The 60,948-nt window shown below is 40.2% G+C and overlaps 1 protein-coding gene across 1 annotated transcript; it reads left to right on the top strand.

Moving 5' to 3' along the window:
* Nucleotides 1–13,355: 13,355 nt before the first annotated feature.
* On the top strand, nt 13,356–40,867 carry fign (fidgetin; the record flags this gene model as incomplete). The annotated part of the gene is made up of 2 exons (XM_083681694.1): nt 13,356–13,476; nt 38,625–40,867. 2 exons carry the CDS (start codon nt 13,356–13,358, stop codon nt 40,865–40,867), a joined length of 2,364 nt encoding a protein of 787 aa, XP_083537820.1.
* Nucleotides 40,868–60,948: the final 20,081 nt, after the last annotated feature.

Genomic DNA, 60,948 nt, shown 5'->3' with positions numbered 1-60,948 from the left:
CAGCATTGTATTTTTAGTGCACTGACTGTGGTTTAATTGTTGCTGTGTATGCAATAGAAGAAAAGCTGTATGTGATAAGAATTCAGATAGAAGAAGCCTGACAAAGGTCTGTTGACTATATAATCCAGTAATTTATGGTGGAGTTTTGCAAATATGTGCTTGAGTCTCCTTTCTATTCACAAATTAACATGGAGAAATTGGCCTCCATTCCAAAAGACTTACGTAAAAACAACCTTAAAAACAACGTCAATAACTCTACATACGGTTTATGCCAATTACATTGGCATAAAGAGAATTAATATGAATATGGTGGCCCATACAGTCCTCAACTGCAGGGATGTTGTTCATTCCATATCTCACCCACCCACAGTATGCATAATCTAATGTGTTTACTATGTGTTTAACAAGAGAAAGCCAAAATAAGTACTTGTAACGTCCTTGTTCACACATACTGTAATGGCTTAATGTGTTACTCAAGATACATATTTATAATGGTTGACAGAAGAAAAACACTCTGTACAGGATCTGTACAGGATTGTGAAATAGGTTTTTATTCACAATTTCTCCTGATCCATTATGATTGCGCTGTCCACTTTACTTAAAGAAAAACACCAGGAAAGTGCCCTCTTCTCCATTAATGCCAATTAAGCTTCAAGTTTCAACATCAAGAGTCATACACTCCAGGCTCTTACTCGTACTTAGTGAAGCATCTCAATTTGGTAAGAGCCTGTTCAAGTAAGACAAAATCAGCTACTGAAACAATTGATTGTGTAATACTTGAAAGCATTAAGTCACTTCTCTTCTGTTCTCTCCACTCTTGTGGGTCACATAACTTGTATCCCAGCGGGACCTGACTCTCTCTGAGCCCAATCCCATATTAAGTAGATGTACGTGCAAAACTAAAAGTTCCACAAAATTCTCTCATTCACATCGAAGTGTAATTAGCATGAGAATTTGCATGTGCATCATGCACAATGTTTTATTGTCATCTGAGTGATATCTGTACATCCTGTCATTTGCTTATGAAACAGATTCAGTACCCGCAAAAGTAACCATGTGTGTGAGACGAACAATTTCCGGCAAAAAGAGTTCTATTCCATTCTATGATAAACACTAAGGACAGGTGTGTCCCGTCCACTAAGGACAGGTGTGGTCCTCTGTGGCTCAGTTGGTGTGTGACTTGAGCGCATGGCACCACTCTTCCCTTATTGCAAGGTGACAGTCTGTAGGGTGGAGGCAGAAACAGGAGGACCGGCTCATTGTATTACATGGAATGGAATAAGGAATGGTACAGATTTCTACCTCCACCAGCCTCCACTGCTAGAATCCATGTGACCTGCAAGCTTTCAGACAGAACATGCTTCTTTTGGATGAGCAGTCAGAGAGAGGTATCTCACAGCGTTGTGGACGACAAACAATAGGCAAGGGATCCAATTAGTTTTTCGAGTTGAGAAAAAAAAACAACAACCTCAAACCTTCTGGATATGTTATGATTTTCCTCCAGGAAGCATTTAGCTGAGTATTTCTTTGTTTGCCTAATTGTGAAACTACTGTAGCATTACCTTCCCCGGGGGCGTGACTTGTTGGAGACATGCCAATACTGTTTTACTTGTTGAGTCCATTACGTCTGCATTCGTTCAACAGCAAGGGAGAGCAAATAGATGAGCTGGTTGCTGCACTCGCGGTAGTGTCTAGGTGACCAGGGAAACTACAGTACATAGCTATTAACTATTTAATAACAAAATATGGCTACCTTACAAACTATGTGCTGGGTTCATTTCCCACTATGATTGTTATATAAATCTGTCTTGCACTTTTCATTTCTGAAGGACACAACTACAACCTGTAGGCTACTCCCAGGAGGGATATCAGTAGATGGATGTCAACACAAACAATGTGATACAGTATTAAGTGTGAAGCACTCAGATACATTCTCTGCTCAAATTCAGATTAGCTTTCCTCTGTGAATGCTGGGTTTGATGGCAGTGCACTCAGGTTCCCCAAGACCTCAGGCATTAAGAGCAGGCCAGCACAGGTCCCTGTCTTATGACTCTGACATCTTCAGTCAGCAAAAACGCCCTCTGGCTCTCCCTAACATACAATGCGATATTTGAGATTCACAATCACTTTGACAAAATATATTTGGAGGAATAGAAGGAAAGCAGCCTGAGAAGAAAGCAGCGACCAGCGATAACACATGCAGCCAAAGGTTTCAGCTGATCATCGGCTTGAACTTTTCATCAACAGCAAGAGGAATTGGATTAGACCACTAGGTTGGCTTGTCTATTTCAGCTCTATCTCAGTCAGCTTTGCTCTACAGACATCTATGTGGCTGTGACAGCAGGACAGTGTAGAGATAGGGCAGGAGGATGGCGGTGGCAGTGGTGGAGGTGGAGGTGGAGGTGGAGGGGGGCTGATGATGCCCGTGCTGTGCTATGCTCTCCTCCTCATGCACAGGCACTCCAGAGATGTTTGCAGTAATAGAAGCTGCAGCTGTCGCCCAGACCCGTATTGATTGCTCAGACCTGAATATTATTGCTCTGAAGAGCTGAACAGCAACGGCTGAGGTAAAAAAAAAAAAAACTCCTCTGACCACCAGGAGTGTTGTGGCCGCTCCAGCCAGAGAAGCAACATGTATTAATTGTTTGTGGTGTTCTCCAGCCCCTACCGCTGGAGGCCCTTAGGGAGAAGGGCGCCAGTTAGGGCCCTGACCTTTCCTTTTCCAGAGCCAGCCCTCATGCACACATAGACTAGGGAACAGATCAACACTCCTCACTTCAACATTCCTCCAATTACCTGCATACACTGCATTCTTAGTAGGCTATTGTTCAAGGTCTGGATTGTAGTCTGTGAGATGAGCAGAATATAGTATGTGTATAGCTTTTTTCAATTGTACTTTCATAGTTGATTGTAAGATTTTGCATTATGAAGTCTGTTTGTGAAGCAATCATTATCAAACTGTCATGCATTAACCAGTGGTTACTGTTACTGTTACTGTCTCATTTTCACTGTGAAATATAAAAAGATACAATATGAGCTCAGTGATTGATTAGTTCAAGTACAGTGTTTGCTAGTTTATACTGGGTTAAATTAGATAAAGATTCTAATGAACTCCTCCCTAAACACTTACAATTGTAACTGCACAGCTGTTCTGGAGGTGCAGAGAGAAATACATTAGACACAATATCAACTCTGTTGGCATCCAAACACACTTCATCTGCATTCATCCCAGTGTTTCGCAATTATAATGAATATTAATGGCTGATTTTCTGCTACATAATATTCTCATAATGACTCTACAAAGTAAATGCAGGCTCCATAGAACAATCATTTATCATAACTATATCCCAGAGCAGATATTCTGTCGTCTTCTGCTAAGACAAAGCGATCATCAGCCGTGTTCTAAATCATTGCAGTCGAAAACAGGAATGTTATTGATTGCCAATGATGTTCATTTGTGTGTAAATTCATCTTTGATTTCACAAGGTCCTGTCCAGTGCAGGAGTATCTTTTCTGAAATCAGCATCAGAGGATTTCAAGGATTTTAAATTGAAAATAGTGCCACAATTAATGATTCAGTAAATTATAGTTCAAAATAAATCTTGCATTCAGTGCTTGTTCACATAACTGTCACAGTAACAAGCAATATACAGTAAGCCTAATATTTTGTTCATTCAAGCAATATTTATCCAGGTTATTCTCATTGAGATAAAAATCCAATTTAAAAGCGAGATTAGCTAAATTAGCGAGCTATTTAGAATATCAATACTCAATTGCAGTTTCTCATACAACCTAGAGAATGGCTATTCATCCTGCAATTCCATGTGTTTTCATCTTTTAAGTGTATATTTATATGGATGGTGGTGTTCGTTGGGAACCAAATGATTGATTAAAGGCACACATCTACCATTGTTCAATCATTCATAGGCTGATATAAACATTCTTCAACTGTCCAGAGAACAAATGCATTTGGCAAATAGAACAAAATGAAATTGAGCGCTGTGTGTGTGTGTGTGCTTAACAGCACTTTTTTAGTTCCCTCAAATGCCTCTCCCATGGGCCTTTAGCACAGCGGAGGAGCCCAGCTCAATCCACACAGACATTATCTGTGAGCGACTGAACTCTATTTGGGAATTGGTAAAGCGTACAGAGAAATAGACTTGGGACAGAACACCCCGGCAAATTCCATTTCACATCTGAAGTGGTCTGCTCGTGAAAGATCATTTGGTTTGGAGTGAGTAAACAGAGGGGACTCCATCGCTCTCAATGAGTTATGTGTGAAAGCTGGGGATTACGGCTGATCAGGAAGTCCTACAGCCGTTTTGGAAAAGCAGCACCTTGGCAAAATGAGGCAACTCCAACACCAGTGTTTCGGTGGCCTGTCTCCTTGTGTGCTCCTCTGACTTTTGTTTCCATTTTGATATAGTGTGCAGCTTTTTGATAAAAAATGTTTCCATTTTGTGATCATCATGTTTTATCAATGATGTCACCATCCATCATTTCCTGTGTGGTGAAGCACTTCTTTAGATCTGTAATGCAAAATACAGGGATATGGATGGTGCTGTTCTCTAGAATATAATGGAGGTACTATTCATATAGAAAATCTAAGGAACCAAGAGTAATGGGAGTTTTTTCTTCTCACGAGTATTCAGCCTGCTGCTTAAAATATATGAGCACTACATCCACGTAAATTGCTGCTCCTTGACAAATGTACACTTCCTTAGAGTTATAAAAAAATACTTGAATATCTATTTTCCTCATTTGAATGTAGCAGAACAGAAGAAAAAAAGACATTGACTGATCATGGTGGGCTTCTATTATGGCCTCCACAGCAGCACTTGAGTGTGATGGGCAAAGTGTCGCTCAGTCACGATGGATACTACTAAAGCTGATGAAAAGGAGAGACATTAATTGAATGACCTTGGCATCGCCGGTTTTAATGAGGAGATCCACTTCAACGTAAATGGCATACAGCGGGAGAAAATTGCATTTTATTGGCTATTTCAACATCTCCATCTTTCACCACGTCTCTCTGAACACTGACCATTGTTGCCCTAAATAAGGTTACACTGTTAACTTTGGTGACCTTCCTCAGAGTCCCGTTCCTTTGGAGTATGAAGTAAATTACGCTGTACTGAACAGGTCAGAGACATCAAAGGAGTAGTTGGTTAGGCTTTCAGGATGGGGAAGTGTTGTCCTTCTAGTTGAGTTCAAAAGTGCCATTTTGTGAAAATCATGTCTTGGCTATTGCACAATGCTCTTGGGTCTACGGATAATGTACCTCGTTGATAAACCAAGAAACATAGCAGTTTATTCACCTCATTATCAGGAAACTGGAGAAAACAAACACCTGATTAACTGCACAAGGCCAATGAACACTAAGACTAAGAAGAGATGGAGAAGTTGAATGGAGTTAAGACAAACAAGATCATGGATTCAGGGACTGATGTCATAGTCAGGGATAAGCACAGCAACATACAGTATGCATAGCTTACACCTCCCTCTCGAGATATGATCTACAAACCTAATGTATTTACTGTCGTACTCTACGGCTCAGAATGCTGGAAAGTGACAACTATCTGGCAAACAAATGCCTCAGAAAAAAACTTGGGAATCCTCTCCCCAAACAAAAATGTCCACAGGCCAACATTGATAAAACACCAACACAACTTCTAGTTGAGACGTTAGAGATGGATGGGGTATATTGCGTACCAGAACTGTATACCAGACAACCACCTGATACACCCAACAAAACAGCCCTGACGTAAATCCTCTGTGGAGGAAGAAGAAAGTGTCATGGCCGACCCAAAGAGACATGGATAAGGACAGAGGAAAGGGAGATAAAGGACTGCTGTCTGACCTGAACTACCATCATCAGAGAGGCAGCCGAACACAAGCTGAGAGGTTTGCTATGACGAGGATGGAGTGAGAGAGTGAGTTTCAGCTAGATTGTTACATTCTATGCAGCAATTTGTAATTAATACTTTTCTCATTGAATTTACTGCAAGCAATATTTGTATTAGTTCTTTTGGAGTGAATCTAATGTGCTATTGCTTTGTTTCTAACTACTGAAACACCTGACCAATAATAAGTCCATAAATACTGTAATAGAATGGCAGCACCACTGTCTTGTTTGATGTGATGGAAATGAATCAGACAATGACTGACATTACTAAGGAGACGGACTCACACCCCAGCCTACTTTTGGAGATGTTTTGTTGGTGGTGTATACCTTGAACTCCTACTGGGGGCCGGCACTGGCTACAATGACAGATCCATCAAAGCAGCGGAGGCTGTCTCTCCTGATGTGGAGTCAGGCATGGGTTCTGTCTGCCACAGAGAACCCAGGCCCATTCTGCATTGTCCACTGGCACCCAGCCAAACTGGCCCTGCTTCTATTGTCCTTCACCCCTCAGGCTCATGCAGAAGCCTGCTATTCAATTAGGATACAGTACTGTAACTTTCTGTTTAGGTCTTTGAAAGACTCACTACTGCTTAAGTGGAACGACAGAGATCAAGTTAGATTGACATTAAATGAATTGCTGTTTAGACAATGGCAAAATGGCCTTGAAGCTTTTTCATATTGAAAAAAATTCCCTCTTGAAACTGTCCCAGTTACGGTTTAATTAGAGACCATTTGACACACTGTAGGCTATTGTACTGTATGTCTCAGACCAGTCTGTCTAACAGTAATTTTTGAATCGTCTGGAGTATCTGTCCAATCTACAATAGTATTATTGCTGTTTCAATCACAAGAGCAACTGTGTCAGTGCTCTCTCAAAACCTGACAGATGGAGCTAGTCTGGAACAGAAGGTATGGATATCTCAGATCATTCGATTGGATTTCTCATTCAATTACTTCACAAGTGGCCATCTTGGAGAAGGCTTCATACATGGTCTTTATTGTATGTAATGGCAACTGTTGTAATGTTGAGCTTGGCACAATGTGCCGCTTGATAAAAGTTAATGATTTATTTAAACAGAGGTTATTGTCAAAATAGATGCAGTTGATGCCAACTTTTCAAAGCACAACTGTCTGCAAAGTAACATACAGTATTTCAGTTGTGGTAATGCAGAGCCTGAACACATTGAACATACATTTCATTACATGGTTATATAAACTGCTCTATTGTTTAACTCATGAAAACCTCACTCAAAATTTATTATTATTTTTTTTTTACAGTTTTGTTGTTTATATAATTTTGACCATATTGGTCGAACATATAATTTGATCATTTGCGGAGGGAAAAATGAAAGCTATCCAGTCTGAAAACGGGAACTGTAAATGTTTGTCAAAAGTATTTCTGTGTATGTAAAGTATGTATGCACAGCACAGTAGTTGAAAGCACTGTGCTACAGTGTATGTTTCAAATCTGTCAGGAGCTTCACAGTCCTGTTGAACATTTTACTCCGCAGAGCTTAGATATTTCATTGAGTCCATCCAACTGAAGAGCTATTGAATCTAGTGTAAACCATGGGGATTTGGTCCAGCCAAGTAATATTCCCCTCAACCTTGCTGCAGTTACCCCCTCAGTAGCACCATGATTACTCTACCCTGCTGGAGTGTGCAGAAAAAACACACTATCCCTGAGTTTGAACTTGGTGGTATAGGCACAACCGCATGCCATCTGAATTTCACACCAAAACTCTTCTTTCTTGATTCCCGCAGTGCTTTTTAAATCAACCACTTACTGTAGGACTGTGAGCAAATGCATTTCCAGTAGCGTTGTACGGTATCATTCAGATTCATTCATAGTTGATAGTTTGAATAAACAGCACTCAGGTAAAACATTAAAGCATGGATGTGGGGGAGGAGATTACTTGATTTGTTGGAGTGTGTATTTGATTGAGGAGCTGATGGCTGCATTGCAGTAAAGAGAGAGCATACTTGAATTTCAAGTACAAACAGTGTACTCACATAACAGCAAACCTAGAAATATCACCACAATAACAACCCCAGGTGTAAAGTTATTCATGTTTGATCTTTGAAAATATTTTGGATGTTAGCTTGCACTTGTGCAGGTTTGAAAACTAGAAGTGGAGGATGGAAAGAGGGAAAACTGGAGAGGACAATGACGCAAATGTCTCAAAATGACAATCATTGAGAACAAGTGAGGGGATTTCAAGTAGTAAATGGAATGGATTTTGGCATAGTTTGCAGCAAACAAAATGTGCTGTGTTTAACATTCAGGCACAATGTGGAGAAGTGACAATCTCCATGGAGATCAATAATGGGCCCAGGCTCATTGTGTAAAGTGTCTGCAGGTTTAATGCAGATAGGATGTCATTATTATTTTCTTTCTCCTAATGATGGTCATTATGCACGGACACTGATTGAATTCCATTTGTTACCTGCATTTGAGCCTGAGTGGAATAATTACCATTTAAGTATCTCCATTAAAATTCATACACGAATGTTCATGCCCAGACTCCTGTTAAAAATAACTAAAATATTCTTTGAATGTGAAATGATTTGGATTATTATCCATATTTGATTAAAGAAAAGTCTAACTGCATATGTGAAATCCATGTGTTGCTTTTTGCTATGTGTCATTTCTCGAAAGAAAAGCAAGAAACCACTTGTAGCCATCCCTTTTCAGCATTCTCACTTAATATTTAATTAAAATTGATCTGCTGGTAAGTGTAATCAATATCTAGCTCCCAGTCTAAATTGCATTTTCAACCTCTTGTGCCACATACCAAATAAATATTGTCTTTTCATTGTTATAAACACTTGATAGGCATTTTCATAGTCATTGCAGTTTTCTGTTCAAATTATATACTCATAGCTCATGATGAAGGCATGCTATGTTTGCATGCAACATAAAAATGCCACTGGTTTAGTTGACTAAACTACCAGTAAGACATCATAAGAGGTTCTCATGGGGTCAAAAAGCTCTATAATAATATATGCCATTTAGCAACCGGTTTAATCCAAAGCGACAGACTTATTTATTTGTAGATAAAAATACTACATTAAGTCCCAGTGGGAATTGAACCCCCAACTTGGCATTGCTAGCCACATGTTCTACCAACTGAGCCACACAGGCCCACAGACTGCAGTACTTTCATACATAGCTACATTTAAATATGTATTGTTTTGACAATCATAGTTATGTTGCATTATGAATAACTGGACCAGTTATTTCCTCCATTTTGTGCAGGTAGTACTGAAAGGCTGCAAATACAATGTTCCAAGTCTGAGAGAGAGGACTGCTGAAGATGTTATGTCTCCCCCAAAACAACTCAGACTCACTGGTCTATAAAAGCCTGTTTGTTTATCCCCTGGTGCATGCATTCAGTAACAACAAGAACATGTCACTTCTTGTTTCTTTTTTACTGGCGTTCACCCTGCACATATTCAACCAAGTGGAATTAACTATGTTAGTGTTGCAGGTAAATAAGGCATGCTCTTCTCTAATACAGCCATCCTGCTGTAAACCCACAGCTGTGGCTGAGTGTTGAGCCTGCAGAGGAGAGCAGAGTGGGGATTTGGCCAGACCTAATCAATCACTGACAGATTACTGCTAAAGCCACTTCCATACCCATTACAGAGGGACAAATGCAGAATTGCAACTGAACAACTTCTAGTTTTAAACCAACAGTGGGACTTCCTGGTTATTTATCAAAGTCATTGCTGGTGAGCAGCATGTCTTGCTGCACGATTGTAGTTCGCAGCAGATAGAGCTGAGTGAAGGCACAGCATTGAAAGGAGTGTTTATGCCCTCAGCTGTGGTGCTGTCAGCCTTGTGGAATTTACTGTAAATCACATTGCTTTTATTGCAAGATTTAGTAGCTTATCCTCTGTGGGCTCCATTCACTTCAAGCTTGTCCCCATTAGGATTTTAGCCTCAGTCCATAAAGGGACTTGGCTACACATCATCAAATAATGTGAGAAACCAAACCTTTCATTTTTCATTTTTCGTTCGTCTCTCTCATCTCTCTCTCTCTCTCTTTCTCTCTCTCTAATACCTGTACTCTTCAGCAGCCATTGACTCATTGTGTGGTGAAATAGACTCTTATTCTTTATCAAATCACTTCCACCCAAGCCACCTTACAGTATGTCAACCTAACAAGACTGTCAACACAGTCAGTTATTTTATGTCTATTCAGGGATCTTGGTGATTTGCACAAGCTTTGTTTGTTAAGATGCATCAAGGACCAATGTTGAAATACTACCCATGCAGTGATTCCTTTAGGTAGAGGTGCAGGCTGTCAGTAAATCATAATGATATTTGTACTGAAAAAAGCACAAATGCATATTTTCTTATTTAGGCAGAATATTTTGGCTCATGCCACAATCTAAAATAGGAGTGAGAAGGAACAATGACAGGGAATATTATCTCTTACCATGTATTTTACTACAGTTTATTCAGACAATTTCCAGTGCGCTCTCATGTATCTACCTCATCATAAATGTATGTTTTGGGCCATTTTTGCTGTCACATTAAGCTTTAATTCAAAGTGCAAAAAATAAAAAGCTACTTAAATACAATTGACATAGAACAAGACAAGTCTATGATTCCACAAAGCAGTGATCTAGGGAGTAAAAACATGTTCTATTTATTTAAAACATTTCAAACGACACAATCTTGTCCTTTGAGAGCAGGCGTTATTCGGCTGGTTCTCCAAAGCTAGTGTTTCATGGCAGAAATAATAAACCCCCAGCTACCAGTGTTGAAGTGATCACAGATGACATAAGAGTCTGTAGGCAGAAGGTTAAAAAACAGCCAGTCACGTGCTGCTGTAAACCCCTAACCTTGTTCCTGAGGAGATGAACAGTTTCACTGTGGGGGACGCATCTTGAGCAAACATTCTAGCGACACTAGATTCTCATTGTATCAAACGAGCTACTACTTGTTACAGCTGTAGTGGGCCTAGATCATAACCTCAGATTTATCTCAAATGTACTCTGATTATCATAATGTAATGGTTAAGTTACAGATGTGTATTGTTCAGTTTTGTTTATATTCTGGCACACCACATTTGTAAGACCATATAAAAATCATCCTGCAGGTACTGAAGGAGATATTAATTCATAAACTCATAATATATCTTCTAGAGCCAATATTTCCAGTTATGATTAACAGGTTAATATATCTAATTTGTAACAACATTAGTCACCATATTTGTTGAAAACACTTGTTGAAAAGACTCATTAACAGTTTGTACACATGCAAGAACAGCACATCTGCTTAACCAAGACATTATTGTTACATAATTAGCTATAATCACACATTTACTGGGTTTTGTGTATTTTCAGTGAATTTGATGATCTCTGAGGGTAATGAATGTTAATTTGTAAAATCCTAATAAATGATTAACATTAGCAATATTACAGTATGTGAACAGCTAAAACAATAATACAATTTGATCAATATTATTTTTTGTCTCATCACCTCACAGGGAGGCTTTCAGCATGTGAAAGACATGAGCCGCAATCCGTAATATGTAAGGGTGTCTGGGTGATACGTGTATTGACGTGCTGTAGCAAGAGTTCAGGGAGGCAGCTGAGCAAAATAATTTAGAATGTCCTGCCTGCTGACACAAGGACAAAAGGCACAGACAGAACATTCTCATATGAGGGAGGAGACAATAGACGTGGCTACACCTGGAAATGCACTGCGGTTGTTTTCTTCACGACCTCTGGAGCACACACACAGAGATTGTTAGAGGTTGTTCCTATGTAAGTACAAACAGACAGACAGACAGACAGACAGACAGACAGGACAGGACAGACAGACAGACAGACAGACAGACAGACAGAGACAGACAGACAGACAGACAGACAGACAGACAGACAGACAGACAGACAGGGTCTGGTCTAACTGGGTATTAACCTGGTATTGTCACAATCAGGTATGTTATTCTAACAGTGATAGCTATTCCAACCAGTATTTTGTCTTTATTCTCTGTCAGGAAACATCTAATCCAGGACATTAATAGCTGATCTGACTACAAAACATCTAGGGTAGCCAATTGTTTGTATGTGTTCTCTTCTCCTCCACATTCCCCTTGTTTTATCTGGTTTGCTGCTGTAAGCTGTTAACATGCAGTCTAAAGTGGCAGAGTATGCACCTGGTATGTCTATTTGTTGTGATTTTATTCATCAATATATTACACAGTTTATGAATTTACCGTGTACATTGTTTTCTTTTGAATTAGTAAAGCCATATTACCTGCCAAAAACCTTAGAAGGCACATTACAAGGTAGAATAAGGTGAGAAGGATTGGAAAGAAAATACATGGGTTTTCCTCCCACAGGCTGCCATAGGTATCAGCTGTGCAGAGCTGCATCAAGGTAGTAATTATTACCTTAGAGTGTGTGAGCTTGAGCTGTCATTGGTCAGTGCTGCAGAGTGGTTGAGTCTATAGCTGCCTATGGGTTGGAATTCTCTAGATAGCGAGAGAGGTTGCTGGAAATGGCATGGGGGGGTCTGTAGGGAGTGCTCAAGGCTGAATCAATGCATCACTCCAAGGGCTTTGCGAGTGAATATGACAGGGCATTCTGGGACTACGGGTGCCAACATCCAGATCATGTGTCTAACTGGGGTTCCATCCTCACACCATCCCGATGGACTAGAGATAAACTCCTCCTTTCAAATGTCTGTGGTATGATAAAAGAGAGATGGAATGGGTTTTTAATGATCTATGTCAATCATCAGAATAGACAAGCATTTATCGTGGGCCTATACGTTTCAAAGCAAGGAACACAGGGAATGTCTAGCAATTTATTTTCACACGAAAAAATGTAATAATTTCAATGTATTATGAAATGTGGTATCAACGATGACAGTTAAGCAGAAGTGTTGAAAGTCTCATGCAGTATTTCAACAAACGATTTTGACATGCCAATCTCAAATTACTTATTTGAATTATCCTGTAGGTTTAATGATTTTCCAATTGTAAGTTGATAATTACTTTTCAACATATCATTACCTATCAGCAGTCTATTACTGTATATTTGGCCACTTCAATGCATTGTCACAGAAGACTGGTTATAACCTGGTTATAACACCAGGCTATAAGCTAATAATAATGTATCACCCGATTAAAGAGACCAACCGTGTTTGTGAAGTTTAAAGTGTATATGTTGCATATGTAAATGGTTCAAAAATCTATGATCAATAGAGACGCATCTTTTGTCTTGTCTAGAGAGCAATCCCAGACCCTATTGCAATTCTCTAGTGTGGACGTAACTACGCTGTCATTATCCTCCGAAGCGCTTTGAATTTGCCTCCCCGATAGAGTACATGCGCAGTGCGCAGCATGCTGCCTTCAGTATAGCAGCTGTCCAAGGTTTGGAATTCCAACATGGCAGAGGCTCTGGTCAGTCTTCCCCTCACTAACTTGGAATGGTTTCAAATCGCAAGCAGCCGCGCTTAACCCGAACAACCATTCATCAGCATACTCACTGGATCGATGTTACTCTAACCTCTGAAGCTGCCCTGTCATATATACAGGTAAGAGTTATGTGTATATCTGAGATATGAACAATTAAAAAGAACCGAAGCTGCACTACGCAAGAGCAACCGCTTATCGTTTATGCCCCTTGAAACGTTCTCACGCATCATACAGAATTGCAGCGCAGTATCCAACTGCGTGTACGCTATCATGTATATCTACAAGGAAATGTAAGTATCTTCTAGACACTGTGAGAATGTTAAGTTTGGAAAGGTTAGGAATAAATCATAATTTAAATATCAATAATTTAATAATAAAGTGATGATGGTGATGTGGGCTCCAAATTGTTACAAAGTAACTTTCGTAGCAATAAGAAGTTAATGCATAACAGAATCTGAATAAAACTTGCCGCGATAACTGCGGGAAGGAGGCTGATAAATACATACCTTGTCATTGCGCTCTTTGTAGGGACAACTGCTGGCATGAAGGCTAATCTATTTTAAAAGTATGGGACATCATGCTGGTTCAGGCGCTTCCTCTAATGGGTTGCAAGAGAATGCGTGTTTTATGTCATAAGAGCCTCGTATGCCTCTATACCCAGTGTTCAACTCGATCAAGGAGAACTGACATAGGCTTACATTCGTGGTCATGTGTTGTGCCTCTCTGTTCACAACGTTGTCCAAGAGCTTTTGTTGGGTTTGCTTTCTCCCTAATTATATGCATGTAGGTTAAATGAATATCTGACGAAAATGGCCCACGTTCCAAGGCAGTGAAATTCGATAGCAGAGAGGAAAAAGTGCCTGTAATGAGAAGCAACCTTTGGAATTCCTCCTCGTGAAAATTCCGATTCTGCTGTTTTCCTTTTTCCTTGTTTTTTAGGCTTGAAGACATGATCACTAGCACCGGTATTTATGGTACGTTCCTTTTTGTGATTATCCACTTGATATGACTGACTGGGAGTATTTTTCAAGTGCGTTTATGTTGTGCATGTATGGCTCATATTCATGTTGAAAAGTAAACTTGAGCAGAATAGGTATTGCTATGTCATAGCCCTTTTTTAGTACACCCTAAATTGTTGTGAATACCATATTTATCATGTATATGCTATTTGTCATAGAATACCTAAATGATACTATTTTAGGGCACCAGTTAAAACTAAATTATTATTCATGCAATACTGATCATTTTCTGATTGATGATCCGTAACATTATGTAGAAGTTTGTGCGCTCTTAATGGATGTAGTCTCATTTGTTTTGTGTCATTATTTCGGGTTTTCTAAAGTATGCAGGCTACATTGGTCATTGCATCTGTTATTGCAGGTGTGTAAAAGTTAACGATCATTCTGTTAGTGTTGTTACAGAATTGGGTTATAGCCTGGGTTAGTTTATCCATACCCGATTTAAGATTCCCTGATTAACAAACATTCACTTAAACGTAATTATCATGTACAAGTAAAGTATTTTGAATGGTAGCCAGTTCTGCTGTCGTTGGGGGACAAGTCTGATAAAGGATTTCTCTCTTTCGCCTGTATGTTAAAGCTCTATGTACTTTCTCTTAAAAATGTTTTGCTCGTCTTTCTGTGTTCAGGAAAATCAAGCTATAGAGTACATACCGCTGACATGAGCTCCAAAATGCACTGTCATGCGTCCAGTAAAGCTATTTCCCCCGGCCCTTTCGACGTTCATACTATTTGTATGATAATAGAAGTGTTTGAGCCACTGTCATTTTCTGATCTATGCTCATGTTAACCAGATGATAGTCATGCCATTACTAATAAGAAGAGTATGAAGGCTGAAAATGTGATGATACATGGTTATTTTTGTCCTGTATGGCTTCACAGACAGCAAAAACTTAAAAGATCAATTTTGTGAAAGTGCAGCAAAGGTGTGTATTATTTAGCTAATGTATGAGTTAATCAATAAGGATCAGACTCAGCAGCATAACTTGTACATTGCAAGTGCTGTTCAATTGGATGTATTTGTGTTGTGCTATAGCTTTATTTCTTTACTTATACAGCTATAGCTTTATTTAAATGAGCAAATTGTTGATTTTTATCCATTCAAACATTGGCGGTTTTTAATGTATCTTCATCATATTTGCAAACCATTTCACTGTGGCCCAAAGGGTCACATATTTTGACCCATATTGCAATTCATACAGTAGCTCACCCTATACATTTTATGCAGCTGCTTTTGATGATTTGATACAGATTCATACAACACCCTTTTTGGTAAAGCTTAGTGGCTCCTATACCTATGTAATAATAGTGTAATTACACTGGTAACAACCTGTTGGTCATTTGGTAACTTCATTATAATTGCATAGTAATGAAGCTGAGTGTTTCTTGTAATTACACAAAATTAATAAGCATAATGCCATTACTTTGCAATTAAAATGCAATTACCGGAGTAACCATAGTAACGACACTGTTACTACAAGTAAGTATAAGAGAACTTCATGTTAAGTGTAACACAATTATGTTTTAAGGACACATTCTAATTCAAACATTCTTGTATAATCAGGTATGAAGTTTATACCCGCAAATTGAACACTTGTTCCCTCAATATAATACTTAACAATATTTTTTGTCCACATATTTCATTTGCGTGTTGTTATATCAGAGGAAATTAAATCATCAGCAGTGAACTGAAGTGTGTTTTCATGCCTCTTCAGAAATGCACTGTTGAGCCTCCATCACTCACTCGAAAAATGTACATTACCACCACTTTCATTATGTTGGAGTGTTTTGCTGTAATGTGTTTTCATAAAAGCGCACATCAAACATATGTTTTTAAGGCACTATGTATATCATTTATGGGGTTCCTGTTTTTTCTACATACGTGATGGTTTTAGGTGAAACAAACTAATTGCATTTAGCATTCCCCTCAAGCTGTAGATGTATGATGTAAACCAGTGGTTCCCAAACTTTTAACAGTCATGTGTTGGTTATTTTGTAGCCTAATTAATATTCTATGAACATTATCCCTTACATATTAGACATCGTGATAATATTATTCTGTTGGATAGGGTGCATGCATTTATTTTTGGTACTGAGACTGCAGTCGGCTATTCAACAGGACTGTTTGGGAAGGTAAATCACAGATTTATTTTGCGTACCCCCTCGCTTGATCCACGTACCCCCGGGGGTACGCGTACACCACTTTGACAATAGTGGGTGTAAACAAACCTAAATGATACAACACTGTTGTTTCCAATGCACTTGTCCCACGTCTTATGTTTTAGATTGATATTAATATTCTTAACTTAGGTTCCTAGTACTATCTGAGATATATAGCTGGGACCAAGTGGCCTGAGTGTACTGTATTCTACAAGTAGTGTAGCACCGGGACTATAGTTGTAGATGATTTTTTCATCCCTGATTTAACCCCTGGCTTCTCCAGTGTGTATGTTAACAGACTTGACAGCTCTGTTTATTTCTGATTCAGTAGCACTTATGATTGCAATCTACACTGGAGGTTGACATGGATCCTGGTGTTGAGTTTTGTGGTGCGCTTGATGACAGATGCTGACCCCTCCCCTTTTCATCACCCTCTTCGCTTGAAGTCTCACATGTTGACATTTTAGGAAGCACTTTAGGTAAATGGCAGAATAGTGATACAAATAGTAGTGGTGCAAAAACCATCCTACAGTAGCTTGTGATGAGTGAACATGCTTACTATGATATATATCGTTTTTCACCAAATCCACATTTCTGTGACCCCCTTGGGTTCAACTTTACATTAACCCTGTTGTTACACATTGCTGTATCCATAATTTCCAGCAAATGATTTAGTAAATTAGTAATCCCAACAACAATAATGATCTGGTACATTACTGCACATAAAAATAGTATACTGTTTACTGGCACATACAGTTAATTACTTCATAAAGATCAGATCCATATAAAGGATTGGATGTGCATGCACAAACTTCTTAATGATTGTTAAATTTATTGTCAACTATTTTGTCTGCTGATTGCACATCAATTAAGGTTGCACATTGAGTTAATGTAGCATAACAATTCGAGGTGTTTTGTTTTTGCTACAGTACCTACCTACCTACAGTACATAATAATTACAAGTGTAACTATATCAGTTCTGCATATGTGCATTGTGTAGTTGTATGATAGAAAATAGCTTTTTGTTAGCATATTCATTCTTCTGTGCATGCTAGGAATCCCAACTTGTCTAACGGTAAAACAATAGCAGAGAAAGGTAGCATCAACCTACCATGTAGTCTCGATAGTTTGGGCCATACCATGCTGTATACATGTACAAAGACTTCTCTGCTACTCACATTGACCAAATATGTAGACCATTTTCAGTATAATCATACTATACCAAAGCAACACAATTCCACCACTGTCTAAGCCGTACCTTCCCTCTCAGTGAGCTTAAGTGTGTATTATGATACGTGAGGGTTAGAATTGTTCTCAGTTTAAGATACGACTAAAGCCATTTCCTCTGGGAATGTGGATATGAATAAGACTGACAGTTTTTATCGTCCTCTAATGGTGACAATTAAAGGAAGCTTGTGACTAACTTGAGTTACTTCTGTGTAAACACCCCCGGGGAGGTCTACAGGGCTGTTGTAAATTGATGAAACGTTCATCTGTACAGACGGTTACATTTGTCAGTAACTGTTACAAATCCCATTCACTCCTATCTCAATTCTAGACAAAGCCGTGCGCAAATGAAATCAGTGCAGGGTTGTCATCTTTAAGCAAATATGTTAAGTGTTGTCTTTCGTGCTTTTCATCTGAAAAGCGAGGGAGACCCCAAGGGAGCGAGACTCATGCAAATAGAACAAATCCCATTTCTTCTCAAAGCTGCACCCCCCTCTCTCTCCTCTCTTTCTCTCTCTTTTTCTCTCTTTCTCTCTCTCGCTCTCTCTCTCTCTCTCCCCGTCTCTTTCGTCTCCCTCATGGCAGCTTGCTATGTTATCTTTGTGTGTTTCTCTGTGCGCTGACAATTCTCTCAGTGATCTAAGTTGGGCTGCATTAGAAAGTGGAGGCAGCTGTCTGTTGCTATACTGAGAGACGTGTTTGCTCTACTGCAAAGATGAAGGACCATGAATCCTTGACATCCTCCCCCTTCCTCCTATCCCACCCCCCACCCCCCCTTCTACCATCTCATTTAGACACAGGGACTGTCTGCTCAGACTTTTTTTTGTTCTGACTGACAGCATATGGCATAAACATTTTCTGAAATGCATGTGCGTCCATTATCAGTTGCTTATGCTTACCCACCATATCTTATTTATACCAGTGCTTTGGACAAAATAAATTAAAATTAGAATAAAATGAACTTAATCAACTCACACAAGAATAATACTGTGCATGAACATACTTAGTTGTCAGACTAAGAATCTGCACAGCATATTGTATTAGTTTACTCATCATTTCTAAAACCGATCATGAAATACATCTTTGACTTTTAGGTGCTAGATCCTTTTCTTTGGAACAGCTTGACCTTTAAGAGCTATAAAAGGCCCACATTAGTCATTTTGACATTTTTTAGCTGATGTATGACATACTGGAGCTGCACAATGTTATTGCACAGTGATTCAAGTCTGAATATTGCCATTTAGGTCAAAGTATGTGTATTTTCGGCGATACATTATATTTTCTTAGCTCCTCCTAAAATGTTTTCCCACGTGCCGTGACGTATGACATTTTGTGGCCTGTTTGTGGCCTGTTTGTGGCCTGGATTGTTAAAATGCAAATATAACCCTGCTAATCCCCTTCACTGGATTTTTGCTACAACCTTTCGACACATTTTATTGAGAATTGCTCCTAGCTATATCTGGCATTACTTTCCCAAATAGCCCCGTGAATGACTAACGTCACCACTCAGTGCTTCTGTTCTTTTGAGTATTTCTTTAAAGAAAAAACAAGAAGCAAAACTGGCTGGCGAGGGCCTTTAACCTCATCTCATATATTGCTGAGTACAATTTCTGTAGAAAACACTTGGACTTTAAAGTGCTACAGTAGGTCCATTTCTGGGGATCATCTTGGTTTAAGCTCATCTCACTCATTTTCGTATATAAAATGTACATATTTTGGAAAAGATCAGAACGACTATCTACAGTATCTATCTTCTTCATCTATTTAATATCTTATATTTTTTATGGCACAAAAAGGCATGATACCAGATAAGCTGTAAGTCATGTTAGTCTGCTCAATATCATCATGCATCATGTGCTTTAAGCAGATATTACTACTGTATGGTACATTTGGCTCATTAAGTGACTGATAACCAATAACCTGAAATGCTTTCAAAATCCACACAGCAAGGGTGGTTAATTCAGGCCATGTATGTCATACAAACCATTTAAGCGATTTCAATGGAGTGTAGCTTTTGGTCTTCAAACCCCCTTCTTCTTGCCATTTCAAACAATGAAATGTAGGTTTTGTTTCATCTCTTTTCACAGAAGCTGTCTCTGCACTCATAAGGAGTGGAGGCAGCCCTGTGTCTGTTGGGGATTGGCCAGAATAGACAATCCCCAGGTGGACCAAACTAGGTTTAGCACTAAGGCTTTTAATCTGGACTTGTAGGAGATTCATGTGCATTCATAGATTTTCTTCAGTAATTATCATACCCCCAGTGGCAGCCGGAGAGACGTTTGCCTAAATCACTGATGTCCTCATTACACTGTTTACATTCTAATTAGACATGCTAAACTTTGGATTTCTAATGGCCATAATGATTGGAGATTTTCTCCTCTTTAGTTCAACGGAGACCCAAGGACGCACGCTGTGCCTACAGTACTACTTGGCTGTCAGATGGAGCTGTCTTCGGTTGACAGCTCACCACGCTATGAAGTTGTTTCAGTCTTTTAAATATTTAGGATATCAAGAGATATTTTGCTGGTTTAAACTTTGACTCCTTAGCAGGGCTACCTGCCTCAGATGTACTTTCAATGCTTAATAGTGCATTTCTGTGATGACTTAGGGAGCTGCTTTGTGAATCTTTTTGGCACTGGAAATTGTCAAATAGCTATTGCTGGATGTATAGAGAAGGAAATTACAGACTTTGAGAAATAACACTATGTTAGTTAATAACACTATTCTTGCAAGGACAAGAATGCAAGGATCTCACAATATGACACTATTGCCAGTATGTTCTATACCCACATTGTTATTGTAAGGCAGAGAATATCAGACTACTCAACAGCATCTAAAGTGTGTAATACAGTTTGTGAGCTCTAACTAGTTTGAGTTCATTATTGTATGCTTGAGTATAGTACGTGGCTTATCATTGAACAACCTTGGGAATAAGAGGTGTTTTCTTTTCCTCATGCTTCAAGGTGTTTCCTTGCACGTCATTGGAGAGTTTTCTATAGTAAGTGTAGCATCTCACAAGAGGATAAAAAAAACCCTCACAAAATGTGATGTACCACCACATCATTGGTAGCCTCCAGGCAGGTCGCATTCAACAAGTATGTGACAAAACACATTTTCACTACTGATTCTGAGAGACTTCTATAGTAATGTTTAAGAATGAAAATATTTGTTTATACTGTCAGACCATTTATTTATTTATGACAAATTCAGCATTCCTTTAACAGAGACTTTTTAAGTGTTTGAAAGACACCTTTTTATTTCTTTGTCTACAGAGTCTACAGGTGCTGTGTTCTCAGCCTCCATAATTTTTTAAATGCCAGTTTGAATTTATGATTACTGGGGAGACATTTCATTGGTCAAAAATACAACAAATTACCCTTTTCCAGAGAGAGATTTGCACGTAAAACCACTGCAGCAGTGTGCACAGCTTTCTATTGAGTATATTACTTACACAAATGACACCATAGTCTTATAATTAATGTATTGAAATGAGTGTCTGAATAAAGTTATACATTAATATTCAAGAGAGCTGGTAGCATTTGCGTGAATATGAAAGTCAATATTTTGGCTGCTTTTCTGTCTTGGAAATCCTTCTGGAATGATAAATAGAGTCATCACGTCGACTGGCTAATTGTCTGAAATTGATATTTTGATGTTCCACTAAAGATCGCATAAAAGAAAGTCAGATCTTAATTAGAAAGATGATCATAGGAGATGCGAGCTATCAGTGCTCCTCGCTAAGTTCCCAGTGATTCATTCATCCTCCATGGAGCCGGGTGGCTGACAGGTTGGCAGCATGCCAGGCACTGGCAGAGGGAACCTTGAGTGCCGAGGATAGGGAGAGGAGAGGATGGGTCTGAGGCCTGTCTGCGGGAGGGGAGGGTGGGGGGGGGGGGGTGGAGAGAGAGGGGAGGGGTTGGTAAACTGCCATGGAGGTTTAAGGCATCAGGCTGCGGCGGCCAGCGTGGCTGTGTGTGTCTGCAGTGACACAGTGACGTGATCATATCAACCAGTGCAGGGGTGAATGAGCACTACTGGCCGTGGTGGCTAGAGGAGATGTTGCTAATTATGGTAGTAGGTGGTGTGATTAGCTCATCCTGCCTTCTGCACTGGGCTGGGCTTTTTACATGGGCAGGGGACATTATTGTAGACAGCCCTTCCCCAGACAGCCCTTCTCTGCTTTCAGCAGTGCAAATTGTCCTGTTTTTCCATCATTGGCCATAAATGTGACTGAAGCCTATTTTATTGAAAGCTAGATCATGATCCAATTTGAGAAGTTCTGTTTGATACCAGGAGTAGAAAGGGTCTTTTCCTTTGTCAAACAAAGGCAGGGTCTCCCATGTCTGTTGGAATGGATAGCCTAGCCATGGAAAGGCTTGTTTTGCGTGTGGCCTATTTGACGGTCCTTCTTAGTGTCCACATGGAATTAGATTAATTTAAAAGAGGAAAAAAAAACGAGTCCTCATAAAGAGTTCAGCATCATCCTGGAGCCTTATGAAGGTTGACACTTCTTTTGTGTTCATTATCAGGAAATCACCTCAGGGAGTCGTGTTGACTTTGCATGGTCTAAAATAGCTGTTACAGAGCACTGTTCCATGCTCTCTTGTTCACTTGGATTCCCTGGACTCAGGGGAGGGAGGTGGAAATATCAAATCAACGATTTGCTGATAAACGCCAGACAATGTTTTAATTTTGTACTTAGAAAAGGGAAATGCTTGTTAGTATTTCTGTGCACTGAGATTTATTTCTTTTAAGTTGGTGCCTGGAGCCCAAGAGTCGACGCAGAGCAGACAAGGGGCCATAGAAATGCCCCCTTTTGGGAGTTCTTTCCCAAATGTACATTGATCTCATGTACGGATATTGTTTATATATTCTTTATTTTATGTGTGTATCAAACCCACACACAGCCAACACCAAAAAGCTACTTCTCAGTCCGGGGGTGTTACGTTGGGGATTACAACTCAGTTTTGTGTGTTTAATGTAACACGATATGAAGGAAAATGTGTTAGAATTATGTAATGTTACAGGAATTAATCATTAAATAGGGGTTGTTACTCATACACTATTTATTGCATCATGTCGATATTTCATGGAACATTAGTAGTTTTTTATTATTTTTTCAGCAAACTTGGCACATGCAGATTTCACTCTATTTCCAAATCCTGACTGCATCATGTGCTCTCCCACATCTTTAAATGTATCCCAGGAGCCCTCCACTCTGTTGTTTCCATTATTCATTCCAAAAGTCTCATGTAGCATGGAGAGGCTAGAGGGGTGAAAAATAATTTTGTGTCTGACAAAATTTATGTAGAGCAAAGTCACCGCTTTATGCAAAATCCACCGTGCCTTGGGAGGAAGTGGGCTAGTGTACTGTTGGAGGAGTGAGTGCTTGGACAGGGAACGATGCATGCATGGCAAGCCGTGTGTGTGTGCCTGCATGTGTGTGTGTGTGTGTGTGTGTGTGTGTGTGTGTGTGCCTGCGTGTGTGTGTGTGTGTGTGTGTGTGTGTGTGTGTGCCTGTCAGTCAGTCACTGAGGCCTAATGTGGCTCCCCGGAGGTACCTGGGGAGACCCATCCAGCACCCAGTCTGCCTCTGCTGCCGGCCATGTGGTGACAACGGGCACCCACAGAGAGAGGAGGTGTCATTGTATGTATGTAAACTAGTGACAGATGACTGGAGACACGTGGCCCGTAGACACCAGGGCTGAAAGTAAAGCAGTCTTGCTTCTTCGCTTTCCCTTCTCCTTCTCCACCCAGGACCTCAGAGAGAAAACATCAAGCTTCACAACTGTGCTGAATACATTGACAAGTCAAAGATATGAATAAAAAGGATGCAAATCGTTTGGCATGAAAAGATGCAGGCTATGTGTAAAGGTTGGATTTCTCTTTGAAAGGCCATTCCTAATAATTGTAAAGGAGTGAGGATTTTTGTGTGTGGAGCTCCAGGCAGCTTTTCTAGGTCAGGGGTCATGTAGGTCAGTGTTACACTCCCAGCAGCCTCACTTCAACCCTCACTCTGGAAATAGAACATGCAACGTCATCCAGCCTGAAGGGATGTGGATTCCAGACCCCAGTGGCCGCAGGCTGCACATGTGGAATCTGCTTGTGTGTTTGACCCTAAGTGTTTGAAACTTGGAATGCTCCCAGTAGGTTATTGTTATTTCATGCATACCCAAATGAACAGCTCTGTGATCGCCCCGTGCAGAGTGTACCGGTACTCAAGACCTGTGCTGTTGACTATTCATCAAGGGAACTCATACCAGCCAAAAGAAGATTTGTAAAACATTATGCACACAGCCTGTAACTGAGCCAAAAGGGAATGAATAAATCAGGAAAAAGTTGAAAAAAGAATCAAAATATTTCGTAATAGTCTTTGCCTATTTTAGTCATCAGGGTCTAGCAATCTTTTCTCTCCGGTAACAAGCTTCCAATCTGAACCACAGGAGTGAATGTGCTTTACTGTACTCAAACTGTTGGCCTACAAAAAGTGAACACTGGGTCAGAGATGGTGGTAAAAAGGGATTGTGTTGATATGCTTTAACTTCTTCATAACGCAATAATACACTAGAGACCATGGTATATGATGATAATTGGCACGACTAGGGGGCGTTGTTAGGCACAAGGTGGAGTGGAGTAACATACACAACATCCCGCAGCCTTGAGTGCTCAGTTCAATAAAACAGATCTAACCACATTTTCATGAAAGAAAGAAATAATTAAATGTTTCACAAAGACCTTGCCGCGAATCTCTGTTACTAGGCAACTCTGCTAACAATCTACTGAAGTAGGACCGCAAAAGTAAAGTCACCCATTGCCAATGTGAGTTTAACCAATGCCTCATAAAACTCACAAGGACCATTTTCACTTCCTGAGGAACATCTACGTCTGTTCCTCCACCATTACAGCCTCAATATCAACTGCCATTTCTCTAAATCTCTTCACACAGCAGTCATTGCAGGTAGTGTACTGTAGCTTGCTAGCTTTGACTTCTATGGAAAGGTTACTCTGATCAAACAGGTCTGAACATTTCATCCAAAACTAACTTACATTATGAAATCTGTCTTTGATGACTCTTGATAACATTCTGAATTAGTAACTTATTTACAATTCATTTTCTGTTTTCCTGGTTAATGGTTATGATTTTGCATTAAGAATATTAATGAGTTTTGTTGCAATCTGTTGCAACAACCTAAATCGGCCATGACAGAGAGGGATGGAGAGCAGTTCAAAGCTTTGCTGTTAATTAGACACAGCATTGGAACAGCATTGTCTTCTGGATGAAGAACTGTATCTGTGTTTGATTGAAAATATGATTGTACTGCATGTGAGGTCTCAGGCTCGCTTGGACGATGAGCTATCTGTGGTGAAGTGAATCTCATTGCTTGTCCTTTTCCATACGTGAAGCCACTGAGTGTACATGACTGAGACATGTTGACTGATGTCTTTCCCTGTCTGCCTTCGGAAAAAAAAAAATCTATAAGCACTGATGAGTTCCTGCACCTTGGAACATGTCCATGCCAAGCTGTTTATTCCCAGCGCTAGTAGTGTTATTGTGCTATTTTTAGGTCTACATGATGCGAATAGCCAATTCACATTTGAGCAATGGGTGACCATAGGTTGTGTATATTGATGAGTGGGATTTGTTTCTTAATAGAATTGTGTCTAATTAATTAGCTTTTAATTGGGAGAACGCAGAAGGTGCAAATGCAGCACATTCAGATCCAATCGTTACTTAAACCACATAAATAACTGTACACCGATGTCTACTTAATGGAGTATTGTCAGTCTGTGTAGCGGTTTGTGTTTTACTTTAAGTAGTAATCAGAAAAGGTCATTGTGGTGTGGTGGAACAATGTTCAATGCTGCTCAAATGCTCTTCAAGTGCTGTCACATTTGTAAGAGAGCAAATTCACTGTAAATTATAATGGATTATGGATTATAGTAACAAGATGTCTGCATCTGTTTAGAAATGACAATCATCGGTCACTATTACCACGCCTTCAAACTGTCATTGGTAACCATCATCTCTCTGCCAAACTACAGTATGTTTCACCAGAATCCAGAATTCATATGAGCTTTTTCCCGCAGTCATACTGTACCACAATGTGCTAAGGAATGTTCTGGAACATTTTCATTCCACTGCCTTTCTTGCCTCATTTCCTCCAAATCACTGCCCTCATTGTGGGCCGTCTCCTCCCTCTCATCAACGCTGCCCACACTGGTTTACAGTGGCTCTCACTGGGTGCTGCCATACTCCAGACAGCCGCCACCAGCAGCACCCCAATCAGCAGTTTACTGCCAATGGCCTCCATTTCTGGCCATTAGGCTGACCAATGACCATGGAGCCAATAGAGCCTGTGGTGAATGTGAACCAAACTATTGTACCAATATCTCGTTGTGTCCTGTTACATTAAGCAAGAGAAGGCTGTATGTACAAAAGCCCCAGTTGCCGTAGTCCCGTGGGTTAGCCTTTTCACTATTTCATAGATTGATAGATAATTACATGATTTGGAAACAATGCAATGTTCTGGAGTGCCTTGAGATTTTCCAGACACATGTCAATGAGTGCAATGCCCAAGTGTAAATATTGATAAGAGCTCAATGTAGGTAGAGGGTTAAAATCAACCTCACCCACTTGAATTGGCCTCTTAATTAGAGTTGATTGATTGCATTCTAGTAATGATAAGGAACAATCATGTTTTTTTGCCATTGGCCCCTTATAGCTCAGTGTCTGTGGGAGACAGTGCAGCACCCGTCAAAATCCAACACATTTACACTGCTTATGTTTGTCAGTCTGCAAGATGCTTGTTTTCTCCCTTTTGTCTTCACAATTGCATTAGCTTAGAGTTATGTCTTTTTGTCTGTTGCCAAATCAATTCTGAGATGACAGCTGAAACTGGCAGTGAAAAACACTTCTGCTTAAGTCAGACCTACCTGCCTGAGACCATCCAGCATAATGTGAATCTCAAGTTATACTAATGGTGTGAGCTTTGTTTTTTTTTTCCATTAAACTTCTGATATACTTTGATAGCTTTGTTCATAACATTGTTATAACATTGCTCAACTCCAATTACAGAGAAATGATTATGTTACTATGTAATAACATAATACTGTAGTGTCACCAGAGTTATTACAGCATTACTATATTGGTATAAGAGCAATTTATTGTAATGTGTAAATTCCAATAATTACACAAATTATAAAAAAAAAAACATGACATCAGTTAAGTACAGTACAAACGGTACAAGTATGTTGATTGACATATAGTCACCAGATTCTGTGGCGCAGTACTCACTTCTCCACATAGCACTCACAGCCCAATGTGTGCCGGTGGGCGAACCAATCTCCCAGACACTTGCTCTTTCCTTGTAAAGTTCTCCTCTATAGTTTCACTACTTCACTTCAGTAACTTTATTACAGTATAGCTGAGAGATTTCTATTTCATATTGACCTAAGATTGCTTCAGTTGTCTCATTTCACCTTTTGTCTGGCCTGTGTTGGAGAAGTGACCCTTCTTCTAGTCTAGACTAGCAGTCGATAGTGACCATAGAAAGCTTCAGGGGAAAGTTAGTCGCGGCTACAGACAAAGATCCTTTCTTGGTTCGTTTAATCAGATATTTTCAATTACTGTTTTATTGGAACCCTTAATTATCGTTAAGATACGAGGTAATTGAATAAAACAATAGCCATGACTTCCCTTGTGTAAGAGACACCCATTTCATTGTTACTTTCATCACCAGCCCGTCTATATCAATTTCAGCACAAGACCAGAAGCAAAGAACTCTGGTTTGATTGTACTTTCTGTAATTTCTCTATGAGTGAGAAGATATTTTAAACCCTCTCTACAAATGAACTGCAATGTATTGTGTATTTGGATCAGTCCAGTTGGATTTAGGTGTGGTAATTGCATGAAATGTTTTATTTGCTTTTGTCTTTCATAGAAGATTTTTCAAACAGCTTTGTTGTGTTTTCGTTATGCTGGAGCTGGACTCACTTAAAATATCAGGCAAGCGTTCATCCCCCTTGCAGAGGAAAGATGAGTTAGCAGTATTGTGTTACACAGGTTCCAGTGCTGATGCATTTCTTTAGATGAAGGGAGCTGCTGACCAGGGGGTTGTGCTTTAGTGTTTCAGTGTATTTGTGTTTGCAGAGCACCTAGTAGAGAAATAACACACCCCAGTCTGGCACTAAAGTGAGTAGACGTCCTGATGCCTGAAATTCAGACAGCCACTGCTGAAATGTCTGTCACAAGAGGTCTACGTGGACCGTTGATGAATCAGAAAATGCCCAGGGGAGTAGATGTACTGTATGATTGTGTGATTATTGTGTCATTTTGTGTCTATGTATTAAAGGGACACTTTACCCATTTTTAACATTACATTCATTATCTCCAGCACCATAACAGTGTCTACATATGTGAATATGTTCTATGTTCTGTAGTAAAAAAAATACAACAAAAGGTCCAAAGGAAATTACCCATATGACGTCATTTGGGGTAAAAAAAGAGAGAAGGAATTAATTGATTTTCAAAACTACAGCCACAAACACACTCCCACTGGCTGGAAACCCATTGTAGTTCCTGATTCCTGATAAATAACTGAATGATATATAATTTTTTTGTGGCATTATGGGGGGTAATTTTCTTAGGATCTTTTGTCATATCTCTTTCACTACAGAACGTAGAAAATCACCGTTTTCACATATAAAGACACTGGTATGGTGCTGGATATACTGAATGTGATGTTAAAATGAGTGTTCCTTTAATAGATTGTTACGGTTTGCACTTACAGTATGCTGTCATCGTATGTAGGTCGTTTTTGTAGAATGACAGTTTGGTCCATTTCTCCACCTGCTTTCGTCAGATTGTGAAGGGCTTTGGAACATAGCAGCAGTGCGTCCATGGAAAGTAGTGCTAAACTTCAGCAATAACACATGAAGGTGTGCTATATCGTGGACATCGAAATGGTTGTGATGTCGACCAACACAGCCATTCTGACACCCTTTATATAGCACACACTTGAGTGTTATTGCTTTTATACAACGGGTTTACACCGACATCAACAATTCTGACAACAAGCAATGGTTTTTTTCATGATATATTGTATTGGTTTATATCCTCCGCCTGTAAAACTAGTTCATAAAGGTATTACCGTAGTTGGGGACGCAGGTTTGTGGATATTTCTGGAATGCATGAAATATCAGCGTAGTTATGGACGCAGGTTGGTTGATCGTTCTGGAACGCATGGTCTCTAATATGATTGGCATGGCAACGCAGTAAACAAATCTCTAACTGGCTGTCTTATACAAGCTAGCTAGCCAGTTTGGTTTTTGAGCAGTGTAGCAGCATAAGGATGACTACCATGAATGATCCATTATTGTCAGAATCCTTCCATTGGTCCAGCAACGTTTTAATTATTGGAATCTTTATTTTATTTTTTTTATTTTTTTAAAAGCTACAATATCGTGAAGAGTGTTCGTAGCGTATGAAGCAAGTGAAATTCATGAGCTAGCAGTGCTGATATTGTGGATATAGGAACGGCTAGAATACTTCTCGGCCAATCACAATGCTTGATTTGATCTAGGATGTTCTACATCAACATTCCGTTGTCAGGAATCAGATTATCATTACCTGCCATGTCCTCTCTCACAAACAGTTTTAGTCTGTTGTAAAGTGTTATGGGTGGATGTGTGAAGTAATCACAGTTGTGAATCGGACCAGTGAACAAGGTAATCTGTTAATTTCCAATGGGGCCAGGCCTATTGGTTTGTAAATCAGATGACTGCTTCCTGGTGCCATTAAACTGCTGCCATGCAGTAAAAATCAGATAAGTGGTAAATGTGATAAGAGCCCAGAATCCAACCACAACGCTCTCTTTCCTCCTCGTAATTTTTCTCCACCAGTTCACATCTATCTTTATTGGAGACATCCTCAGGGGGATTGGACTTTTGGGAATGGGTATGTTGGTGAGAGAGTGGGTTTTGGTCAATGAGCCTTCATGTAGCAAGGTCGCAGTCCTCAGCTCTTCTCCTTTGATGTGTGTAAGTGATCCCTGGAGAGGAAGAGTAGCCATCCTCCAACAGAGTTTACAGAGACTTGCAAAACCACGGTTTCAGTTTCAAAATGTCTCTGTGGTTAAGCAAGTTTTAATAATACTTTGTAGAGTATACTGGAACCAATATTCTTTCAGTTAAAACGTCATTAACCGGCTAAAGAACACTAAAGAACTACTTCTTTCTAAATAAAATAAACATATTTTAACATTTGACTAGAATATCTAGTATGTTTATAGTAAAGTATGTGGAAAAAAAAAACATTTTGTATAAAATCGTATGAATTGAATATTTTCAGTAAATGTTTTATCTCCCTCTCTTGACAATTGAGTAGAGTAGAAGTTTTGTGCACACGTTGCACATTCAATCGTATTCTAGTATTGCATGGTCTTATCAGCCCAGGGGTGCCCAATACGTCGATTACGATCGACCGGTCGATCGCGAGTGTAGTGCGGGTCGATCGCGTGACATTAAAAAAATACGACGGACATTTGTGCTTCAGCACGGTACGAGGCAATTGAGCCAGTGTGAGTGCGCCACTTGATTGACGTACAATGAGATCTGAGATCGCTTCTCTTCTAAGGGTCACGTGTCACCATGCATTCGCATGTATATATTTCACAATATATATTTAGCATTTTTTAATGTAGGCAGATCATTTTGACCTGGTCATTTTGAAAGTAGCTCGCAAGCCGAAAAAGTGTGGGCACCCCTGTATCAGCCCGTTTGAGGCCTATAAGCTCCAGTGAGTTTGTTTACAAATGACAGATCAATATGTTATTATTATACTGCCTGTACTTCAGATGTCAGCTCAGATAGGTTTCTCCTGAGAATCCTCTCTAGTATCCTAGGGTGGAGACCTGTTAACAGAAGGCTTCAGCCGGATTCTGATACAGTACAGAAGCCTACTTTATCAATGGCTCGTTATAAACATTAGCAGGTACAGTTACATGATTATAGTGAAGTCAACACGTGTGTTCTTTGAGTAATGTCTACATGTTAAATGTTGTAGAAGTTCATACCTGTCGTTCATTTATCATTAAGGTGTGATTACCATGACCAACTCTCTGTCCCCAACCCTTATGACGACGCTCATGTCACATACTCACGCAAAATACTTATTTTGCTCAACAATGTCACAATGTGTTGTATTTATAACAGAAATCAGTTGAGTGTGAACATTTACATCTGCTCATGACATCTCCAGATGAATTATTCAAGGCATTGACTGTTCAGGGAGCTTGAATTTGAGTCCTGATGCGAGCACTAACTTAAGCTTTAGTTGTCCCATACAGTTCTCTACCATGTTCAGAAGAGATCGTTTTCATGTTCTTGTAGTCTAAGACAATGCATGTTTCTCTAAACTGATTGAACCATTTTGTCAACATGCAAGGTTACATTGAATTATGGTGGTATTATATGGAGACATGCAAACAGACAGAGAGACAAACCTGGGTGATAGATTATTGTCGTATAGCACAGTCAATCATAGACCATAGAAATAATGTAAGGCGCTGTAGCTATGTACCAGAAGAGTTGAACAGGGATGGAAATGGTGCCATGCATGCATGTGTTTCTTGACTTGCTTGTCTTGTCAGAGGGGATAGGGATGGAGGGAGGGCTTTTGGACATGTACTTGTATCTGTCTTTTGTCTCTACCCACAGGATTAAGCTGCTTTGTGTTCCTGATACTTCTCACAATCGCCTTAAGTCAGGCTGCAGAAAATGGAACATTTTGACATGAAGCAGTTTCAATTATTATGATGTGGTTATATTTTTCTGTCAAGTTGAAAGGACAAGGACTGTGTGTGTGTGTGTATGTATGTATGTGTGTGTGTGTGTGTGTGTGTGTGTGTGTGTGTGTGTGTCTGTGTGAAATCTTTGTACAATATTTATCATGATCCTCTACAGTATGTCTTTCATTATGTTTAATAGTTTTTCTCTTTAGAAAAGTCTGAAAATTACAGTGTTGAAAGGTCACCTCTTTTTTGGATTTTGGATTTTTGTGTCGTTGTCCCAAGCTTCTAAAAGACCAGCCTTCGTGAAATTAGACACTTGAAAATGATTATTACTGGCAATATAAGATAATGGATAGCCATTACACTCCCTGCTGTCATGCACATATATTGTGTGTGCTCTTGAAATATGATGCATTCACTGTACTTACCGGCCACTTAATATCAGAAAACACTGCTTGTTATGATTTATAATTACTACAATTTAATGTGCATTGTCTCTTGGTTGTTGGCTCAATAATTAGCTCATTTTATTTGTCCTGATGGATGACCAGGGAGGAGGTGAAAGGCCTTTCTTGCTCTATTACTGTCATTGGAAAAAGAAACAGTGAATCTGTTGTGACGAGGAGAATCACTTATTTTCACAATGATCATTTAATGGAGAACATTTCTTTTTTATGGTACCATATCTGAGGTTGTTGTTTTTTTAACTGCATGCCACATCTACAGTATAAGCAAAAGAGAAACAACTTGTTGACTGTTGTGTGCTCAGAGGAGGGTAGAAACGTGTACATTCCTATTAAAGAATCAGGGTCCTTTAATTATGAAACACATTTCAGTTAAATCACAAACAATGTCACTGTGTTTACTCGAATAGATTCAATTCTCACAGAGAGAACATTTGAACAAAGTCCTTGTGTTTTCCTAAAGCACTATGGTAAACAGCTCCCTCTTAAACATAAATCATCGAAAATGAAGCAGCTAACCTTGAAGGTAGCTACTGTGTAAGTAAAAGCTGCTGGATACAGTTGGGTACAATTAAATAGTATTGGAGACATGGAGACCAGTATGTGTTTTCTGTATTGTTTAGCAGGCACTCGTGTGCTGGGTAAATGCCACTGTGAGACACTTGTCTCTGCTCCAGCTCCCTCAGGGATATTCTGCTGGAGGGAAGAGCGCTGCGAGGGAAAAGCATGAGAGGCACATTGTATCATTGAAGAAGGTAGCAGCGTTGAAAGGAATAATCCGTGTTTACCCGATTGAAATGATTACAGCTCTGTCACAGCAGGCTGCGTCTGCGCGCTGTCTTCTCTGAGAATAACATCATGCATATTACTGTGATTACAAAGAGTGGCCTTGTCATAGGAAATTGACTGCTTCACTGACAGGGCAACTACATTAAAGATAAGTGCAGCGTATATTTGCACTCATCTTCCTCAGTTTAGGCATTGATTGCCGTTGGCTTGGGATCTACCTGGGCTCTGTTACTGTACAATAGCCTCCGTTCTCTAATGTTTTCTGTTTAGTTGTTCTTGTTTATGAATAATTTCAAGTTTTACACTAAGACGCTCTACTTTACAGTAATCTATAATTTGCATCTAGCCTAACTAGGTCTGTTGACAGGTGTTGTTGTTATCAGAGGGAGGTTAACAGAACATCACCATGTCAGCCTTCCCCTGCAAAAATACTCCATCTTCTTTATCACACATGGTTACCCAGTGAAAACCTAGCCTACATTTACTTTAATTAGCTTTGACAGGTTGACTTGCAATGCAAACTTGTTTTTTTTTTTATTGCTCAATGCAAACTGTTATTGGTGTGCTTTTGGTATAGTAGACTTTGAATAATTATCAGATATATTTCTGTTCTTCATTCAGGTACTGGACACTACAAGGGTCAGCTTTAGTGTTGTGTATTGTGTTTAAGAGCTTATTCACTACAAAACAAAAACACCACTATGATTTAAGTTTAAGTAAAAGTTAAGTTCATTTAAGTTAATTAGTTGATATATTGTGCTTTAAATATTAAATCATTTTACCATACCCAGAGGTAAGGTGGCTAGGTTGCTCTACACTGTGTAGTTAGTAACAACATTGCAATTAACATGTTATTACATATACAATTGATAATCACTTTGTAATTGCATAGTAATGGAGTTCAGCAATTTCTGTTACTAAAAATGGAATAAGGAACAGTCCTATTACACTTTGTAACAGCAATCAGAATACAATTTACTTGTATGACCTGATGGCAGAAAAACATCAACCACCACCACCACCACCACCAGCACCAATAACAGACAAAGCACTCAAGCACTTCTCCTCCTCCAATTCATTGACAGCGTAGACCGGCTGGGAGACGTAGGAGCTAACCCAGTGAAAAAGACAGTGACTGAAGAAGGCATATCTTTACTAAATTAGGGGTTAAATGGTGCCCTGCGGTCTAAAGATTCATTGGAATTACTGCCACATGGATCTCTAAATTCAGTTTAAATGGTCTTAACTTGATATGCGAGATGAATGGGATTCAGTTGCTATGCCGATTACCACTACATATTGCATTAGAATGTGTCTCCCCGCCTAGAAATATTTCAAGTGAATTTGAATATGAATATGAGCTTGTTTTTATTTATAAATGTAATTACTGTCTGTCGGCAGTATTTGCACGCTTGTCATATCGAGTGGTCTGTGTGTGCATTATAAAAGCAAAAGCTCTCATAATTATGTTTACATCCGCAGATGAAAATCCCAGGGCTGTAATGATCAGTAATTATAAATATTTTTCAGTGTGTCTCCTGCCTCAGCTGTGCCTATTGTGTGCTGTGGAGTGCACAGTTTGTGCAGCTTAATTATGACATTGTACATGACTAAATGTACCAGTCTGGTTCAGCCCCGTGCAAAACACTTCCAGTGCATAATCATGCTCAAGTCTGACTTTAAAGAGCTCATTACAGTTGGTTTTCTAAAGAGCAGCTTATTAAACACAGTTACCTAATAAGCATCTTTGGTGGTGCAAATTGCTGAAAATAGTAATGAGTCTGATTAGGCCACGTTTCAATTACGACAGCTGCCCTGACCATCCCCATCCCCATCCCCCATCCCCCACCCCCAAAAGAGGGAGAAAAGTCCAACTCTTTATGCTTGGGAATCCTCCTAGAAGGCATTGCTCTCCCTCTATCTCTCTGTTTCTCTCTCTCTCTCTCTCTCTCTCTCTCTCTCTCTCTCTCTCTCTCACATACACACACACACACACACACACACTACACACACACACACACACACTAGCAAACACAAAAAAAGGAAAAGAAAACCGCTCTGCCACCTCTGTGCTTCCTTTCAGCAGCACAGTAATGAATAGAGAATTGTGCAAGCGGCGGTCCAATTTACGCACTGGGAAATTGGATGGACAGAGCAGAGGCCCAGTCCTGTTTGCTTAAAAACGGCCAAGGCTACCAAGATTAATAGTTCCCAAAAAGGTCAGCATCTCTGTTTCATTGGTGATGATCACAGTAGCGGAAATTAAACACCATGCAACTCTTATCAAACTATTTTGTCCTTTTACGTTTATTTTTTTGATTTTAAGGTTGATAGACAATATATTTAGGCCGATCTCTATAATAAATAAAACATGTGATTGTGGCCTGAACAACTACATGTTTTATTTGAAAAAAACACAAACAACTTTCAATTAAATGTTAGATTATCCACAGACAGTAACATGGGTTTGGATAAGATCATTCATGTGCATTCAGTAATTCAGTTTTGGACCGTTGCATTGAGAATGTGAGCATTTTTAACCTTTTAATAAGCTGCTTGATTTTTCATTGGAATATGATTATTATTACTCTCAAAAATGATCATCCTGGATATATATGTAGATCTTAGGGATGCTACATGAAAAGTTGACCCATAGAGTCGAATGCTAAATTACAAAATACCTTTTTTGTTTGTTGCCTTTTCTAAATCAGTGGAATTTGAGCTTAAAGCCCACAGGCTGTCTTCTAAACATTCCTCTAATGAAACAGTCAGTAATTATACCTAACTATACTAACTGCAAGGAAGATTTTGTTGCGCTAGATTTTGTTGTATTTCAGTACCTTCCATGCAGAATGGATAATGGGTATTTGAACAGAATGTACTGGAAGAGTACAAGCTCTTTATGCAAATGAAAATCATGTCGACAGTATGGTTGTAACCAATACAAGACCTGTTAAAAGAGATGCAGTCTGTATTGACGTAGTTGGTTTGAGTTGGTGCCTGTGCCTGTGTGTGTGTGTGTGTGTGTGTGTGTGTGTGTGCGTGAGTGCGTGCATGTTTGCTGTTTATGTACTGAATCACTAAATGTTTTTATACCCTTATCGTGTGCGTGTGTATGTGTGTGTGTGTGTATATATATATGTATGTGTGTGTGTGTGTGTGTGTGTGTGTGGGTATGTGTGTGTGCGTGTGTGTGTGCTGTTTATATACTGAACCACTGAATGTTTTTCTACCACCATTTAGCCAACCCTCTCTTAGATCCTGTCATACTACTTATATTTGAGCTCTCCTCTCTCCCTGATTCTCTGTATCACCCCTAACCTGCCTTGGATTTGTCTAACATACAGAAAGATGAATTTTAATTACGATTAATATGATTTGAGGATGTTATGTTTATGGCTTTTTCCATGCAGTGAGCGATCAACGTTCTCAATGTCTTGACTCTAATGTAAATGTATGGATGTTTACGACAGAGGTCATGTTAATTTCATCCATGGTGTGTGTCATCACATTTGGTGGGGTTAGTGAGTCAGATCGGTTGTCTTTTTCTAGCTTCCCAAAACTGACAGTTCAGTGAAGTTTCAATGGGCTCGGCAATTAGAATAGTTTTCTATACTTGATGGGTTTACATCAAGTGTACTGTGCTTGTGTGAGTACACTTGCAAGAAGCACCTCTTTGATTGTCCAAAGTGGGACTTTGTGAGGAGAGAATTTAATAGAAAAGCATTTAGCAGGATGTATCATGTAAATGACAAAGACGAATCTTGAAAATGTTATCCAGGTATTTTATGAGGTTGCTACTGGTCTCTAGTGCAATATGTATTTATTACCACTTGTAACTGCTTTTGCAGTGTTACTGCAGTAGAGGGGACATCTTGCTGCTTTTTCAAAGCTAGAACTCTTATAATTGTGCAGACGTAAAAAAAAAAAAAGATTAAAGTGAGAGGTTGAAAAACACTTTGAAGCTGTTATGTACAGTCCCTATTGTTGCAGAGAAATTCTTCTACTTGAAATTCCTTAGTCTTTTCTATTGCTACAGCCTGTGCACACCCACACGCATCAGAAATACCAGCTTTACTAAGAGGACTAACAACCTAGTACATAAAGGATAAGTAATGGTAGAATTGTTGACGTACAAAGGTCTACAGATACAGTAATCAGAGTTACTTTCTGAATTCCCAAGGGAGTCACAAGCAGTAATTTTGAGTGACTGTAGTTAGTATAATGTACAGTACATAGTGAGAAGCTTATTATTTTAAAGCATCCAATTCATCTCTTTATAGTCACTCTTCAGCACACAGTCACACAATTATTTAAACAGTAAATATTTCTATGTCTCTGTGATTTTCTAATATACAGTACATAGTACACTACTGCCATTAGTATTGTGTCTCAGATCAGTCTCTTCTCTCAGACATTTTATTTACTGTGAACAGGCTGGCGAGTACAGTACAGTATGGCTGCTGTGTTGCTGCCAGCCAGCCAGCCAGCCAGCCAGCCAGCCAGCCAGCCAGGGCTCTTTGCCTTGGGCTTTTCTTAATCATTAGCTTGGATGGCTGACAGCCGTGTGAGCCATAGCATGGATCTCTTTGACTAAAACCTTGTAAATTAACACAATTAGCGCAGCATCATCCCGCTAATTAGCTCCTGGTGTCTGGTGTGGCGGCTGGGCAAGCGGCTGGGAGGGAGTCAGGAGGGAATCCACATGCTTCTCTGTTACTAGACAAACACTGCACTGTAATCCACCTCTGGATGCTAGCTGTTTATTGCCTAAATCCTCCGACTGGGACTGGAGCTATTGGGAGTATTATTAGGTATTGTACTCTACTGTGTGGTCAGAGTTGGACCAATACAGCAGGAATGGAACGTTTTGCGATAGTTGTTCGGTTATGTGCTTATTAATAGTTTACAGTGGTTTTCAGTGTCAGACTGGCAATTGGTGTAGTATTGTGTGCGTGAGAGTGTGTGTGCACGCTGCGGGTCTGTGTGCGCATGTGTGTATTTGTCTCTACGTCTGTGCTTGTTTTAAACTAATCATTCCAGTCTTTTCTTCCTATATACAGTATTTCTTTGATAATCCCATGCTGAGTCTAAGATGACAGCATAATGTAACCAACTTGCAGTATGGAGATGGAGTTTAGGATTAAATTTGATGGTGCCTTTTGAGCCCTGAAGGCAATAAAAAAAGAGAAGCTGGGAAGAGAGAAAGACAAGTGAAGCATGTTTTTTCCCTCTCTTACCCTCTAGACTGGGAAGCAGTGGGCAGACATTGGGCCGTTGTAATTCATGCCGGGCTGTGGGGTTTGTGTGATGAAAGCAACAGAGCGCTGCCTGGGAGATTGCTTTGCTGCACTCCTCCAAGCAGATTTGAAACTGTCTCGGAATGCCTTAGATGAGAGTTGGATTATAGACTGACCTGCGATGTCTGTGTCATTCGGTTCTGTGTAGGGTGCATTATACTGTGCTAACCAGGTGCTGGGTCCCAGATCCACACACTGCCCATGATGTTAGCTGTCAGTAGTGCCTATCGTATGGTAGGTTTTATGTTGGCATGGAAAGCTTGTTGAATGAAGATATAGGAAATATTTTAGATTTCAGGAGCATTTAGGCTATGGGAGTTATTTCTACAACCTTTTTCCAACACAGTAAATCTCCCAACTTTCTTTTTTCAAGACACAAAAAACATTGCTACTTGACACAACCCAGAATAAATAGCAACTTCTAAGTCCCTCATGCATTCTCCTATGCCTTTACTCAGTCTTACAGTGTAAGAAACGGTGGTTATTTGATAGTAAGTTTGACATGTCTCTCTTTTTTTGTGGGATGTCTAGGCCTAAAGATGCAGTGGACCCCAGAGCACGCGCAGTGGGCGGAGCAGCACTTTGACATCTCCTCCACCACCCGCTCCCCTGCACACAAAGTGGAGGCCTACCGGGGTCACTTACAGCGCACCTATCAGTATGCCTGGGCCAACGACGACATCTCTGCACTCACAGCCTCCAACCTGCTGAAGAAATACGCCGAGAAGTACTCTGGGATTTTAGAGGGTCCGAGTGAAAGAGCGCTGATCTGCTCCTATTCCGATAGCACTCCTGGACTCCTAAATGGACGCAAGTCTGAGAGTGAGTCCTGGCAGGAGGGGATTTACCCAATGAACTGCGCTCCAGATGTTATATCTGTGAGCAAAGCTGGAATGACAGCTGCCCTTCCCCCTACAGACTTGTCGGCTAGCATAGGTAGCTCCCCAGGGGTGGCCAGCAGCCTGACCGAGCCCAGCTATTCCAGCAGCAACTGTGGGAGCCACACGGCTACCAGTCTCCACTCGGGTCTCCCCTCTCAGGAATACGTTACAGGCTACAACGGCTCCTACCTGCATTCTAGTTACAGTGGGCAGACCACCCCCGGCCTCCCCTCACCCCACCCTTCTCCTTTGCACAGTGCTGGCCTGCTACAACCGCCACCCCCGCCCCCACCACCTCCCCCTACCCTGGTGCCCAGCTACAACGCAGGGTCTCCCAGCCTCTCCAACTACAATTATCCTCCGACAGGGTATCCCCCACAGACTGCTGTTGCCCCGGGCTATAGCCCTGGGGGAGCCCCCCCTCCCTCTCCCTATCTGCCATCCGGAATCGCAGCCCCTACGCCCCTACCTCCCTCCACACTCCCCGGCTACACTTACCAGTCCCATAATCACGCACCAATTGCACCAACACCTTTGAATGGCAGCTCGGCCAACTCATTGAAAAGAAAAGCTTTCTACATGACTGGGCATGGAGATATGGACTCCAGTTATGGTAATTTCAACTACAACCAACAGCGCTCCTCACAGAGCCCTATGTACAGAATACCAGACAACAGCATCTCAGACTCAAGCAGAGGGAATGGGTTTGACAGAAATGCTGAGGCGTCATCTTTAGCATTTAAGCCTACGAAGCAGCCGATATCATCAGATCAGCAAAGAAAATTTAGCAGTCAGTCTGGCAGAGCACTAACCCCTCCATCCTATGGATCAACCAAAGGCTCTGTGGGAGGTTTGAGATCAGGCGAGTCCTTTGGAAAGTTTGCATCCTCTATCATGAGCGAGCACAGTGAAGAGCACAGACAGCACCTCTCCCATTCCATAGCAGGGTCAGACATCGGCACCGCTACCTCATCCACCCACCAAGCAGAGGAACAACTGAAGAACAGTGATGCCAACCTAGTCGAGATGGTCACCACTGAGATCCTTCAACAGGGGCCCCCATTGGACTGGATTGATATCGCAGGTCTGGATGTGGCCAAAGCGGCCATTAAAGAAGAGATTCTGTGGCCCATTTTAAGGCCAGACATGTTCAGTGGACTTGCCGCATTACCTCGGAGCCTCCTTCTGTTCGGACCTCAGGGAACAGGCAGAACTCTACTGGGACGCTGCATGGCCAGCCAGCTGGGCGCTGCCTTCCTGCGGCTCAGTGGCTCGGCCCTGGTGACCAAATGGCTAGGTGACGGTGATAAGATCGTCCAGGCCACCTTCCTGGTGGCTCGGTGTCGCCAACCAGCGGTGGTGTTCATCAGTGACGTGGACATGCTGCTGTCAGCCCAGCTCAGCGAGGAGAGCCCTGTGAACCGGATCAAGAGCGAGCTCCTCATGCAGCTGGACAGCCTCCTGACCTCAGCCGAGGACCATGTCCTGGTGGTCTGTTCCACCAGTAAGCCTGAGGAGATCCACGAGTCCCTGAGGAGGTACTTCACCAAGCGGCTACTCATCCCCCTACCTGACAGCACAGCTCGGCACCAGATAATCAGCCAACTGCTCTCCCAGCACAACTATTGCCTCAGTGACAAAGAGGTGGGCCTGCTGGTCCAGCGGACAGAGGGCTTTTCAGGACTGGATGTGGCCCGGATGTGTCAGGAGGCTGTGGTGGGCCCCCTCCAAGGCATCCCAGGTACTGACCTGTCAGCCATCCATCCCAGCCAGATGAGACCAGTCTCCTACCAAGACTTTGACAATGTCTTTTGCAAATTCCAGCCCAGCATATCACAAAAAGAACTTGACACATACACTGAATGGAATAAAATGTATGGTTGTAGTCAATGAAATGAAATGTTTAAGAACATGTGGGCAAGAAAACCTTTTAGAAGGATACAATTTACAATTCTCTCCGCACTACAGTAAACAGGTAGGACTGGGAAGGAGTAAATTACAGATAACAGTGACCTGAACCCAGTACAGCAAAGGCATAGGATAGACCGGAGAGAAGCAGAGGCACGCTTTAGACAATGGCTGGCAATCTGCACATAACACATAGAGAAAATATTATCTTGATGCTTGATACTGTTGAAGCCAGGCATCGCTTACAAGTGGGTAGACTATACAAAGGAAAGAACCCCTGTGTGTATATATCATTCTGCTGTTTTTGAGATTTAGTTGCTATTAAGTGCCTAAAGTGGTGCTCTTTTATTTTGTATTATTATTTCTTCGCCTCACAATCTACATTGGTGGCATGTGCTAATATAAAAAAGCTTTAAAATGAGAAAAACTACAAAATTGCATTTTCCCCATTGCAACAGTATTCTTTAACTGTGTTTGTTTTGCGGTCTCTGTGAACAGGAGAAAGTACATGTGGTATTGGTAATTTATAGACATAATTTCTTTTGATGTTCTCTCTTTTTGAAAACTCAGGAAAGTGATTGTGATATGTACAGTACCTAAAGATTGTGTCAAAGCACTACACACTGCTAAGAGCATTTGGCTTGCTTTTGAATTTGCATTATGTAAAAAGAAAATTGGGTTACCGTACCCAATAGGCGAAAAATGGCAAGGTTAAGACATTGAATGTACCAGAGGAATTCTGGAGTATTTGGAAGACAAAAGGAGGTGTGTGGTGTTTTTTCTTTGCATTTGTTTAAGTGAAGAATCCCATTGTGAAACTAGTTTTAACTGATATGTTGTCAGGATAGAGGGAGGAAGTTTCTTGAATTTGATTTCCCACAACAAATACAACTGGGCTTGATCCACAGCACATTAAGAGTGCACATGTTTAAGGTTTTATCCTCTTTTTTGCTAAACCTCTATAGGAGAAAGCATAATGTTTGTATTTGTCAAAAAATTATCAGCAGCTTTATTTTGTATCCCCTCTGCAGATAGGACTGTCAGGCCTCTTGCAGTGGAATAATGGCAAGATAAATTTGTAAGGCTGAAGACGAGGATCTTGGGGTTGAAAGAGACAGTTCCCCCAAGGTATTTCATTCCATCCTGCTGCTGTTTTATCATTAATGAAACCTAAGGATTATGTATGCCCTAAGTTCTTTTCTACCTCAGTTTATTCGTTTTCTCAGAAAGCAGAATTTAAGATGGCAAGGTGACGGAGCATGACAGGGCCTGTTTAACTATGAAGCCTGTTGAGAGAACAAACACAAAAAGCTGCCTTTCTGTCAACAAAATCAGCCCAAGTTAAGTAAGTGTTCCACCTTTAGTGAAGTCCCTATTCATACAGTAGCCACCTAACATACAGTAAGTACATGGAGTATACAGGATATTCTTCTTAGCACAATATCGGCTTGGTCTTAAAAAAGGTTTGGAGACCTTAGCTTTGTCTTTGAACCCCTTGTTCTGGTGCCATCCCTAACTCTACAAAACAAATGTATTGCTAACAATCAGTACTTAGTAAAATCTCAGACCAGGGGCAAAGGAGACTAGGAACAACGCTGAGATTTTATAACTGCATGACAAAATAAAGCCCTTCATTGAATGTATTATTTTTTTCCTTTACTTAAGGCAAAATGGAAACTGTTGCAAAGCACTAGTGCGGTGGTACAGGGATGCCACTAGATACCACTGAAAGTCCAGTGCAGGTTTTTACGTTATTGTTCACTAGCGTCTCAAAGTCATCTCTCCCTTGTTTGTGTTGTTTCTTATATCTGATATTTAAGTATAACTTTAATTTCTCTGCTCTTACATCACTAACTTTGTTTACTTCGAAACACGCACTATAAAGGTCTGTGTTCACCTCCAATGACGGCACTTACAAAGCAATAGGAGGCTGTATTATCACTGATTGCTAATGACCATGTCCAAGTGTAGTCTTCTGACAAACATTCACCTGGCTTTGTGAAAAGCTAAGAAATGCTTTGGTACATTTTACCCCTATAACTATGTAGTAACACTGTAATTACTCTAGTAACAACATTGTGTTAAACGTGTTACATGGTAGATAGTTACTTTGTAATTGCATGGTAATGGAGTTGAGAAGTATATGTTTCTAGAGTAATTATACAGTAGCATCACTAAACAGAGCAACTTAATGTGAAATGTTACTGATACTGTTACTTTCATAAAATTGTCCTGAGATCATCGAGAATAACAGCTACACAAAGAAATTAACAAATTACTGGATGAATGTCCCCAAAATCTAAGAATATACTAAATCTGAAGACATGTTACAGTTCATCTTTGTATCATTTATTTTGGCACAACAGCTTTTTTGGCCCGACATAGGATAAAAGTCCATTCAAGTGTAGTTAATGAAATGCACTTTGAGGATCTGTGTTATCATACACTGAAATCTCCCTCGAAACCAAAGTGACATTAACAGTTTTATTTTGACATAACGTAATTACTGAAAATTGGTTAACCTGAATTTGCTTCTGCAAGTAGCCTCAATTGAGGCAAAGTACTGTAATGATACAACATGTAGACTGAAGACAAGAGCTGTTTAACTTCATACACTACATTAACTTAATAGATTTCAATTGTGAGACAGGGCAGTAGAACCAGAAAAAACAAAGGGATCAAGAAAACACACAATGCATTCTAACAAGTACAGTGCGCACACTTTCTTGAGTGTACATATATTCTTATTGAAATTAGTCATTCAATACAACAATGTGATGCATGGGCCTACATTCAAAATAAATGTACAACAAACTAGCTACAGAAAGGTTGAAAAGCACATCTATTCTCTCTCATTGCTGACAACTTTATCACTTGAATTTTGTTTTCCAACCTCTGTCAGTGTCCCTCTGGGTGAGTTTTGTACAGAACTGCTTTAGATGTTGGCTTCATCTTTACGTAGTCTTACCTGTTTTATATTCAAACGTTGTTCTTTATAACCATTTCTACCTCATTGCTACATATTGTACATGTAGTACTTATGTTCTGTCTTTTTGAATGTCATGCATTTGTATAAAAATCTAAAACAACAAAAGCTTAAAAAAATATTAAACGCTTGCCCTTGAATTTGAACAGTCTACCTCAGAAAGACTGTCTTTACACTGAACAGTATTGATAAGACATATTAAGTGAGTTTGATGGTGAAGATAATAGCACCAGACTCACTTGAGATACTGACTTCTGTACGATATACTCACAATGCCACATTTCTGCAAATATATTGTGGGCTGTATAGGTCTTCTCCAAGGTCTCCAATGCAAATTCAGTTTTTAAACTATAATGAATCGCTTTAATCCTTTGTGAATTGTTGTAGTGCGCATGTTAATGTATATGTGTGTGCACTTACATTACAATTCTATGTGTAAGTGTGAGGGGTTAACATATTAAGATTATGTGGAATTCAAATTTATACATTTCATACACATGTACAGGAAATAAACTTGCACATATGTGTACTCAATGTACATTTGCTATTGATACAGTATATACATATTAAAATGCACCACATACATGTTTATATCTGTGTATGTATTGCCATACCTACGGTCAACATAAATGTGTTTTCATCTATTCAAACGTACAGTAAAAAATACAACAAAATGTTGAATAAAGATGTTTTTCTGGAAACCAGATGTGTTTTTTTGTATCTCCACTCATTGTTTTAATATATTTGACTTATGGTTTTACCCCACAGTTTTACCCCTTGATTACAAAAGTGAAGGACATGCCATTTTTTTCTTGTGAAAGACCTATACAATGCACAATATTCTCGGAGACATTCATTTCTATGTTTGTCTTCAAGACTGTCTAATTACAACATTGTTTTGGTTGTGTAATTTTAATCCCAACATTCGTTTGCAGAAACCAAATGTGTTGTTATGGCACTCATTAAAATGTTATGATCAATTTTCCTCTTCTTAAAACAATGATGAACGATGAAGGATTATAAAATCACTTACACCCCTCAGTTCATAAAAATCTACATTCTCTTTATGTAAATTGAACATTTATGTCTAGATTTTCTTTTTCGATGGTATCATTATATAGTTGATGATGGTATGTGCGTAGGAAGCTGCTGTACAATTAACATTAAGGAGAGGAGTCACAGTGCATTTTGTGCCTAGTGCTTTTTTCATTTATAATACTGTGTCTTTTTCTCCTGTGTGCACATAAAAACAGTCTGCCCTTAATGGATGCATTTCAACAGGATGTTCCTCCATTACACAGAGAACAAACCTGGGCCAACTAACATCAACAAAGGTTATCAAAAGCAGAAACGCAAAATGTGAAATATTTTTTTTAGCCGTTTCCACATGTTAACATTTGTAATTTATGTCTATGGTACTAATTATGGAGGACCGAGAGAACAAGCATACCTCAAATAAAAAAAAGTCTGAATCAAAACCTTTACCCTACAGTTATGGTGTATTATATTGCTTTAGTAAATAAACGACAGTACTGTACATGTGTAAAATGCAGTTACTGTACTACAAAAACACAAAAACTGAGATGTCATGTCTGTAGAATCTGGCTAGTGGCTCTGTGTTCTTATGTGTAATAACCATCCTTCCTATCGACTGTACTTTTAAGAGCACGCACTTGCAAGGCTCTATGGGCTATAGTTACTAACACTTTTACTCAAAGATTCAAACGTTATTTGTATTGATCAATTGATACTTTCAAACATAGTAGATCAGTTTGTAACAGTTAACTTCAAGCACCATCTTATGAAGTGTAAGAAAACCTTATAAACATGTTCTTAGCACCTGATTGATGCATTCATAGAGCATCATGGAACTGTCTTCAAAATACATCCCAGCCTCTCGTGCCTCTTGACATTATCATGGTGTCATAATGCTCTATAACTGCATCTATAAGGCCCTATGAATGTCTACTCAATATGAGACTATACTGTACAATGCTTCATAAGAGGTTGGTTCCAGTGAAGCGCTATTTTGAAGGGCTTTTCTTTATGTCGTTGAAAAAGATAATATAAGATAGGTCAAGTATGACAGAAATGTTTCCATGTTGTTTGATCATTTCTTATTCCTGTAGTGCAGGTAAAGGTGTTGCATAACCTAACCAGGTGGCTGCTGTTCTAGTGACCACTATGTTTGCTATCAGCGTCCAACATTGACTTGAAAGGTAAGTTTCCAATTTAGCAACAGTACCATGAGCCATGACATTACTAGATCTTCATTGGAGTGGGGGTGGCCATCTTCAAGTCAACCTGGAATGCTTTCCTTGCTTACAGTAGCTGTAAGAAGCAGTATGTGTCAGTATTTTGTGTGTCAATGTTTCTCTCTCTCTCTCTCTCTCTCTTTCTCTCTCTCTCCAGCTTGGAATGAGTAAGTGTCAACATAATGTACTGTAGTGCTACACTAAAGATCTGTTAGAACAAATGTCTGTCATGCTTTAGGAAATTACTATCTGAGTCTGCCATAACAATAGCCATTTTTGCATGATTTCTTTCTCAATTAACGAAAATGATGGCCACATCTTTGCCAAGTTCACACTGCGATGTACTAGCCACAGTACTACACAAGAACTGGTTAGCCAAAATACATCTGTTGATCCAACAAAACCAACAAAAGCAGATTTATCTTTCATTTCAACTAATCTTTTGTTTGTTAAATGGAACAGGCACAGTGTACAACATTTATATTTTCGTAGACATTGCCTTTGTTTTCAGATTTTACACTCTGTCTATCTAATCAACCTCCATTCTCTGACATTTGAATAACAGATATTTGGCATGCACTCTTTTGTTACTCTCCATTGAATTTTTAAACAGTAGCGTTTGACCGGGAAAAAATAATCAGCGCTGATAAGGGAAAATAAAGTTGTGTCAAACAAATTACACTCAAGTTATTAGCGGCTATTTCGTAAATATCAAAGATCCACTTGTCCCTGTGTTCTGTGCTTCATTTGCATTCTGATGAAACTGGAGTGGATGTGTGTGAACTCGGGGGTTATCTGTGGTGGTGCAGCGCTGAGCAGCCGAATCAGACAGCTTCGCAACCGCATGGCTCGAGAGGATGAGCCACAGACCTCTCTCAAATCACTTCCTTCATAACAATTAAAATATGCAAAGTGATAATTTTCCTTAAGTAGCCTTAAATGTGCAATCTATTTAAATGTGAGGGAAATTGCCTAAAGCTTGTGGTGTGAGGGGAAAAAAGAATAAATTATGCAAATAACAGAAAGGACTCTTGAAAGCCTAATTTTTCTGTAATAAGCATACTGTTTCATTTAATTTTTTGCCTCTTATTAAAAGTGACAGTTCTTTTGCACTGTCTGATGGCTATATCTGACACAAGCCCACGGAAATGACTGCTGGACTAAATGCTAAAGCATTTTGGTAGCTTTTAGATGATGGTTACATTCACAAAGTAATTATGCGCTGGAGAGTCCAGAAATAAGGTTTAATTACACAGTAATCGCCTCTGATGGACACTGGGAAGTGTGAGCACTGCCAGACTGCAATCCATCAATGACAAACCCCTGGCCACTTTTAATTCCTCCTCATTTGCATCATAACCTCCGCACCAAGTTGCACAAATGCTGTTAAATGTTAATAGGACCTGTCTCTCTACTCAAAATGAATGCTTAAGCCATTTCATCTCTCTCTCTCTCTCTCTCTCACTCTCTCACACACACAGTCCATATCTCCTCTCTCTTTTCCATTCTCACGAGCCCCCACATAACTAGCCTCTCTTCAGGAGGAACGCTCAGCAGAAGAGACAGTGCTTGGTCACTGCTGTGCTAATTGGGAGCAACATGTAAAGTTTTATCTCTCAAGTGCTAACAAACCGAACAGACACGTCTAATGCTGTGTGTGTATGTGTGTGTGTGTGTGTGTGTGCGTGCGTTTGTGTGTGTGCGCGCGTGTGTGTGTGTGTGTGTGTGTGTGTGAACAGGAAGTGTTGTCCACACTGTGGTGCCGTGTGTGATTTGGCCCTTAAGTCATATTTAATCCCTATCCTAAGGGACTAGACAAAATTACATTTTTATTAATTGAAAATTGTTGCTAGTGCTGTGTGTGCAGTAGACATATTACTGTTCCTCTTTAGAGCTCGATGAGGTTGATTATAACCAGGATGTCTCATTATCAGTCTGTCTCAACCATACATTCAAATAACACCCTTCATAATACAAGGGACTACCATGTTTACGGCATACAACACTGCACAGCTTTCACAGAGGAGTGGAACTGTGCAAACCTGAAGACAATTAGAGAAAATATCAAAGCAGAAGAAACTAAGACAAACACTGGTCAAGAATACAGAGGTAAATTAGGAGGATAATTAGATAATATGAGATGTTTAGTTTAAATGTATTTATTTTCATATTTTCATCATACTCATCATCTTCAATGAGAAAGTATGTTGAAACATCAGTAACATGCTTACTCAAGTACATATTTGAAATCCAAACCTTGATGAAAGGGCAACATGTTCTCAGTTCCCGATAGGAGGCGGTTCATGAAGATTTTTCTTGTGACTTTATGTGTACAGTAGATACACATTTTCAACCAAGCATTCATATGACTTCAAAGAAATCCCAAAACAATCGATACTGCACATCTGCTTCAAACCCACTCTGTATGATGTGTGTGAGTTGCTGAGCTCCTGAAGCTGCCCGTATAGTATTGTGTCTCCAGGCTAGACTGAGAGAGTATGAGAGCGGCTTGATGACTCTAGCCTCCAGCGTGCATGCCTGCCACTGCCCACCTCCAATTAACAGTCAGCTGGGCTTCCTCGCCAAGTTAAGCATCCACAACTTCTCCCCCCTCCATCTGTCCATCACCGAGGAGGATAACTGTCTGACGGGGGGTCCTGAGGTCAGCAACGCCAGCTTTAGCAGCCCAAGATAGGGATAGCGAGGGGAATCTCGCTGCATCACCTGTAGTTTATATGTGCACAGTTAAGGGTCAGTGTGTGTTTTTTTGTCTCTGTCGAAGGAACAAATTTCTCTGCATGGCCGATAACAAGCAAGCCGTGATGTCTGTCCGAATGGGTCCCAATGTCCAGAGGTCACCCTCAACTTCCTATATTTATAACAAATTCTGGGTTTGTGCCCTATGATATAGTCCTAAAAAAGGTGCCTATATACACCTACATTATATGGTGTTCCAGACCGTCATCATCCCTTTTCAGATCCACATTTCCACAAAGTGGCAAAAGTGTCATGTAGTTAGCCTTTACTGTGGTGAAATCTGCTGCTGAGGGGGGATATAATGATGTGATCACACATGATACCTGCACTGCTGGTCCTGTGCAATAAATACCCTCATTAATGTCACTGTTCAAAGGCCTAGAATAACCCATTATTTAAAAAGCTATGTCTTCATAGTTCTTTTTTGGCTATCTGCGTAATAACATCACATTCTTGCTCTAATTTGGTGGTAATTATCCTTTTTTTGGGTGCCGAACATCCAAGTAACATTTTAATTAAGAACAATAAATTAAGACATAAAACCAGAGTGGCACAAAACTCTGACAGTTTGATTTTGTCATTAATATCTTAATTACTATTTGGAAATCCCTAATTGACTGTAATACTTAAGGCTGTTATTTATTGCATGTCAGCCTCAAATATAGCCCACAAAAGACTGAAAGGTGTGAATCATTTAGTTATTGTTCATGGCTATTATAATTTATTTACAGTAACAGAAAGCTGAAATGCCCTGGCTGATGTGGCCAGCTCTTGGACTCTGGGACATGTTGAGTCTGTCTTAACCCTTGACTGAGAACAAGTGGAGCTAATGGGGAGCGGACCGAGGAGTACATGTCCAATAACCACACATCCTGTAGCCAAGGCAATCATTGGAAACACACAGCGTCACTCTTTCAACTTCATCCCCTTTTCCCAGAGCAAGCCCCCCTCTACAACGTCATTATCTAGACCATATCTGTGGGCTCTTTTGACAGGGGCCATGTTATCCAGGCACCAGGGAAATGCAAATTGATTTCATATCTGCGATGGCATTTTTAAGGCTTCTACATGTTACACAGACTGTCATTTCAGGCCTAGATATGAAAATCACAGGGAAATGTCAAACCATAGGAAGACTTCATTATCCAGGGGTTTGTGTTTACTGTGATCATCAGCTAGTGAAACAAGGCACTGCATGATGCTCCATGCCACAGTCAACTGCTTAAGAGGTCTCACTGGTTCTTTAGATCTCTGCAAGAGTAGCTCTCTCACATGGAGACACCATTTCTAACAAGAGCACCTGTCAACAGGGTTATGCAAAAGTACTCCTGTGTAGTGACACTGCAATTACTGTAGAAACAACATTGTAGACCTACTGTATTCACGTGTTGTTACAGAGTTAGTATTCAATTACGCAATTATTGAAGTACTGTTCAAGTGCAATGTACCAGTATGATACAACATTTTTACTGACACAATTTCGGTGTTATTAGTACTGTACACCTTAAGGTTTCCAGTTAGGTTGATACTAAATGAATTGCTGTCAATGGATATGACACTACGGGAGAGATTTGCTAAGGGTCCTTTTCAATAAAGAAAACATTAGCTAGCTTTCTGAGATCAACTGAAGGATGATTTAACCATGTTCTTTTGCAGCATCTGCACTGAACAGTAAATACTGTGTGGTACAGTACAATCTACTGCGCTAATTACCATTCAGAATCAGAGCCAGCAGGGTACAAGTCTATGGTATTGAATAGTTGTAGTTGTACTGTTAGTTGAATGTACTGTTAGTAGTACAGGGACTTTTGTAAAGGCGTGGACTATCTTTGCAAACACCTTAACATGAAGAATATCTGAATTCTGCCACATTTATCTCAAATAATCTGATAGAAGAAAAGAGAGAGAACAGAAATAGTGGAAAGCAGATGGCTAAAGATGAAGGTCAAATCCGATTGAGAAGTTTGTCAAAATGTGATGACATAAGCAATCTGTAAACTGTTATTGCACAAAGCTTGAGGTGCAGAGAAACATATTGAAATTACAAAAAAACACTGCAGCTGCCAGCATACTGCCAGGAATGATTGCCCCAAGTGTTTTTTTTTCTTGGTTGACTCTCTCTTTCACTCCCCTCTACTCCCTCCCTCGCTCTCCTGCACACGCATGGCTGCCTGCCAGATGTGAAGGGAAGCATATCTGGATTTAATGATATTACAAATGCCTGTCTTTATGCTCAATAATAACTCAATTATGATTGATACAAAACTGTCAACGCTTTATCTGGTACAAATGGAGTTGTCTGTCATCCTGTATTGAGTCATCAATTTTCAGTGGTGATGAGGCTGGTTTGCTGTACCTAATCATCTGTCTAGTTGGGATGTCTCCCAGGCTGATCAGATCGCACTTTGGAATACTGGTGCAACAACCATGACAACACAACCATTCTGGGAAGATTGAGAGGGTCCCATTACAGTCCGACTTCTGCCAGTGCCGATGACTGAGCTTTCTTTGTACATAAAACATAGCCTCATATAAATCACTCAGTGCAGCCACATTTCTATTGATGAAAGTCACTATGGCACCTCTGTCTGGTGAATTCTCCACAGAATAAAGAGCCACTTTATATTTTCTGCTGTCAAAATGTTAGGGTGCTCTATCAAGGCCAGTCTGAGCTACGAGAGTACAGTAACTCCATTGGGGGGAAAAAACTACTGTAAGCACCAGCATGGGACAATACTGTCTTGTGTTTCATTGTTGCTGTATTCCTGTTCCAGGAATCACATTTTGAATGTTTATATTAAAACCAAGGATCAGATTAATTACTAGAATAACAAACATATCCTAAATGTTTTCCTAAAAACAAACCACAGTTGCTAATGAGGCTTAGCAAATTTATTTATTTACCACTCAACATCTCAAATCCCTCTGTGTACTGCAGAATGCCCACTAACATCCTCATGTTGGTAGCTATGCTATACAGTATATCCCATGCAATCACCCTGATGAAAACTTAAAACAGCTCCGGCAGCCAACTGAGGAGTGTTAAGAATGTGTGCAGCTTTTGGACCCTGGCTTCATTCATCTCAATGGCATCAGGGAGTCCAGGCTTGGCATCACTGAAAAAAAGATTTTCTTTTGAAATTCTCCAGGCAGAACCACAAATTAAGCTCACTTCTATTTGACCGTAGATGAGACCAGCCCAGAAATGAGACGGCTTTTCCTGCCGTTCCTTTGCAATCTATCCCTGAGAGATCCCCAGCCCTATAAATCTGTAGAAAATCTCACTGTTCACTGTCAGCCTGCTCAGGAGAAAGATATGAGAACCTCTCTTCCTACCATCCCTTTTCATCATCAAGGCAACAATAGAGAATACAGTATGAAGTACAGTATTAACTTACATTATACGTTGATTAAAAAATACAATTAAAAAAAGATTATTTCTGTAACATCATACCTCACACCAAAGCTTACAGGTTATGAACACAGAGAGTACCATTATAGGCATGTATGTTTCTAGGTCAAATTTATATTGACAAGAGCCATGAAGGATGTGATTCCAATTCACAAATAAGAATAAGTGTTATCCGTTTCTTATTCTGGATGAATGTCAATGTATCAATGAGTAGTAGTTTGTTGTGAGTAGAAGTTAGTTGCTGTTAAGTGGTTAGTGCTACTGCTACCCACTAGCATACCGCAAAATCCTGGGCCGCCCCCACAAGGTTAAGCCTCCCCCTAACAGGCTACAAATATTGCGAAGTAAGACTCTTATTCGGGAAGACTGAAGGTAAAAACTACTGCCACTAGCTCTCTGTTTGCAGTAAAGGCTAAACTTGTGCACCCACAGCGCTAGCCAGCCAGAACGGAGGGGGAGGGAAGATGTGTGTGTTTGTGTGTGTGTGTAATCAGCTCACCATACACTGTCCACGGCCAGTGACTTCTCTGTCACACAGAGGCTAGGCAGGACATGGGCGAAAGAGTATCTTAAATACTCTATTAGCCAATTTATTCACATATCCAATACGCTGTACAGTAGGTGATTGTCTGATACCCAGTTGTGGCCCTAGGAAGGTAGGAGGGCTCCCCCGCCTCGCAGGGTCTCCAGTATACCAGTGGCGCTATCCCAACCTAGTACAAACCTAGGCAATCAAATTTAGATTTTAGTTGACCTGCCCTGGGTGTTGCTAAAAGTTATAAGACAAACACTGCATGTCTTTTACATAATGTATCTTTTTAAAAAAAAAAAATTATACAAATCTGTTTAATAATTACAGTAGCAATGTAGAGTACATCACAAACAGTATCCACATTTACCTTTTTCTCATTCTAGGTGTAACAAGGGATTCTGCTGCATTCTCACAGTCAAACATTTGTTGTTTTGAAGAGAGAAGTGTGGAGGAGGGTGAATACATGTTCTTGCTTGTGTATAGCTAAGAAAATGTGGCATTTCAATCCATAAATGCAAATACCTCTCCCCTCATTTGTGATGATAATGTATTGTTTGGGTGAGAAAAACACTTTTTTTAGCTGGTGGGTAGAATATATTGATTGAGGATTCATGCAGCTTGCTAGTAATAAATATTCATCATGGAATATGATCTTGAAATCGAAAGTTAGGATGGATCTATTTCCTTGAGCTTAAATTCATGTTGTCATTTTTAGTTTGCTTCAGAAAGGATAGATATGTACAGGCTCTGTCTTCTAATGACACAGTGCATGTGTTCAGAAGTTACACCTCTCTGACTCAGAGGACGTCACATGACAAGCAATCACCCCCCTAATAAGATTCCTGTCCTCCTGAAAGATTCACAGAGAAGATTATCTGAATCTATTCTGAGCACATTCAAAGGCGAGGGACCATGCACTCCCCTTGCGAGTTCATTATCATTCTCAGGTTATCCCGGGCCCAGCGAATCTGGAACGCAAATGAATTAGTGAGAATTAAGAAGTCTCTGTGGTCTGAACCCTCTCCAAATCTCCTCCAAGATGAAAGGTACATAGCCGTGGCTCATGCACCATCGCTCTCCCTGCCTGAGCCCCCATGGAAGTCCTCTGTCTACAGACCTACCCCCTAACCCCCTCCCTAAAATGGAAATGGCACAGGCAGTTAATGTTGCCTAACGTCTCCTGACCGCGGGTTCTGTCGTGAGGGAGACATTGCGAGAGGCTGCAGGACTGAGCCTTGCTGCCATCACTAGCGATTAATTACAGCGCTGTGGCAGTGGCACCAGGGCATCACTGATCCCTCTGCAGGCAGGAGGGCCTACCTCTCATCTCAGCCTCTCTGTAGCAATCAAAGAGCTTTCTACTGACTGCCAGAGTGAACCCGGGCCCGGCCAAGGAAGACACCAAGACTCGGCAGTGACATTAAGCTCTAGTATTTGAATAGGACTTTACTCGTAGCGTTCATGCTTTTGTACTGTACTAACCTGTTCTACTCTCTCTGTATCTCAGTCAAGAGTTTCCATCAACTTATTTATTGTTAGACATTACCAGTGCATAGGTGGTCTATATATACACTTGAAAACTATAAAACCATATCCTGTAAAACTCTGGCTTAAATTTTGGAGAGTTCTACGATAATACATGGCCGACCTGGAGCTAAGATGATCAAATAACATGCATTTCATAACATGCATTCAATCATTGAATAGATTGCCATGAATGCAAAAAGACGCTTAGGGATTGACCTTGGTATGCACAGCCAGTGTGTTCAAAAACGACCAAAATAAAACCGGTACATATATTTAGCTTGTTGTCAAAACTCTGAGCCTGCTACTCTGAAACTGCTACATGTACTGTATCAGGCGACAGTATCTTTCTGACAAAATAGAAGAAATACAGTAATGGTCTGTCTCTGTGCTGCGTATTTTTTCTCCTCTCTGCCCGCCAGGCCAGGCCTTTGTAACAGACTGCAGAGGCTGCCTCTCTCCCTAAGCTCATTCAGCATCACACCCTGCCCTTGTGCTGGACATCAAATGACCAGCCTCACCCCCTGAGGAGCTCTCAAGTTTCTTCATTTCAGCAGCCGCCTGGCTCTCCCCTGGTCAGCAGCCGGCCGCGCGGGGAGAGGGGACATCTGCCTGTCTGAGGATAAGGGACAGACCGGCCCTCTGTCCGTCTGTCAGCCCATCAGACTGGACCCCCACACGTCATCTCCCTCTTCCCTTTCCTCTCCTCTCTCTCCCTCCCTCCTTATTATTCTGTTGAAAATGGATCTGATATGTGCCATTGTTTGTGCCAGACTGGTCTGAAAGAAAGAGGGTATTGTGCCTCTCCAAATGTTATCAAAAGTGAAACGTTTTCACAACATGTACAAGACACATTCATTAATAACCAAACTCGTAGCGTAGTGCACTTGTTCTCTTTAATTAGATTATTTTGGGAGCTCTAAACCATTTCAACACCTTCGCAACAACATTCAAAACTGTGAAATAGTAAATAGTGCATCACTGCAGATTACTGTACATGTGATTAAATGTTTATCATTATGTCTCATTATTTGTCAGGCTATTGCCAGAGCGTGATAATACATGTAGAGTCTGCCACCCCAGCCACTGGGGAGACTAGAGAGGAGAATACAGTACTGTATAAGTGATCCTGTCGGATTGACTGCTGGCCAGGAGCCACATCCATGTGAGCATAAGAGGACCAATCTGAAGAGCCGGCGTCCGCGCCTCGCCTCCTGGACTGAGCCGGAGGTGAAGGAGAAAGTATCACACTCTCCTTGTCAGCTGCAAGGGTAATTACTGCTGGCTGAAATTACTCAACATTTGTTTATTAGCTCCCCAGAGCACACTGTAAATAGATTGTCTGTTATAGTCCGATCGCATTAAAAGCCCCTCTACCTCGCAAACCCCCTGCCTCCTGTTTGCTGCGAGCCAGACCCGCTGCTCACTTATTGAACAGATAGAACCAGGGAGCCATGTTAAATGTGATTGTTTTCCATTAGCTACATCCTGTCTAATACCTCACTTGTGCGTTGCAATTACTGAATTCTGCCATGCGACATCGCCGTCATTAACAGACTGTAGCTTCTCTGCTAAAGCACCACCGGACCTTTACCCAAATCCAGTTTTCTTTTTCATTTTGTTTTTTATTCATGAGCTTGGGCTATTTTAATTCAATATTGATTTCCGCGCAGACATTGCGCCGTACATCCCCTCAACAGTTGCTATGCATTTGTGTAGTGATTGAAAAACTTGGGAAGGCCAGGTCTGTTGCCTGTAGCCATTGTGTTGGATGGTTCCTGTCAAAGATGACATTCTGAAACACTTGACCCACAAAAATGAATTTTTGGCCAGGTCCCAGTGACAGTGGAGAGCAATTCATTCTCTGAAAATGTGAGGAGATAAAAAGCAGAGGCATGCAATAGTCCTGTCAAAGGAAGAGATGGGGAGGTATAAAAAAAAAAAGAGAAAGGGAGTACATTAATGTTGAAAAATGTGAATGAAATGTATAAGCAGGCTCACGTCCACAGAAATCCTTCCATACAGTTTGAAAGATTACCCCAACTACGGCATCTGGGGAGAACACTGTGCGTCTGATGACGGCGAAGAACATTGTTCCATAGGCCGAGAAATCTGTAAGAGATATTTAGCTTGAAAATGAACTACACGAACGGCATCCTTTGTACATCAGTGACAGGTAGAGCATGGCTCCCTGGGAACCGTAGTAATGAAAGCCCATCTTTCTGAGGTGTCCTCCCTCCCACTGCCTCTAATGTCCTCCTAATAAAAGCAACCGCTGAGGTGACTGTGCGCAAACAAGGGCCTAAAGCTGCAGGACATCTATCATACCCCTCTGGAGCAACATTACACACACCTAATGGCCACTCTACGCTTCATTATGATATTAATTCTCCACATTTCTGAAGTGATTTCATCTGTAATGTAACTGCTCAGGAGACAACTTGTTTGTATGCCCTCCCTCCCCCTCCCTCCCCCTCTTCCTCCTCCTTCCCCCTCCCCATCCCCTCCTCCCCTTCCTTAGCTAACCATATTGTTATTCTTACAGTGCCTCTCTCTCAGGTCTTCATAGGGAAGAGAAATCTGATCATGCTGGATTTCCTTTGAGAGGGCCAGTGGACAAGCTCTAAGCGCTGCCAACAAACGTACATCTGACCGAGGTAGCAGATGGCCAGTTACACCCGGGGTCTGTGAAACAAGCAGCAACGCAAACATTAGATGTCATTTTGCATCTTTAAATACATATCACATCCTCCCACCTGCAGAATGTCACAACCGAGTCCTCTCAGCCGACGGTCACGGAAGTGAGCGCCTCAATAATAGATTTATCTCTAAGTGACATTTGAAAAAGAGCATGTGAATAATTCCAAAGTTAAATTAGGACAAATAAGTCAAGTTGCCTTTGTAGGCTAAATGAACACACTGGCTCTTGTATATTACTTGGATTAATTAATTTGTCATAATGAACAACCTGCAATACTGATTATCTCCCCTTTACTCTATTGAATTTCCTGTCAAATTCAAATATTTCTAACTGTTAATTGTCCCCCTCTGACAAACTCATTAATATCTTTGGAGGTAGTACATTCTCCATCTGATTTGCGTTTAATACAACAGTCACACTTTAGCGTTCAACAGCAGCAGGGACTAGCTTACCTCTGCTCATGCTCAATTCGGTCACCACACCTCCATGGCTTTGTTGTTGTTTTGGTATAACCCTATTCACTACTCTTTTCCATACCATGATGAACAAAATAAAAACATGTTCCGCAAAAAGTAGACCTTTGGATTCAAATTTGTGGCAGAAATATGAAATGTCTTCATTTTAGTCATGCTATAATTGTCACAGTCTATAGCTTGAAATAACATGGCGTTTAAAAAAAGGTTCTTGGAAAGAATCAAAGCAGAGGGAAATGAATGAGGAGTATTTAAAATGCAAAAGAAAATTCAAAGGCCAAATATCTGACGGGTTTGGGGGTGGGTGGGGAGGTTAGTCATCTCTGCCGGTGAAGAATTTCATTCATCCCCAACAAGGCCCCTCAAAATACAAGTGAAGTGCAAGATTCTGACATCTCTGAAGTGAAATGATAATTGCCTTTAAAGACCAAGGAGGGGAGAGAGAGAGGAGATGGAAGATAAAGGGTACGTACTAAAGAGAACATTAGGATGTGGAAGGGAAGTCACAGAGACTAGCCACATAAATAGTCATGAAAATGAGAACTTTCTGCCTTGTTTTGAAGTTAAGAAATACTCTGAGAAGAGGCCAGCAGGCCAGACTAAATAATCCTTGACTTAGAGTCCCATTCTGAATCCTATATTAGCTGCCGAGATTTTAATGTAAATATGCCATTACGCTGTCATTATAGTGATCAGACTGCGTGGCTCACAGGTCAACCCAGCCACTGTTAATTTTGCAGGCAAAAGCTTTTTTTCTCTCTCTTGAAATGTTAATAACTTTCTATTAGTTAATGTAGCGTGACTAAAATTCAAATTAGACATAATTTATTTTAATATCTGTGACTAGCTTGCCTGACCATTTAGCAATGGTCTCCTGCTGAATACAAGATTCTAAATTGGGGTAATTTGCATTAGATGGTTGAGGCACGCCTTGTCTCACAGTTGTGCCATTGTGAAGTCAAGGATGATTCATTTTGCTCCTTGAGGTACAATTGAGGACAGAATTGAATAATGCCAACCGTCACATTTAATACATGTTATACTATTTGTGGGACAGTGATTCTAGCTCTGATGATGTAGTGTGTGTGAGAGACAGCATTCAACCAGTTTTATCCAGTAATATTTCAGATTTTTATTTTTATATACAATATATACTTCAGAATCAATATTTGTCACATTTAGAAATAGTTGGTTGCAAAGTGTACTGTATAAGTGACATACAGCATATAGCAGGTCTTTGTTACTCATGATTTGCTACCTGGAAAATAGTGAGCTTCTTTTTATTAAACTGTCTTCTGCCACAATTATTTGATGCTAGTATTTTGAAGACAGGAACATTCAATACAAGAATCACAACACTCTCTCACTAATTACCTAATCTACCTGTTTACTTTCCCCAGCAATCAATGACCTCTCTGACAGCATGGAATTTAACTGACACATCATCAATTGGAAAATGAAAATAAAAGATACCGATACGATTGATCTCACTGTGTGCGTAAGATGACGATTACATGTGTCTCATTATTAACAGATACCTCTTTGAGTTGTTTATGCAAAGTTCTTCCAACCCATGGTGGTGCCACTTTAAATGCGGTCTGCACTGACAGTGGGTGAGCAAGCAAGGAGAAACCCAGCTGATTGGAAACATCTGGGCGATTGTAGGGCGCACTCCCACATCACACAGAGCTGGCTGAGATTTGACAGTGCCCTCTGAAGTGACAGCTTTGACCTCCGCTAGTGTGCATGCGTGCAGCTGCCAGAGACTGGGCTGCCTAAAACAGTGGCAGGCACTAGATGGTACCATTGCAAGCTAGCCACGGGCTTGATAGGAACAGAGTTGACAATCTTTGTTTCAACAGCAGTAAAAGGAAGCGAGTTGTTGGTGTACAGTATATGGACGGCATAAAAGGAAAGACAATTTAACAGTCCTTAGAAATGTTAGTGGTACAGTAGTTGAGGATAATAATCCAATGCTGCAGTGCGTAAGAAGACTGTGAGCAGAAAATGGTGTGTGTGTGTGTGTGTGTGTGTGTGTGTGCATGCGTGCGTGCATTAGTATGAGTGTTATAGCATGCAACAGTTGTCAAATCAGACAATCGGTAACATGAGTACTAAGAATCACAGTATTCTCACATACATTTTGAAATCAGTTTACCAAGGTACAGAGTGACAAAAATCTAGTTACAATGGAAATTCCTCATTGGCCAGTTTAAAGCTTAACTATAATTGGTGGCTATAGACTTCATGAAGACTTAGTGACCGCATAGATTCTGATGAAGCATTACTTGTTGTCCACCAACACCCTCCTTCTTAACAGACAGCTTCATCAAACCTGAAGACTGTGGACTTCACCGAGCAGCTGCACACTGTTACTCAGAGCAACTGTTTCTCTGAGAAGCCTTAACTAAATAATGCGAACCAGACAGGGCCTTTTGAATTATATCTGACAGCAACTCAGCTGCTTGACCGAACCAAGAACATAGGACACATACATACACACTGTTAAAACATACTGTAACAGATGCATAACTTTTTGCTTATGTATCACCTTGTGATTATTGAAATTAATTGGTGGTCAGCAGGAATTTTGCCAAACATTTCCAAATAAATTGTTAAACGGTTTTGTCTGGAGTGTTATGCACAGTTCACAGATGTGTCACACTTTTTTTTTTATAAAGGTGTTACAAGAAATCCTAAAATGTATTTTCATTTTGTAGTTTACACGCATTGCTTTATTCTCAATAATGCCATTAAATAGTTTAGCTCAACATCAGGCTATAGTAATATTAATATTAATGTTCATGGTAATGAACATCGTCTGACAGAGTACACTTATTCATATTAGATTCATTAATGTAATAAATGCATAGAATGATCAGATAATATGTTTCTGTGTCCTTGATACGCAATGTGGGGTATTAGGCTGACTTTAAGGCAAGATAGGTGTGTCTAAGCTGCATTAATCAATACCAGTTTATAGAAGTTATGAACAGACTAAAGAAAGATTGCTGAGAACCTACAATGTTATAGATTAAACAAAACAGAGCGAAATAGAGTTCATTTGCATCAACCTCCTCTTTTGAGAGGAGCTAAACTGCTTACCATTATTCAACGATATCTTTTAAATAAGTCCAAAATAGGGGGGTGAAACCAATTTAACGAATGGCCACCAAAGACGTTTGTCAAATGATCTATATTGAGATTTTGACTGCATAAGCCTCTTATCAAAACTGCTATAAAACACACATCATTCTGTTTCAGGACTGAATTTCAGAGATATAGAAATACAATGAATGTGACATTTTAAAGCTTGGCTTACTTGTTAATTACAAAATCATTTCAAATTGAACTTAGGGAACTTCATAAGTGCATATTTGGGTTGAGGAATGTGTCTTGCTCTGAAAAGGGAGAACATCTTGGCTG

The sequence above is a fragment of the Argentina silus genome (genome assembly GCF_951799395.1).
Source record: "Argentina silus genome assembly, chromosome: 12".
In the NCBI taxonomy this organism is placed as follows: domain Eukaryota; kingdom Metazoa; phylum Chordata; class Actinopteri; order Argentiniformes; family Argentinidae; genus Argentina; species Argentina silus.
This window is presented reverse-complemented; position numbering and strand designations above follow the sequence as displayed.